The sequence below is a fragment of the Argentina silus genome, assembly GCF_951799395.1.
Source record: "Argentina silus genome assembly, chromosome: 17".
NCBI classification, from domain to species: domain Eukaryota; kingdom Metazoa; phylum Chordata; class Actinopteri; order Argentiniformes; family Argentinidae; genus Argentina; species Argentina silus.
The window spans coordinates 2,911,891-2,983,979 of NC_139671.1; the positions used below are offsets into that span (position 1 = coordinate 2,911,891).

The 72,089-nt window shown below is 44.2% G+C and overlaps 2 protein-coding genes across 4 annotated transcripts in view; both read left to right on the forward strand.

The window, feature by feature from the left end:
• The first annotated feature begins 4,006 nt into the window (after positions 1 to 4,006).
• nudt14 (nudix (nucleoside diphosphate linked moiety X)-type motif 14) lies at positions 4,007 to 32,562 on the forward strand. Its single transcript, XM_083689507.1, has 5 exons — positions 4,007 to 4,114; positions 23,208 to 23,251; positions 28,128 to 28,192; positions 29,172 to 29,496; positions 31,489 to 32,562. The coding sequence occupies exons 1-5, from the start codon at positions 4,034 to 4,036 to the stop codon at positions 31,736 to 31,738; spliced, it is 765 nt and encodes a 254-aa protein (XP_083545633.1). The 5' UTR covers positions 4,007 to 4,033; the 3' UTR covers positions 31,739 to 32,562.
• A 16,229-nt stretch (positions 32,563 to 48,791) lies between these two features.
• Positions 48,792 to 72,089, forward strand: part of jag2b (jagged canonical Notch ligand 2b) — a 51,184-nt gene continuing 27,886 nt past the window's right edge. For all 3 annotated transcript variants that reach the window (XM_083689482.1, XM_083689483.1, XM_083689484.1), the window contains exons 1-2: positions 48,792 to 49,084; positions 68,232 to 68,286. In XM_083689482.1, the coding sequence (XP_083545608.1) occupies positions 48,800 to 49,084; positions 68,232 to 68,286 (340 nt within the window). In that variant the 5' untranslated portion in view covers positions 48,792 to 48,799. The remainder of the gene's footprint in view (positions 49,085 to 68,231; positions 68,287 to 72,089) is intronic.

The following is a 72,089-nucleotide window of genomic DNA, read 5'->3' on the forward strand; positions in this document are numbered from 1 at the left end:
AACATGCTCTCTTGCTGCCCAGTAATAATGTTACTGTTGACCAAGTTATTGGACTGAATATGGTTTGGATCATCCAGTAAGAGAAGAGTAGAGGTTGTGAATGTTTGTGGAGACTGAAGCACCAGACTGTGGGGTGTTGACTGTATTGTGTTAACTTTTTTACGATCCTATCAATCATTGGACGCTTTGGATAAAATGGCTGGCGTGAGGATTAATGTTCTAGGAAGGGCTGACGCGCTGATATTAGCTCGATGCATAGCGTGCCATAGAAGAATAGCTATTTGTAAAAGAGGGCAGGGACCTTTGGGAAGTACTGTGCATTCTCTTGGGCGAATAAACTGAAAGGGAGTGCTGGTACGGCGGTACAGCAGGGTCATGAAGAGGCAGCATTAAGTATGAATGTAAGCAAACACAAGACTGGCAACAAGTATACCTCTAGCTTGTCTTAACTTGCTTGAACTTTTCTTTTGCAGAAAAATGTAACAATTACCTCATTGCACCATCAGAACCAAAAGAAAAGAGAGGTCGGTTGCAGTAGTTTTGTTGGAATACTACAAACTACAAATACTACAAATACTACAAACTACAAATACTACAAACTACAAATACTACAAACACTACAAACTACAAATACTACAAACTACAAATACTACAAATACTACAGTTGTCCTTGATATAACCACTTGATATGAGCAGGAAAACAATGGACGATGGGCAGGGCATTGGGGGAAAAAAGTGGGCAGATCTGTTGGCAATGAGGTCCACCATACTGTGCGCAGGAACAGGAGAGAAGGGGTCCACCATACCGTGCGCAGGAACAGGAGAGAAGGGGATATCCAGGGATCAGGGGCCAATTACACACATTGTGTCTGTGACCTTGACCCAGGAGCCAAACGGTCCCTTAGCAGCGTCCTTGCGGTGCAAATTAGCATTGCTCTACTTCCGCATCCTCCGCAATTATGTCACTCTCATTTAGCCGTCAGGGAAGTGGACTGACAGGGGGATGTCATTAGCAGTGATGCAGATTGACATTAAGACAACACTTACAGTGTTTTTCACACGGCTGAGCAACTACGATTCTGGTGTTATTGAGCTGCTGTTTTGCGATGGATCAAAGCCATGATGAATGGCACAGAAAAACAACGTTGTGCCATTCATTATTCCAAGAAACAATCATATTCTTATTTCTACCTAGAATTTTCTCTGAGATAAACTGGGCCATTTATCAACTTATTTCTGTCTTCTCCCTCAGGGAGAGTATCTATGCCAGTCTGATTAATTTGGGCACCTATCAGAGTGTAGCTAACCCTAAGCTGCAAATGCAGAGGCAGAACAAAAAGAGGTACAATGACATGAGCATAACTTCTGGTTTCCCTCTTTGACATTCGGGAGGATTGAAGGGCAATACATAAGTCACTTACTCTCTACAAAAGTCATTCACTGTTCTGAGAAACAGACAGACAGAGAGAGAGACGGGGAGAGAGAGAGAGAGAGAGAGAGAGAGAGAGAGAGAGAGATAGTAAGTCCATCCAGCTGGTTTGAATGTATCATACATAGGCTGAGGCGTTTAGCCAGATAAGAAGCTAGAGGTCACAGTTGATAATACACACAACTTAATGGCTTCCTTCCTCTGGGATCTATTTAAACCAGATGTTTTGGCTTTGACTTGAACATCACAGCAATACTCGGATTCACAGAAACATGGCTCAACAACAGTATCCCCGACAGCGTGATTGAGCTAGAGGGATGCAGCGTCTTCAGGGCGGACAGGAGGGCAGAGGCCTGTAAAACGAGAGACGGGGGACTGTGCATTTATGTCAACAAAACTTAGTGTATGGACACTGTATATAAAAAGGTAGACTTTATTACAAATTCAAAGGGATACATGAATTGAACCCCCTGCAAGACCACCCCCAGTGCTGCTACTACTCCTTCCCTTGGCTACCAATGTGGGCAATGCAGAGCCCCCTACAGGTGGGTTAACCCTCCCCCCCTCTTCCCGGAAAGTCCACTACAAATCATGCATGGGTGACTCCTAAAGCACAACACACGGTGGGATTCCTATTATGGAACTGCAAATACATAAGGGTGCTACTGGTATGGCACTGCAAACGGAGGAGAAGACTCCACTCAAGAAAACAATAGGACACACTGCACACAGCTGATACACTCCCACTAGGACCCCCCCCTTGGCGCTGCCCTACATTGCCCACCCCACTAAAGGGACCCACAAAGCTGCTGGGATAGGTGAGGTGTTGGGGGAAGGACACAGAACAAACAGAAGAAAGAGAGTGGGGACAGGTTCTCACTTTCCAGCACTGCCCCCCCCCCCCCCCCCCCCCACAGGAATGAAAATAAAAACAGAAGTCTCTGGTTGCCTGGACACAGGACCTGCGCAGCCCCTCCTGGAACGCAGCCCGGTGGCATTGTCGATGGCTCCACCTCCGATGGGTCCCTAGTCTTCAGCCCCCTATGGGTCCCTAGTCTTCAGCCCCCTATGGGTCTCTAGTCTTCAGCCCCCTATGGGTCCCTAGTCTTCAGCCCCCTATGGGTCCCTAGTCTTCAGCCCCCTATGGGTCTCTAGTCTTCAGCCCCCTCGATCAGCTCAGGTCAGCACGGCTCCACTACCTCGCCAGTAGCGCAGCTCACTTCCTCGGTATAGTTGCTCGTCCCGTATTCGAATGCAGCCAGCCAGCCAGCCAGCCAGCCAGCCAGCCAGCCAGCCAGCCAGCACACACATGCACGCACGCACACACGCACACACACTCTCGGTAGGAAAACGCTCCTTGCCGAAGCAGTCAGTCAATACACAAAATAGCGGTCAGACAGAGCGGCATTCTCCATCCAACCCTCCTGTGTCTATTAACCATGCCAGCAATTCTCCCAAACAAATATTACAGTAATGATTTTTTGCCTAAAATATGTTTAGTGTATGTTGTAAAATCCCAGAGATTATCATTTTATTTGAACACCAATGTGGTGCCATTTTTTTGCAGTTATTTTAGTAAAATATTTCAAGTAGTTTTAAAATGACATGCACTCAAATTAGTACAAAATTAAGTACAAAAAAAAGTACGGAAATTAGATTTGGTTGAGAAAATGTGAGCCCAAAACAATTCAATGGTCCAGAAAGTAGACAAAGTGTGCTTATTAATGATATTACGTTTTTGGAATCTTTGTGTGACTTTGAAACTTAATTCTTCAAGGACAAGGTTTCAGTTTGTTTCTTAAGAATCACTGCAGTGATGTTCTCCTTATTCTTGCCTGTTGTTCTAACCTCGACACTATTTTCATCTGGAACCGCAGATATGTGTCGGGTGACGTCAAACTATGTTACTCACGGAGTCACGTGTTCATAGTGGCCACAACTCTCTACTGGGGTACGGAAGTACGGTTTCCAATTGAGTTTTTTTTTTATAATGACACCTCAAACCCAAGACAAAGTTTACTGAAACATAAACATAACAACAACAGCGAATGTCGAAAGTGGCCAAAAGTAAGCTATTTGTAGTGAGGGTCAATGGGGAAACTTGACTTCCGTACCCCAGTAGAGGGGCGTGGCTTCATATTTCCGGGATTTGAACGCCTTCGGCGTGAACACCAATCACGGCTCCAGGGGCTGGACACACCTGCACTGGAACCAAGCGCGAGCGACAAACTTTCTAGGAACAAGGTGCGCGAATGCAGGCCACGGGAGAGTAGTTGGTGGGACACCATACGCCACCTAAAGACACTTTCGTGAACCTGGTCATAGGCGGCAGGCAGCTATGGTTTACCCTTCTCACTTGTACTATATACTCTTAAAACGGAAATAATCAGCCAGATGTTATAACAATTGAATGAAAATGTACATCATTTTGGTTCTGTACCTGTCAAGTTGTTTCAACAACTGCTTCACGTTTTGGCTTGATAAAACGTGTTTATTTTGTCCTTCCGAGACATCCGTAGACATTTGTTTCATTCTCCACTACGACCTGCAGTTGTGCTGTCTCTGTGTAGAGAAACACCGGCGGGTCCACTAGCAGTCTCAAGTATGGAGCAGATAAACAATATCCAGGTGGTTCCTTGCACCAGCTCCAATTATCTGAAACCGTTCAGAGTTCACTATAGCCAGGTGAGTCCAAATAGCTCACTCGCCTTCTCATTCTGCCTGAATTGAGGACACACCGTTAATGTATGTTGCCCGCAGTAGCCCAACCCCCATTAATTTAGCCATAGCCATTATTGTGTGCAGCCTCACCGCTGTAACCTTCATAAAACACGGCACACCATAGTACAGGGACAATCATTATTAACCGTGTACACTTTGCACCTAATATTGGAATCTTAGCAACAAAGTAAAATGCAGAAGATCAATCAAAAAGGCGGATATCAGTCTCATGCAAGCACATGCTTTACATTAGGTTAGCTAGCATGGGGACTTCGCTAGCCAGCAGCAGCTCGCTGGAAATTGACAGCTTCACGCCAACAATATCTGAATGTTCCTGCAGGTTGAGTGCTCGCTAAGTCGTGTGATGCCGAACCTTAGGATGTGTCAAATGACTGACAGAAAAGAACCGTTGCTAGCCGGCTAACGTTAGCATTGCCTGGTAGTTTCTGTGGATGCTGCAGTAGCGCCGATGCTGATCGTGCAACCCCATTGACTTCGATATTTAGGAGCCCACTAGTCCACATTGATGAATGGAAGGCCACAGCATGTGCCATTATGGAATAGTTCCTCTTACTCAAATGTCAATCCCCTTAATATTTAATCTAAGGGGTTATTAGCTCAATTCCCTATGGTCGTTAACTGTATTTTAGGCTCCACTTTCTATGTTGGTGTATTGATTTTCACCTTATGTGCTCTTATTTTAGGGTACATCTGTCAAGTTGTAAAAAAGGATCCACTTGACACAATGGTCGTACTGTTCAAATTGATCTTTGTGGTTGACCTTGTTTTTTCCCCAGTTCCAGTCTGAGGCAGTTGTGCACATCAGTGGAGTGTTATGTGATATGAGCAGACAGAGGCCTAGTAGATGTGTCAGTTAGTGGAAGTAGATGTTACATCGGAGGTCATAGTAGAACCAATCCTGGTGATGGCTGGAACCTGAGTAGCGCTTCACATTTAACAGTCAATTGCGAAACCTGCTTACAAACGTTGTGCACAAACCAATACATTGTGGTTTAAGTGTTGAAGTGTTAAGAGTTGTAAACTACTACATTTGGTCAGTCATGCCCTGCCAACATTTTTCATTCAGTTTGTGGGACAAATGCATATTATTTTGCATATACTGCATCTGCCTTAATTACAGTAGCACACACTCACATGTTCTAGGGTTGGGCTTACAATGCAATATTATTGAATATTGAGTTAATTGAAGCATGTAGTGATATTTGGAGCGTGTCATGATATTCTCGTACAGAAATATAGTCTGTAAAAGAGCTTAACTCCAGATAGGTGCATAACTACAAGTGCAGTGTCTATCAAAGGGAAAAGCCTTTCTTTCACCAGACTTATTACATCGCCAGTTGTAGTCAGTTTTGCTCACACTGGCACTCCAACATGCTTCAGAGATGAACAGTATTATCGTTTATGGTGATATTTTCTAAAGTAATATCATGAATAAGAAAGTGTGCATATAGCCCAACCCTAACGTGTTCTTGTAGTGATTGTATGGTTGCTCTAGGGCTGTAGCTGATGAGTTCAAACCCATAGTCGACTGGTCATCCCAAATTTATGACAGGCTATTAATTATTACAATACACATTTTGGCCATCAGAAAATACACTGGTTGGATTTTCAGCATGGATCAAGAATAAGTTAACGGTCTTCTATACTACAGAGGAGTAAAAAAAAATAAAAATAAAAAAAGGGCATTTAACATATTAATTTATTCATTAAAATAACTGCAGAGGACAGGGCATTTGATTATGGTCTGCTTTATCGGCATAGTGGTAAAAGCCTGTTGGCACTTTTTGAGTCATCCTTGAATGCACAAAGAGCTGCCATACTACCATGGCTGAATGGGAGGGCAACGTGAGGGATTGGGATGACTGGCATGTACAGTGAGTGTCTTAATAGGGAAGTGCAGGTGGATAGGACACCGCCGTTGGTTCCTGTAGACAGCCCTGCTTACCCTGTAGCTTAATGAAGCTCTTTCTCTAGACGTACATGCTGACAAATAGGCTACTTTCATTCATGATGGCTACCACCGATTAGGCCACGTTTTCTAGAGGTGATTGGTGAAACAGTGAGGCAGCCCCGTGATTCGTGTAAAACAAGGAGAATGTGGCGTTGCACTTTTAAGAAATCAGAAATCATTTAGCAACGCATCTGGCCTTAATATGTAGTCTTACGGCAAACTTAAGCCTATAGGGAAATGCCAGAATACGTCTACCTGTGCTGTGTCTACCTGTGCTGTGTCTACCTGTGCTGTGTCTACCTGTGCTGTGTCTACCTGTGCTGTGTCTACCTGTGCTGTGGGCATCATTCTCTCTCTTCAGCTCAGTGTAATGCTCCAGAATACAGCATTTAACTGTTACTAAAACAAATCTCTAGGGATGCATGTCCCCAGACCCTCCGAGCAAGGTTAGCCCAGTCTGTCTGGCCATTTTCACCACTGAGTGAGACTGAACATAATCCACACTGCCAAGAACAAGGCTCTGTTTTACTCACATATGTGCCTAGAATTGTGAGGGTGCAAGCTGAAAAAATTGCCCTGAAGGCATGCTTGATGTAGGCAACTTTGTTTGTCGAAAATTAGCCATTAAAAGAAACCGTTAAACATGTTAAAAATATTACCCTTTTAAGTTGATCCGAATACATTATAAAGGGGGCCTTTTTTTTTTGTTGGCACTCAAGGAAATGTAGCAAATAGCTGCAGTGTGTTGTGAAAACCTCTGCACAATTAGAGTCTTGGCAATTTGTAACGTCAGTGAAATTTGAAGGGATAAGTTGAGCGCAGTCAGTTATGTGCGAGTAACACAAATGAAAATAGTAAAAAACAGTCTCTTGGGTGTGCTCCTAAATGTCCTTGTGTGCTCCAGGATCTTTCAATGTAGGAGCACAGGTGCTCCTTGGGAAAAGCTTAGCCTGGAGGGAGCCCTGCATAAATGAATGCTACATTTTTCTGCAGTAATTTCTTTGACAGTATTTCCCTAGAGGGTGAACATTTCATCGCATTCCTTCAACCTTTCCTATAACATATCTCCTGCTGTGGATTTGGTGCCTTGTTTTGGTTTGAGAGCACCTGTAGGTGTTTCCGTTCCCAATTGTTCTCACCCATCTGGACTTATGGTCCCGACATGTTTCACAGTGAGGTAATGCTTCCTCTCATTGAGGGTGAGTGGGGAAGGGCACTCCTTGAGCCCATTGTTGCACTTTAGTATTCTGAGTCATAAATGTCCATTGTTGGTCTCTATTGGTTGGAATGCCCGGTTCTCCCCCCTCATATGTTTATGACTGTCTTTGTGTGACAATTGAGATTTTGGAGACACTTAAGGTGTTTCAGTATCTCTTGCGGCATTGGTTGACCTTGTTTTGTTCCAGTTCCAGTCTAAGGCAGTTGTGCACGTCATTGGAGTGTTATGTGATGTAAGCAGACGGAGGCCTAGTGGATGTGTCAGTTAGTAGAAAGTAGATTGCAATGGTGGTCATGGAAGGACCAGTTTCTGATGTGTGGGACAGTTGTCTGGTGAGCCTTCTTCCGTCATCCACGGGATGGAATAGACTTGGATCTGAATTGACTGCTTGCCGTGTGCAGGGCTTCACCTACCATTAACATGCATCCTGTGATTGGATCACATGAGCCGATAAAGGTCAAGTCTGTCTATCTTGCATTTCACAACTAGCATTACCATTCGTCTGATATCTGTCTTTTGTGTCTGCAATCGTGATCGGATTTTGTTTTAAATTGTGTTCACGTGGCTCGCGGCCAATAATACAATTACCTTTACTGTAAACTGGTCTTTTATCCTCCACACCCCACCCCCCCCCCACGCGCCCTCACAGCTGTGCAATTGAACGGCAGCTAATAGGGGTCTCTTCCGCTGGTCAATGAGGGGCTGTATTGACTGTGTCATATGCACACTGGCAGTGGAGAGAAATTGGCTAAATTAGCCTAAGCTATTTGGTACTGCAGCCATCTTCAATTGTTTTTAGCTGTTCTTGCCTAAAATCTTATCACCAGGAAATTAATTTCAGGTTCAATTTAAATCTGAAGATTGACTTGGCTAGTCAATAGCTTTCTGCTTTTTGGCCCTGAAAAACTCCCTAGTTGCTATGGCAGTATGTTTTGGGTTATTGTTTTACTGTATGATGAAGCATCATCCAATGAATTTGGAGGCATTTGCTTTGAGCAGACAAGATGTTTTTGTACACTTCAGAATATACATTCTGCTGGTGTTCTCAGCAGTAACATCATCATTATCATTCTTAATGATCATGAGCATTCTTCAGTCATCCTCTGTTGAAATCTGCCTTGGCCTACCAGCCTGTTTGCGATTGCTGAGCTCACCAGCGCGTTTATTTTTTAATGATGTTCCAAACTGTTGATTTTGGCTAGCCTAAGGTTTTGGCTGTTTCTGATAGTTTTTCAGTCTAATAATGGCTTCCCTGACTTTCATTGACACCACTTTGGTCCTTATGTTGGCAGACATCAATAGCAGACTCCTACGCAGGTGTGTGGATGACTGTATTTTGGAAGAATTAGTCGACTCTGCAGTCCTTTGGTAATAACTGTATAAACTAGGCCAGTGCTTATATTGAACTGGTTTTGACCCCCATTGGTAAGATATGTGATTTAAAATATTTATGAAATAGAAGCCTGTGATGAGAGGAAAGACAGGAGAAGGTCTACACTCTGAGACCTTGTGCTTCCCTTATCTCTAGGGTCTTTGGAGAGTGCCACAACTTACCCCAGGAAACTGGAACTTTTACAAGTGAAATGAAGCCATTGGTGAATTATTCATTACATTTACATTTTAGACATTTAGCAAACGCCTTTATCCAAAGCGACTTACAACAAGTACATTTGTCTAAGTAAGTGAATCATCTATACATCAGTCATCATTAAAAAAACAAGTCCATGCTAGGACCAGGGGCCATTGGCAGTCACAATGCTATTTTATTTACAGTAGATAAACTCTACAGGGGGGTAGTGGGGATGAAGAGGTCTGTTCACATTTGTGAACAGTCATGATCCTTAAGGGTAGTTTTGTCTTAAAGTGGGCCTGTACTGGCTGATTTAGTTTCTTCTCATTCCCCAAAAATATCTGATAAATGTTTGTTGAGGATGGTCCGTGTCACTGTGTGACTGTTTCAGCAGACAGTCCATGTCTGACTGTACAGATGGTTCAGGGAAAGTGATGGAGATGGTCACTAAAGTAGAGTTTTGATCAAGCCTGACCTGACCGTACCCCTCAAGTTCTGACCGAGGGTAAACCTCACTTACGTTTTACCAGCCTGAACCCGACCAAAACCTGAATGACCATGCCTTTACAAAAAATTATCGAAATCAAAACCAACCCATTAGCAAGTTATTCTATACTTTTTAGACTCTGTGCTGCCAAAATATAAGTTAGTAATTGAGTTATGTAGGTGATTCATTGCCACTGTCATTATGTGGGGTAATGTAGCCTATAACAACATCAAAGTCTCCCTCCTTGATGTCTCATTTGTGGGCAACCGTCTCCTGTGATTTTTGGATGCACTCACTGGATTGACATTGGAGTGCCAAACTGCGTTAGCGTAGCGTTCAACAAATATTCCCTTTGGGCTGAGGGGGTCAAGGGTGAGGGTTTTGGCTGGGGGGTCGGGTGAGAGTTTGGACAGGGTCAAGGGTCAGGGCCATGGCAGGTTATTTAGTAGAAGAGTTGGTGCAATCTGCTCTGTGGACAGAGAGAGGAAGTCCTTAAGTGGCTGCGCTAATGATGGAGGATGATGGAGTTGACTCAGCCGACAGGGTGACGGGGTGACAGGGTGACTTGTGTGCCCCTGTTGGGTTGAAGGGAGTTGAATAGAGAAGTGTTACAGAACGAGGGCCCCAATTTGCATCCGCTTAAAGTGTGCTGCGCTCACCAACGTTGAGTTGAGATGGGAGCTACGTTGGTTCCTTCAGCAATGTTTCTTATTGCAGAGTGGCATGCATGCATGCATGCGCATTGTACCTTCATGACTCAAGTCTAATTTAGTGGCAGGTGGATCAGTATGACCCTACTGACATGGATGAAGCTTGAATACGAATGTTTAGCTAATTTAAGCAAGCTACTTGTGGATAAACCTGAACGTTCATAGTGGTGACACACCCCTTAGGAGACTGTTTTTTGGTGGTCCTTGGGTCCATACAGAGGGATGTCGTGTGTCATTTGTCCCCTGTGGTGACATGAAGCATTTGGGCTTCCTTGTGAGCTCCTCTTTCTCTACAGAAGTGTTCTCTCAACAGCAGCAGCAGCAATAGCTGCAACACTGAGTCACAGCGTCACTACCGCCCACTCTAGTCCCTGTTGGCACTGCCAGCGAGAAGCCCCCACCCCCATCCCACCCACACACACACTCTTATCCAACGTCCGCCGCCACCTGTAGCCCCCTGATACACATTCTCTCCCTGGAAGCACATCTGTACCAGACACCTCACCAACCCTGCAGCCCTCTGGCTGTGTGTGTCCTGAGACCTGATAGACTATCTGTGACTTTCTTTGCGACCCGCCCATTAGTTTAGATTGGTTTAGCTGTGCTATGTGGTCTTGTGCTTTAGGATTTGCCGAACGTGTTCCGTTGAGGAAGCTCTGCCAAGCTGAGCAGATGCTGGAATCCTCGTTATACAGGCTAATGTTCGCTTCTGCTATTTCTTGGAGCCATTTAGGGAGTCGGAACTCGTGGGCCTGTAAACATGCCATTGTCCACTTAGTGCAGTCTGGTGCTAGTGAACAAAAGCTTTGGAATTTGTCGAGATCATTTCTTTACATGTGGAGAGTTTGGTACCCTAAAACTACAGGTTGCATGGTTTGCTGTGGATTCGTATCACGTAGGCCTGTGTTATGTGAATAAGAACCATTCAATTTAAAGTTGCGAAGCGCAGCAATTTGCTGCTCTGCGCAACCTGACAGCAATGTAGATGGCTTGTAATGCAACCATTGGTTGATTTGTGCAGCATGACCGCTTTGCAGACGGTCTGGAATGCACCAATGGGACCATCCATAATGAGAGAAGTTTCGGTTTTTTCTCTCAGTCACACCACACACACCACACACACCACACACACACACACACACACACACACACACACACACACACACACACACACACACACACTAGATCTCTCTGTCCTTCTCTCTCCACTTTCTCTTACACTCACAAGCACCAACACACATGTACAGACAAACACGATGTGGCTGGCCGTTGTGGCTGATGTGGCTGGCCGTTGTGGCTGATGTGGCTGGCCGTTGTGGCTGATGTGGCTGGCCGTTGCGTCTCAGCGCTGGTATGACTGCACCGTAGAAGGACAAGTGGATTAAGACCCCATTAATTAGGCGGCTGACTGGTTGGATGATGAGATCCAGACCTCAGCTCAGTTCAGCTCAACACTCTGTGAGGCTTGTGAAACGATATGTCTGCTGCTTTAGCTGTGGGGGTCCAGGGGGAGCGGAGGGGGTTTCCATGCCGTGTGTAGGTGTGTTGCAGGGAGCGGGTTGGTGTTGTTATTTTAGTGGAGTCAAGGCTGCAAACGTTAACTGTAAGATCCAATGCACAAAATAATATAAAATGTAATCTTTACTCCCAATCGATGTTCAATGTTTTTTTTTTATCGACCCCCCTGTGTTGGTTAGGGGGCTAGTTGGGTGCCATTTTCTGATGAATCCTGCTCAATTTACTGCCGGAGAGTAAGTGCACAAGATTCACATGAGCAAGTGTTTCATTGAGCAAGCATATAGGCACTAGTGTGTGTATATAAAGCTGTTCTTTTGAAACTCCCATTTTACCTACGTTTTTGTTCTCTGTAACAGGGCCCTGCTGAAGAGGAGACACTGGTCTCAGTCAGGTTTTTCCCAGTATAAATAAAACTTAAATAAGAAATAATAAAAAAAAATAATAATAAAAAAAAAAAAATGAAATGAATGATAACATTGTTTTTGAAATTATTTTCTCCTTTTTGATTATTTTGCTTTGGCTACACAAGAACATTAATTGCTTCACTGAAGGCTGCATAGGCTATGCCACACAATGAATTATAATACAGTATAAGTAGCTGCAGGCCTAATGGGCTCCAGAAACCATAGAAACTGGGATTTTCCAAAACAAAGTTGTGCAGCCAGGTGGGAACTCGGGTTCAGGTTGCCAGTTTAAGAGGAGCAAGGCCTGTGAGGTTTTACAAACATCTGAACTGTCACACAACATATCTGAGTCTTCGAGCACGTCTGTGTAATTATTAAACTCACATGGCTGAAGCCTCACACTCTGCAGAGCTGCAGGGAATCAGGAGGGCCTCAGTTCACCAAGGGTCTCAGGGAGTCAGTTCACCAAGGGTCTCAGGGAGTCAGTTCACCAAGGGTCTCAGGGAGTCAGTTCACCAAGGGTCTCAGGGAGTCAGTAGGGAGTCAGTTCATCAAGGGTCTCAGGGAGTCAGTTCACCAAGGGTCTCAGGGAGTCAGTAGGGAGTCAGTTCATCAAGGGTCTCAGGGAGTCAGTAGGGAGTCAGTTCATCAAGGGTCTCAGGGAGTCAGTAGGCAGTCAGTACGGAGCTTGCCCTCATTTGACGATGCTGCTTGATTATTATTATTATATATTTTTTTTAAAGGTATTACCGGTGTAGCAGGTGTTTTGGCTGGAAGGTTTGTGAATTCTGATACCGGCACAAGCCTACTTTCGAGTCAACACTTGTGCCTGTCAAAACGACAGATGGCATTTGGATTTTTTCTGTCAAAACCTCCAAATCTGAATTTGAAGGGCTAATTCTCGGTGAACGGGAATCCCTGGCGTTTGGGGGTATCAAAGGGGAGCGTGTTTATTTGTGTGTGGCGGTGGCTAGCGGTGGGCGGACAGCAGTGCTCATTGGGTGGGGAAGAAGCACAGATGAGGAACAATGGTGAGCGGGGGAGGACGGGCAGTAGGTAGGTGCAAGGGTAAGGTGGCCATGGGAACACCTCCCCCCCCCAGCCACCAGGCCGTGCAGCACGCTCTAAAGAGCCCAGGAAATGGGATTTGTGGAGAGAGGGGGAGGCAGATGCGGCGGTCGGGAGACAGGAGGTGATCAGAGGCCCAATGAGCCACATCACGGTGAGAGCAGCCGCCCATGTGCGCTTCCTGTGAAGCCATTTTTTCTGCCCTCTACAAAGGAGATCGCTTAAGCCATCTTCTGGTTAAAACAAGGGGGTGTGTGCGTGTGTGCGTGTGCATGCGCATCATGCTACTGGGCTACTCTGGCCGTGAGCTGTGTTAAGTTTACCCAGTAGGGCCTGTGAGAGACGCCGGTGGGGTCAACTATGACAACAACAAGGTGGGTGGGGGGGCTCTGCTATCAGAGACGGGGACCCTCACTTCACAAGAACATATCAGTGAGACAGTATAATATCTGCTCCACCCAGGGTCTCATTGTCTTAAGTCAACTCCCTGTCCCTCACTTCAGAGTGCACATGTGGCACCCAGGTCCGATGCTTTCGTTCCCCAAAGTTTGACGAAATTGGCAGTAGAACAGAAGGGGAAAACTCAGTTTGTTTCCTCACGTTGTGAAGCAGTGTCGCTCTGCTGAAGCTCGATGCCCACACACACACACACACACACACACACACACAGAGAGAAGTCCGCTCTCTCTGCGTCCTGTAGGACCTCCTTCACTCTGGGAGAAGTAGCTGGAGGGCCCATAGCAACACTTTCCCACTATATAACGGAGCCATGGTTCTGTCGATGCTGACAGACCCTGTTTTCTGAGCCCAGTGTTTGGGGGCATTGTACTTACGTCCTGTGTATCACTTCCCTGCGAGGCTGGGGATTGTTCACTGGAACAATGCTGCTCTGGCCATCAAAAAGACCAATCAATCACTCAAGTGGTCATAAATACACAAGTACAGTGCTGGCCTCACTCTGATCCGACGTTTACATGCAAAGAACACCACACACACAGAACACCCAATAGCACCAAGCGAACAAAACAGAGAAAAAGGCTATGTGCAAAAGCGCAGTTGACCCTATAATGTATGACATTGTTCAGGTGGGACAGGACACAGGCTTTTGTGACGAAGTGTCCATCAAGTAGCTGGTTAATAAGAGGCCCTTGTTAGGTGTATCGTTGAAGGTAGCCCTGCAGTGGTGTGGTGGCTGGAGAGAGAGGAGGGGTGCTGCTGTGCCTTGAATCTCATCTCCGTGGGGATAGTGACTGAGCCCTGCTGGTGGTGGGGGTTACAGAGAATGACCAGGGGGGACGTTTTGGGAACTACACCTGTGAGAGGGGGCCAGCGGGGGTGGGCTTGGCTTAGCGTGGGTGGGTGGAGGGGCTTCTCAAAGACAGCAGATGGAAGACAAAGGAGGACGGAAGACCCCCTTATGTTCTCCCGTGCCTTTCATCCTCTCTCTGTCTTCTGGAGCGCAAGACAGGGGGATGGAGGAGGGGGAAGACGGGAACCCTACAAAGGCTTTTTCAATCAAAACGAGCTGGCATCGCTTCCCAGGCTTCCCCTCTCCCCACAGTGCATCTTTATCCCCCTCTCTCCCTCTGTGTCACACTCTGTTTTAACCTCTCTTTCTTTCTCTCTCTCTCTCATTCATACATACATACAGACATACATACATACATACACACACAACACACTCTGTCTTTACCTCTCTTTCTTTCTCTCATATACATACATACATACACACACACACACACACACACTCTGTCTTAACCTCTCTTTCTTTCTCTCTCTCTCTCATACACACACACACACACTTTCTGTCTTAACCCCTCTCTCTCTCTGTCTCTCTGTCTCTCACACACCAAGATGGAGAGTAGATGACAAGAGGCTCTCTCCCAAATGAGTGTTTGCTTGTTTTGCTGCCTCCCCAGTTCACCACCACAGAGCAGGTGATTGTCCCCACTGGCCCTCTGAGAAAGGCCCACTTGTCCTTACTTTGTGGTGGTCACTCTGTGTTTACATTCAACAGTATTCTCTGGATTGTTTGGATTCAGGTACAAGCTTGATTACAGTTATTTACTATGGTGATCTGAATTCTGTCTTTTAGGGTTCGATATCATAATTGTGATAATATTACTTGAGAAAATCACAAGGTATGATGCTATAATTAGTTTGGTGAAGCATGGTGGAGACATGCCAGAGTGACCTGCAGCACGTAGTCAATTGTAAACAAAGAGACGTTTTCATCACTAGATGTGTTTTACCTTGCAAAAACAACAAGACGCTGCACTTGTTCTGCACAGACTATTGTCTGTTTTATCATATTGAATAACAGCCCTGCTGTGTTTTGCGTCTTGCTCTAGCAGCTGACTTCCTATGTTCCTTGTTGGAGTGTTACTACTATCTTAACTGAAGTTCATGAAATGAATTGTGGGAAATGTAGTTTCAATTCCAACACAGTAGTCCTTGTCATCCATCCATCATCATTGCCATAGGTCATACATTGTTTTGTTGTTATTTTCCCAATGTTCAATCGTCACGTTATTGTACAGTGTGTCCTATTTCCTATAGATACTATGTTCAACTGTCCCGCCAGTCATTTCAATGGACTGTTTTGAGGATTGTCTTATCACACTGGTATGAATGGACAGGCCAGACCATGAACATGGCACTGAGGTCATTGCCAGCTCTGCTGTGTTTTTGGGTCCGAGTGCAGTGGCCTGTTCTGAGGTTACCGTCCTATTACTGGGCCCTTGAGGGTCACAAAGGGCGTCAGAGCCGCTTGTCCCCTGGCCGGTGTGACGCGCTCACGCTCACTCTGAATGCGTGTCGGCGGCGTCACGAGCGCTTCGACACGTGACACACCCACTGTTTCTCGCGGGGAGGCCGGTATGGAGGAGAGGGCCTTAAACCCTGAGAAATGGAACAGCCTTGGGCTTGAAAGGCCGACATGGTACAAGGCAGCGTGACGGCAATTGAATTTGCGGGCAGCTGCTGGGGTCGCAGCGTTCTAAACCAGGGGGTTGATGGTAATTAGACTTTAAGCACCTAAAAGAACCCCCCCTTTCAATACCCATTCACAAGAGGGTCTTATCTTTATTGCACCTAGAGCCAGGGGGACCACATTCATTTCAAACGTCCTCCAGCTTCTCCCTGTAATCTGTATCGTAATCCGTGTCACTGGTGGTTCTCAGGGTCCCTGAGGGCTGTTCACGCTGCCCCAGCAAGTGGCCCCCGTAATGAGGGACTCCCACCATCTGTGAACAGTGACAAGGTACCAGAGTGGGAGGAGTTCCATAGGGAGGGGGAGGGGGAGGGGCCACACAGGTCACAGGGTAGTCCTCAGAGGGGGGTGGGGGGGGCACATGACATCAGCTCCTCCATGTCGTAAAAAGAGATGCCCAGCTTGCAGACTCGCAGGTGTGTTGAGAATCAACCTCAAAAGCTATTTTGCTGTCTACTATAATCGTGATAATCCGTTTCCATGTGTATCGTGACTGCATGTTTAGAATCTGTTTAGGGGGCCAACTTGGGGATGTGTTTAAATATAGTCACACTCTTTTTCTGCTTGAATGTCTCAAACCTAGCCAAACATATTTTTTTTATTAAAAGATAGTCAAGGTGTCACGTTTCTATTGTCACCCGGATGTGGTGTGTGAGGGAACCAGTAGGCCCGGCCTGTTTCACTTGGATCTGACACAGGTCTTGCTTGTCTTTTGATCTGCCTCCAGGCTCTCAAAGAGCTCATTGTGTCCCTGTGGCTCATGATTTGATCCCCCTCCTCCCAGCTTCCACCATCCAAACTCCTATGGGAAGCCCATGAAGCTGAGGACCCTTCCCACAGTGACACACTCTGCTCTGCTCACCAGCTGCTGCCCCCAAAACAAAACAGAGGCACTGAAGGACAGGAGGGAAAGGAAAGGCACGTGGCCACTCTAAACCCACTTTGAAGTGTGTACTCACAGTCAGCCAGGAGACTCTCTTTATTTGTCTTGACTGTGCTCTGACGGGCTCTCCTCAGGGTCGCTGAGGAACTCCCCTTCCATGCTAAGTGGCTCTAGTCCCCTACCCAGAGTGTTCTTCAAAGGGCGTTTAAGAACTGTCCAGTGTTATACTTCTATAGTAGGGAGGTGAAGTCAAGCATCTACAAGCATTTTCAGACCTTTTACAAAAAGGTTTGCCTTATTAACTTACGAACTAACATGGAAGTGGTGTTCACTTTCCTTTACAACAAACTGTTTTACTGTGATACAACCATCACAAAGCTGATAACGGGAAGTGACAGTGGTATGAATTTCAAATCTAATTGTTTAGATTAATTGTTTTTGTCATCTTAAAACTGCTTTCTGGATAAGTTTGTCATACTGACCTACTAACCCAAACCCTCACTCACTTACTTTCTTTCTTTGCACTGAGAAGGTATGGCGGCACAGAGACGGCACTGTACCATCATAAATCTGTGGAAAGATGACAAGCTGTCCTAAAAAAGGCATATTTGAACCACCTCAGGCCCTAGTACCAGAGCAGCCTCTGTATCAGCATGTTGTCAGTGGAAATGGAAGACGCCACAGCGCAGGCTTAAATGTCATGGTAACTATTGTCCGCGGTGTTCACGTTGGATCAGCTGCGCGGCGCACATGGATCCGCTTCGTCCCAGAAACGGGGGAATATCAGGGGAAATAAATATTTTACTGTAGACATCTCTCCTATGCCTGTAGTACTCTTCTACAAGTTGTCAAAGTTTAAAACGTTTTGTTTGTTTTATCTTTGAAGAACAAGTGTGATCTCAACCACTGGCAACATCAGCTTCCTATAGCTTCCTGTGTGTGCAGGAGACACGTTGTTCACCATGCTTAGTTTCCTTTGTGGAAATATCTTATGCCGTCTTAAATTGCTGAACTAGAATGTGTGTAAATTATGTTTTTATAATTATAGAGACGCTGTGATGGCTTTTTATGGTGGATCCCCTGTGTAAAGATGGCTTAACAGAACTAAAAACTGTAATTTTCGTCCAATCCTGAGAATGCGTTTTGGCTAATTCCCTAATTTCAGATCAGAGTTGAATCTTTCAAAGATAGTCTCCATGAGGAGGCCAGTGCCGTGGTTACCCAGCCTGTTCAATGTCTGTCTTATTGGGAAACTAGGTTGCATCGTCAGGTTGATGAAGGTCTCAAGCAACATTATGATGCACCGTGGTCCTACTTAGGAAAGTACCCACTTAATTCTTGTTCATTCCACTTTGGCAACTTCCCACTTCTTGAATTGACTCCCACCTATTTCAGTGAGAACCCTAGCCCTTAGGATATCATACAGTATGATCCCAAGAATAAAATGTTTGAGTGAGCACGCGCCTTTAACAGCAATGTTTGCGAAACCCCCCCAAACATTGCGTTTCATAAGCAAAGTGCATCAAATGTTCAATGATGACAAGGTGTTTTATGATTGGCACTCTCCTCCCATTCTGTTTGCTACTATCGCTTAAGGAAAGTGAGATGGGTGCGGTTGACTTGGCCCAGGGAGGAGTGAAAGCTGCCGCTGTTCGTTGACACGGCAGGATTTTGTCGGTAATTATATAGGACCGGTAGACCTCACGTCTGACGAGTGGGTTGCACACCTTTTAAAACATGCCTCCGCCCACGCTGATGCCAGCGTTTCCTTGTAAGCGTGTCAGGGAGTGTGTACCAAGGCTCCGCTTATCCCCCGCTTTCACTTTCATCACCTGTCATAGTTTTTCATGCGCTTGGCGCGTCTGCTCTGCTTGAACTTGCAGCCCTGGAAGCGTCCCATTTGAAAACCTTAATTTATAACCTCCAATTCCCCTTCTCAAGAGTTCAACACTTGTTGAATAAGCTTTGGATAAGTGATATTGGAGATCTTTTGTGGCCTTTATGGTTTGTGTGTGCTCTAGAGGTTTTGATGAGCAGATTTTCTCATCTTCTTTTAGTGTATGTGTGTGTGTGTGTATATATATATATACACACACACACACACAAATATAGGCAGTGGGGGGGTCAATGGGTCGCAGACTTCAGGAAGTTATTGCATGAAAGGATTGTTGATCAAATACTTGTTTTTCCAATACTTTCCAATACTTTGGAGGCCTGAAATAGGGGGAGTACATTTAAAAAATGTTGTACTTTCTAAATGGTGAAACAAATCTGAAAGAAAAAAACCCCCATTGAATTAAAGCTGAGAATCTCTACTTTGATGTCATGTTTGATGTCAAAACCAAACTGTTGGAGTATAGAGTTAAAAGAAGACAACACTGTATGTGTGATGGAGATCCAGACTCTGAATGTAAGTTTTCATTGTGATTTCCACTTTTTTTCAGAGAACTTACGCTGGTGTAATTACAACAATCAACTGCCAGAAGGTGCAGTGTTTATCAGGATCTCTTGTTCAAGACAGTAGTCCTTTTGTGAATTGGTCACACCACTTAGAGTGCCAAGTGTTGTATTTACGTGGTATTTACTTAAACCTAATACTTTGGTTGGCTACAAAATTAAGCATAATAATTTATGCATTTCTGGTGAATAAAGTCACCCCTGGTACTCTGGAATGTTGACAATTTGGGCGACTTTATTCACCCTCGGCACTGAATGAGTTAAGGGTGACGCTTGGCTATGCTTTTTGCGAGCATGAACAGCAAATCCCGCCACACTTTGGAGCCAAAAGACACAAGCCATTATCAGGGCTTGATGGGTCCCTAAAGCAAACATGACCCAGCTGGCCTCTCTGGCCATGCCTTGGTTCCTGGAGCTTGTATGCATTCTCACTTTCACACTCTCAAGTCAGGCTAGAACCTGTGGTTAATGATGCACTCCGGCCGTTATGCGAACCTCACTTCTTATTAACGGATCAAGCCTCTGATGTCGACGACCGAGACTTGTCAGGTCACGCTGGAGTTGTCTGACCATAACGTTTGGGTACATTTCTAAAATTGCGAAGCTTCATTGTTTGCTTCAGTGAGTCATTGGCTTGTCCCTCTAATTCTCTCCTGTAATCATTACCTAATGACCAAGCCGGCTTGATAAACCTTCCGGAAATGGTCAGTTGCACCAGACTTGAATTGGGAGAGTTTGACTAAAGAATACAACTAAACAACATGTAGTATAATCGACGACTTGCTTAAGAAGAGAAGCATTTCCAATAGTTTAGCATCTGTCACCAGGACTAAGAATCTGAAGCTCCTCGATGCTGGTTTTGCCACGAAGGATTGTAGCCATGACAGAAATCTCGCTCATCTGAATTGACGGTGGTAATAACAGTGACTAATAACAACAATAACTAAGAACAATAGCTTGTGCCAACGTACTTCCACATGAGGCGTCTTTGGCAGTGACCTAGCATTGTTCTAGTAAACCTCTGACATCTGGGTTTGTTTGCACCGAAGCAGGGAGCTGGGCAGGTGTTCTGTGGGTGAGGTTTGAGTCATGAGTTAAGGTCAGAGATCACTTGATGCAGTGAATGGAGCCTTTACAGTCGATTTTGTTCAGACAGCAAGCAATTGGGTCAGTGTTAAAGGTAGGCCTACATTTTGTGTTCAGCCCGGGTCGTCGTCGTCACAACCATACTGTGGGTAATTGAAAGCTAGTGTGGGCGTATTGGGCGTCTCACTGCTATTGCCATGGAGTATATGAGCACCATACAGTATGCCAGTGGAAAATACCACTTGCATTGTGCCTCACTTGTAGGGGCGACAGTGTTGTAGGGTTGTACAGTAAATATTACACTTAAGTACTTATCTATTGTCCTCCAAAAAGGTCAGGGAACATCGGTGGAACATCCAGCATATCCCCACAGGACGTGGTTCTACCGTTAGTCACTAGGAATCCTCTCTCCAACCCACTCCTTCCTGTGGAGGCCTGTCCAGTCACACCTGAGACTGCTGCTGCAGTAGTAACTCCTGCCCAAATATGGTCAAATTCGCTGCCGTCCTCTGTTTTGTTGCGCTGTTCAACTAGTATCACAACACTATTCCAGCTTTACTATGTTTTCAGGTATGTAATGACACATGCCCCTGGGTGGAAAGATTTCTCTTGATTAACACACAGAACGTGATGATGGGATCATTCTACACATATGAGTTCACACAACTCTTCCTGGTCTTTACCGTCTGTTGCTCACCGCAACATAGTCTCCAAATGACTACATCCTGGGTGATCGTTTCTGCAGACCATGTATGTATTATCTAGCTGTACCGGTGTCGACCACGTGTGGTAGTGTAAGATGTGTCAAAAACTGAAGATACGTTAAGTGAGTTACGTGAAAGTGACAAGATACTTTGATTACTTCAAAAGAGAGTTACGTCAATTACAACTTCCGTGGCAGTTAAGCACTCAAAGTGAATGCCCAATACTGCCTAAGGGAAGGGTAAGTTGTCAGGGGAAGGCATTAGCAAACATTCGATGATCACAATAATTAGCCCCCCCCCCCCAGACAGAAATGTAGTACAGTTCACTGCAAGCTGATAGGTGTGTGGGGGGTGGGGGGCAGATACAGTGTGTCCCATCTTTGTGTACAGTACTCTTTTTTCTTTCCACAATATAACAGTGCTTCCTGTCAACAGGCCTTCTCTAGTGCTGCCTGCCACGTGCTCCACTGAATGTCTGTCTCCAAAGTAACTAAACATGCCCATGTCAGAGGTTTACCTCAGCCCGGGAGTGTGTGCGCAGTAGAGATTTACATAACCGCAACATGGAGAGAGGGAGGAGGAATGAAGAGGTTAGGCCATGCAAACTTGATTGATTGATTGATTTGTTCAAGGGGTGTTATTTTCAGAAAAGCCCGAGGCGAGATTTTGATCTCTGTAATCTCTAAGGTCAAAACACCAATATTTCATTATGCTATTCATGCTAAGTCTAAAAATGTTCACATTTTTCAAGATTTGTAAAAGAAACCAGGGGTAGGCCAATACATAGATGATTTGAAATGACTGGGAAAATTACACTTAATGAAAATGCTGCTGTTTAAACATCGGCCATGTTTGACCATGTTTGACTTGGGTGTGTAGTTCCAATTGTATCAGCATGGGGCTGCACGACGCAGGTTTGTTTACTTTCATGAAGAGAGCAGAATTTACCACTTTGATAAAGTTCGTCTTGGGGAGTAATAAACCATTACTGGAAATCACAAAGTTTGGCAACCGGAAACAGCAGGGGGAATTCTAACAGTATGTTTTAAGAATGCTTTTCACACTGGATTTTTCAATGTCTCTGTAAATGAAATATAACTAGAGTAACACACATATAATTCAGTGGATGATCAAACTGTCTCAAGTTAGCTTGAACAGCAAATCACTATCAATATGCAATGCACTGAGCATGTGATATTGGCATAGTACAAGTAACTGTGTACAACTGCGCTATTTATCAATGGAGACCATTTCAGGTCATTATTGAGATGGATTTTTGCCTGATCAGCATTAAGACCATGTTTTTGCGACTGTTTTCTTATGAACGGAATTCTGTAAATATGTACAATATATCAGCAGATATATTGGTGATTGTTGAGAATTTGCTGTTATTTGTATTTATTTCATTTACAATATGATGAAGGTAAGAATCTGCACTTGCCTGATCCATTCCTGGTGAATGATTTCTAGGGAGTGCTTTGGGGTTGACTCAATGAATCGTCAGTTGCTATGCAATTTAATCTACCGTCAAAACGTTGAGCACTAGGAAGACTGTTCCCTGTGCACATTGTCAGGAGCACCATGGCCTTTCACTGTGTGTAAATACTTGCACACAGCCATATCATTTTCTTTGACAAAATTATCCAATAATATTAATGCTTGAGAAATTATTTTTGTTCAACAACCCACACGCTTTTCCCTCCCATGCTGCCATGCAAGATTAATTGGTTATAAGTCATAGGTTATTTGGTATAAAACGACAAAGCCAAGTTGAAACGGGTACATTATGTTTGACAGCCTTTACCTTGCTATCAAAAGATGACAGACAGTTTGGGGGAGCTAGATCATCCACAATCAATCTTAAGCACTTAACCATGTCAGAGGGGTTCGAACAAATGATGAAAGAGCATCAAACACTCTTCTCCCTCAGGCGCAGTATGAGTCATACTCTGCAGGTCATTTATGTTGTTTTCTGTTTCATCCACAGAATGGGACAAAGAAATCGTGGGACTTCATGCGAACCCATGACAGGTAAAAACTATCACTTATAGCATGTTTGCCAGTTGTTTTAAAAAAATAAATAAAATAAAAGTTGGTCACAGACAAATTGAAACTCAAAGCCGTGTTTGTTCAAGTTGGTCTTAAGCAGCACACCTACTGTTAACATGTCATCACTTGCATATCTGAAAGTCGCATAATCCAATCTTTTTATACACACACACACACACACACACACACACACACACACGCACTGGTGATAAGAATGACCAGGGCTCCTTTCTAGTTCCGCCATCTCATTGCCCCCACTGCCAGCTGAGAGGATACCCCAACGTTAAGAGGTCAAGAAGCGCCCCCCCTCCCAGAGGCTTCACAGACTCGTACTTTGACATCCTACACAAATAAGACTGTTGATGCTGTCCTCCGTGAGCTTGGAGAAGAGCAGGCCTTGAATCCCTCAACTTCAGATGTTTGCAGTCCACCACTGTATGCAGTTCTTGAGGAAGTGGAAAGCGTAGGTATGAGGTGTAGTCACTGCCATGATTATCATGTGCTGCCTGTCACTTGCATATCTGAAAGGAGCTCATTGCTCTCATTTAAGTCTTTATTGGGCTAAATTGGCTGATGATTGACAGTGCATGATCCCGCCTCCCATGGGGTAAACAAGTCGAAAAAACATTATTTTTGTTTTGAGTTTTTAAGGGGCAATTTAGGATTTTGACAACACTTTTTTTTGTTTTTGTTTTGGTAAACAGCTGAGTAATATTATAAATATGAATATTATTATTAATATAATAATAATAATAATAACTGTTTTTTTAGGCACAGGATTTCCTGCTGAGACCAAGGTCTCTCTTTCAGAGAACCTCTGCTTTACAAGCATGAAACATCATGACAGAAATGTACATAAAACAATTCATTAATTATGTTTTTGTAAAGGAGCTTCATGTATAAAAAGTAGCCAATGTTGGGCCCTTCTACAAGACAGGATTGGCCATCCTACAGATTGATATAAGGTGTATAGTCAAATTATTTTAATGTGGTGCCCGCATGCATATAAATTATGCCTCCATAGTCAAGAACTGGTAAGAGCGTTGCCTGAACAATGTTTTTCCTATCCTCCATAGTGAAGCAGGACCTATTCCTAGAACCCTTTTGGGTATGTACATGGGTTTCAAAAGAGAATGTGTCATCAATAGAGATTCCTAGATATTTATAGGCTGTGTTCCTTTCTATTTGAGCACCCATCCTAAAATGAAACCTTGAGGTACTCCTTTAGTGATGTCTAAGAACTGGGATTGCAAACCATCAGCCACAATACATTGAGTTCTATCAGTTAAGTAGTTCTGGAACCAATTACAAGCAGTTTGATCTTAGCCAATGGAAGTCTTTCTAATAATAGCGAGTGATCCATAGTGTCAAATGCTTTAGAAAGATCAATGAAGAGGGCTGCACAGTGCTTCCTTATATCAAGAGTGTTAACAACGTCATTTATCAACCAGATTGGCAATTATTCAGGACACAGTTGTAATTTACAGAGATACAACGTTGGACAGTTACCACAGTTGCTAGGATTTTAGAGGAGAGAGGATGGGGAGATGGGGAGTTTAGAGAAGTAATGGGAGAGAGTGTTTGTTGTGTTTTAATGACTACATTTGAATTAAATAGTGTCATCTTTGTCTTTATCTTTGACAGCAATGCATCCATTTTCACTAGACTTTCTGTGATTGTGCTGTGTATTTGTGCATACATATGGCCTGTGTATTTCAGTGTTTTTTTTAATGAACGTGGGATGTGTTTGTATGCTTGTTAGTTGGTCTGTGTGTCCTCTTTGTATATGGGTTGTGTTGTGTGAACATGTTCATGGAGTTTCTACATGACTATGTGAATAAGTCTTGCCTTATCTTGTATGTTTAAGGAGTTTATACATGACTTATGTGAACAAGTGTGATCTTATCTGGCATGTCTATTGGACTGTTGGTGTGACAGCACGTGCTTATTGCAGTAAGTGTTTGTAAAGGAGTTTGTTTGTGTAGGCAAGTGTTTCAGTGTGTTTAACTGGGAGGGAGGTAACTGGGAGGGTGGTAACTGGGAGGGTGGTGTGTCGATGCTGGGAGGTTAGAAGCCATTAGAAGCAGCATCTGTTGAGGTCGTTAGTGCCTCTACTGTAGTCCTGCTGCAGTCTTCTGTGCCGCAGCACACTTACTCATCACGGGTCCCCGGGACGCAGAGTGGAGAGAGAAAGATTGTTTCAGAGGATTGTTTTCAATGGGGAGGGGGGGGTTTGGACGGGAGGGGGGCACGGGGGGAAAGGTACAGTACTTTGATTAGGTGTGGGATGGGCGTAAAGAGAGCCCTTTTAGACCACCATTCCATCTCAGTTCAAGCCAACTTGGGTCTGGTTTAGATTCTTAAATTCAATGATTTAATATCAGTCAATTCTCAAAACTGGTAATTTTTAACAGACGATTTCATCAAGAGCCATTTATGGTGAATACAAATGTACTGTGCATGTTACTCACTTGGTCGTAAGCACTATTCTCCAAAAAACCAAGACCGTCTCCTCTTCCCCGATGTACATACTTCACTCCAGTCCTCCAAAACCTCCACTGGCTCCCAGTCCGATTTAGGATTCAGTTTCAGATTCTTCTCACCACCTACAAAGCCCTCAACAACATGGCACCCTCCGACCTCTCTGACCTCCTCCAGCACACCCCTACCCGCAGTCTCCGGTCAGCTGATGCCAACCTCCTTTTCCCCATCACCAGGACTACACCAGACCTGGGGGGACCGGGCTTTCTCCACTGCAGCCCCCACTCTTTGGAACACTCTCCCAAATCACATCAAATAATCCAACACGCTCTCCTTCAAACGATCCCTCAAAACCCAGCTTTTAATCTTTAATCTATTTTTATTGTTGCTTTTACTGACTGTGCTTTTGTTTTACTTTTTTATTTATATCTATTCTTATTCTCTCCATGAAATATAGTGTCTGCATACTGAGAAAAGCGTTATACAAAATAAATGCATTATTATTATTATTATTCTATGTAGGCTGTATTGTTCCCCGCTGGCTAGCCAGAAGCCCTGCAGAGAAGACCGCAAGCCTAACAGGCCATGAAATGTCCAGAGCGGCTGTTTAACGGTTCTGCGGTTTAACCATTAACGGTACAAGCCCAGGCTTGCCGCAAGCTGGTTGGTCCTGCTTCTAACCAGGGTATACTGTATGTATGCTTCTAACCAGGGTATACTGTATGTATGCTTCTAACCAGGGTATACTGTATGTATGCTTCTAACCAGGGTATACTGGGCATACTGTATGTATGCTTCTAACCAGGGTATACTGGGTATACTGTATGTATGCTTCTAACCAGGGTATACTGGGTATACTGTATGTATGCTTCTAACCAGGGTATATTGTATATATGCTTCTAACCAGGGTATACTGATATCCTGGGTACTGTATGTATGCTCACCGTCTTTTCACCGAATTGACGGAGCATGATGCCCGTTTCAGATATGTTTTAAAAGGCGTCGAAACGTCACCCTTGATTTAAGTCACCATGACAACATGACTGGACAAAGCAAGCTCTCCTCCATATAACTTTCACCTCTCCAGTCACGTCGAATTAGGTCTCCCTCCCATCCTTCTTTGCAGGTGGGGAAGGGGGGGGAACAGTCAGCTCCTGTGAAGAGACTTTCTCCTCCCAAGGAGGAAGCGATGGATGGATGGATGGATGGATGGATGAAGGGAAGGAGAGAGGGCTTACCAAAGATGACTAGGCCAAGACAGAGATGAACCAGACTTCTTAATCAGTGGCTGAGGCACAAATGAATCATGTTGTCTGGATATGAAACACTCACCCCTCCAGGCTCCGGTGTGAATGTGCTCTCTCTGTGTGTCTAGTTGTGGTAACTATTGTGTTATTCTGCGGTGTTCTAGTGTGTACCAAAATGCATTCATTTGTGTGTGCTTACAAATGTGGTGTCCACTTATGTATTGAACCATTTTGTTTTTTTGTGTTCTGTCAGTGACCAGGCTAAATCTCCCACTTTTGTTTCTTTCACCATGGGAAAGACAGGGCAGGGCTTCCTGCCTCCACGGACACATCCGCTTCCCCAACACATACCCCAGCCCTCAAGTCTCCAGCGGCTGCAAAACAATCACACTCACTGCCAAACTATACTGATAATACTAATATGTGTCTGTATTTCTGCCGGCCATCAACCAGTTGATATGAGAACCCACTTGGGTGAAGCTAATTTGATCGGGTGAAGTTAAACTTCTAACCACAATGCTGGAAATCCCGTTTTTCACTGTGCAGGGCCTTTAAGAGTCAGGTATTTGTTGGCTCCAACGTAAGGAATAAGCTCCTTACTCTCAGAACCCAAGAGGTGAGAAGAGATCATTGCATTAATCCTGCTCTAGCAGTAGCATGGAGGAGAGGGATGCTGTGGCCCACGTATCGCCCAAGTACACACACACGCTGACACTCTCAATCCCTCACACACACACACGCTGACACTCTCAATCCCTCACACACACACTCCTTTCTCTTTTAAACCCCATCCTAAAAGGTATTGGTCACAGCTCCCATGTTACAACTGACATCTGCAAGTAATGTGAAAACAACAGAATGCTTAACTGTAACATGTTGAGAACCTGTTGTGTTACAGGTTCATTGGTGAAGACCAATGCGCCATTGTGACATGCTCTGCTCCTATTAAATAATGTATGAACTAATGTCTCTCTCTCTTTCTTTCTTTCTCGTGTCTCAGTGCTGATCTTCAATGCCACCTCACATTGCTTCGTCCTGCTCAAGCAGTATAAGATAATGCATTAACTAATGTCTCTCTCTCTCTCTCTCTCTCTCTCTCTCTCTCTCTCTCTCTCTCTCTCTCTCTCTAGTGTCTCGGTGCTGATCTTCAATACCACCTCACATTGCTTCATCCTGGTCAAGCAGTTCCGCCCAGGTAATGCTTTCAATGTGGATTCTCCATTGACCAGTTATTTTTAGTGTAGGAAAACTTTAGTGCAAGTCACCTTTACCTACGGTAAGTATTCCAGGTGAGTTGATGGACGGGATGACGACATACAAAGTGCAATCACTTGGAAACTTGTGCATGGTTTGATGCATGCACTACAAGGAGACGTGAATGACCCAGATGACAACGCGTCATGTGGCTACCTGGGAGTTTGTAGCTTGTGTTTTTAGCTGTTGGCTTAAGACCCCATTTACATTTGATATTGTCAAGCATCCTGTAATCCAAACACATAGGATCTGATTCCAGAGATCCTCTTTTACACGTAGCATCACCACAGATCCTATCTGTCTTGCGTTGTGATCAGATTTCATTTAAATGAATCCAACACCTGTATCCCGCTGGATTGCACTCGGGCGTGTCGAGTGTAACACTGCACCCCTGCCACGTGACAGAGGGTTTGCCTGGCACTGCTGAGGCATTTCTGATCAGGAGAAATGGCGGGTGCCCTGAGGGGCCTTGAAGACATTAATCATCCCTTGGCATAAGGCTGGCTCCCTAGCTCCCTATCTCCTTCACCAAGCCCTACCCCTATGTTGTTCAACAATCTTACAGGATTGGATAAGTCAAAACTATGTGGGAAGACCTCTGTCTGTCTTTCGGCATAAAGTCCACATAGTGAATTGTGTCACAAGTGCCATGGCTTGCTAGGCCTACATATAGACAATGTGCCTGTCTCGAGCAGTCGTAAAATGTGTGTATTCGAACAATATCCGAATTGCAAAAACTTGAAGTGAATGCTGAAATGTTTGTGTAAGTGCATACATGAATAATTTACACACTTAGGGTTAGGGTTAGAAATGAACATTTGTTGACTAATGTGAGATCGCTGTGTGATTAATTTATGGGTGTGTGTGTTTGATGAGTCTCTCCCCCTCCCTCCCCCCCTCCCTCCCTCCCTCATATGCAGCAGTGTACATGTGTGAGTGGGAGAGGACCAAGCCCCAGCCCTCGGAGCCTGCTGAGCAGGCAGAGGAGGGGGCTGCTGCAGCGGCTGCTGCTGCTGCCCCTGAGCCCCAGGCGGGCGAGCCCCCCCAGGGGGAGGGGGAGGCTGCTGCGGCGGTGGAGGGCGAGCCCCCCCAGCCCCCGGCCTCTGCCGGGGTGACCTACGAGCTGTGTGCAGGCCTGGTGGACAAGCCTGACCTCTCCCTGGAGGAGATCGCCCGGCAGGAGGTGCTGGAGGAGTGTGGCTACGACGTGCCGGTGGCCAAGCTGAGGAGGATCACCTCATACAGGTACACACACACACACACACACACACACACACACACCTTCACAAGAAGATCAACTCATACAGGTGCACTTACACACACACTCACACATACACTCTTGCATACACACACCTTCACAAGAAGATCACCTCACACAGGTGCGCTTACACACACACTCACACTCAGTGTGGATACACAAGTATCCACTCTAAAGAAAGTCAGCTCACACAGGTACAGTACAAACATACAGTACACATCAATGCACACACAAGTCATCTGGTTCAGGAGGGTCATATGGAACCAGTAGTTTAAAGACAGATATGCACATGGAACCGGGACAGTTTAAAGACAGACATGCACATTCTCACACCTTGACGCACATATGGTCTCAAATAGATACATTTTCTTTCTCTTAAGAAACAATGTTTTAACATTGTCAATATTCCCCCAAAAAATATTTACTTAAGTTCTGTCCTCATTTCTTCATTTACAACAGCCTAACAATAGCAGTCCTTGTGTCTGCGCAGTTCTTTCAGTCCTTGTGACTGCGCAGTTCTTTCAGTCCTTGTGACTGCGCAAATGCCTCCAAATCTGGAAGTGTTTGCGCAGGTCTCATTGCAGATGCAGACACACACACACACACACACACATACAGTGCCTTCGGAAAGCAAGGCTCCATTCAAATGACCAAAAGTGTTCATGTGCTTTGAGACCGAAGACACTGACGAGCTTTTTTCCACAATATTTACATGAGCCATTTGCCTGTATTTTCCTGTCCTTGAACCTTCAGCGGAAGGACTTGCTTTTTATAGCATGTTGTATCCGTTGCTGTCACTTAGCAACATCTCCACGACAATGGTGTTCACTTATGCTTTCCCCCCCTCTTTCAGTCAGGTGATTTGATTTTTTTATTTTATTTGACACATATTGACTGGTTTAATCTAATGTCAGATAGTCTGCAGTAGAAGGGCATGATCAACGGTATCAAATGCCTTGGTAGGTCAATGAAGAGGGATGCACAATGCTGTTTCTTGGAGTGTTTTCCTAGAGTGTTTACAATATAACTTATCACTAGGGGTGCTGGGTTAGGGTTAGGGTTAGTAATGGTACTATGAGGCCTGAGTGGTGTGGATTCAAAATCGAATTCATTGACCAGAAGGACCGCAACTGAGAATTTATGAGGGACTCCAGAATTTTTGCTCAACAGGAAAGCCCTTGAAAACACTTTGCTCAGGTAGGCAATCAATCCGACCGACCTATTTAATAGGCCTACATTATCCTGGTAGCCTGGGAGATGAAGTGGTGGTTAAAAGCATCACTTATCCCCATTTTATCTGTAATGGTGTTAGAATCAGACAGGACTTGTTGAGTTAGAGGGGGGGGGGGGGGGGGACTTGAGTGTTTGTTAACTAGTTAGTTAACTGCTTTCCAAAATGTGCTCAGAGGAATACTATGGATTGGTTCTATTCTTAATTTTTGGTATGTATATGCAGCAGTCCAAGCCCTTGCTTGCGAGATTTTAGATCAAGCGCTGTCTCCAAAATAGACACCTAGACCGTAACCCGTTTTATAAGATGGGCTCGACTGGAGTGGCACGAATACAACATTGTTTGTGTTCACACCACTCCTCAGCCTATCTAGCCTACTAGTGCGGGGTGGACAGGATTACCATCAGGTGATCAGGACTTGGACTGGGAACTTCAGTCCATCAATGCTTCCTTCACGTTGGCTGTCAACACCGCCGCACCACGTTTGTTTAGATTTATTCTGTCCTTTGTAGGAGAACTCAGTGGATCGTTTATGTTTGTGCCTGTGTGTGAATGTGTATGCAGAGGCTTGAGTTTCGAAAGAGATCAACTTCAATTTTTATTCCAATGACTTATATCTTCGTCATTGTCAAAGTTTAGCTTACTGACTGAACGCTCACGCTGTGTAAAACACCACCCAGTTCCACAGCAACGAAAACCCACAGCCCTTCACTGACCTTTGACCCCATTTGTGCCCTCTCCATGGCAGGTCGGGTGTAGGTGTGACGGGCGCCAAGCAGACCATGTTCTATGCCGAGGTGTCGGAGGACAACCGCGTGGGCGAGGGCGGAGGCGAGCCCCAGGAGGGCGAGCTCATCGAGGTGGTCAAGGTGCCCCTCCACGAGGCCATGGTCTTCGCCTATGACGAGAACATCCCCAAGACCATGGGCGTCATCTTCAGCTTCATCTGGTTCCACAACAACATGTCTCCCAAGTACAAGATCTCGACCAACGTGTAACGAACCCACCACTCCCCTCCCCCGCCCCTCAGACCAGACCTGGGTCCATATAGTATGTCATTTCTTTAAAAAATTCTTTAGATGCACTCGATTAAGCTTGTCCGGCACACGACGAACAGGGTTTGCACTTTTAGACTATTCCATTGGTTCCATTGCACCTGGCAAGCTTCACCATGCACACCTAAAGTATTTTTGAAAGAAAACAAAACAATTTTATGACCCAAGTCTACCTTAAACCCTTCATCACCTCTGCCCATATCCATATATGATGAGCCCCTGGGCAGCCATAATAACAGTGTTTTTTTGTTTGTCTAATACACCTTTCTTCTTTATGTGGTCTTAACTACTTTTCCTATAAAACTTGCCATAATACGCTGGTGGCCAGCGGCACTTTTCTTCTTATTTTATTTTTTCCTCACAAAGTTTCATTTTTGCAGATGTTGCTTAGTCAAGCCAGGGCTTACTAGTGATTTTCAATTAGATCAGTTCTGGTTCAACTGATTCAGGCCTGTGTTGCTTACTTTTCCCTACAATGTACAACAACCTTTAAGCAATACATGAAAGCATTGTCTGATTTTGAAATGAACACTTTTCAGTGGTGATTAAGGAACGGTTTCCAGTGAAGTCACTACTATACGAGGACACACAAAATTGTACATTCAATAGAGGCTTAAACTCAAGAGCGGGAATATCACCTACCTCTACCCCAGAGAACTTTACTACAATAACGACCATATCAGTAATTGTGATTGAGAGAACTGGGATGACGAGGAGGACGAACCGCTATGGGTTGCCATAGAGTCAATATGAGTTTGTTTTGGGGAAACTGAAAACCTAGCTTGAAACCAGGGGAGGCTGGTGGATGTAGAAATCGGGGGCCTGGCTCATTGTGATGCATAGAATGGAATGAGAACATGATTCCATTCTTCATTCAATTCCATGCATTACAATGAGCGTGTCCCCGATTTCTACCTCCACCAGCTTCACCTGCTTGAAACATATTGGGGGAATCTCAGCATGCTGACCCAGCTTCTTGAGCCGACACCCTGAGCCCTTAGAGGTGTATCTGGGGTCCCTTTTGTTTACAACTTGAAGGGAGAAGAGTTTTTGTTGATAGCAGCACTGTCTGCGTTGCTGGAAGGAAGAACGTTGTTCTTTCAACTCATCAGGCTGAGGGACGTGGTCAGACAGAGTAGACATTCCCTGTACCGGTTAGACAGACCTCTCACATCACCATTTTCCAGACAATTCAAAAACACGCAGCCGTTCAAGTCCGATGGTCCGGGACATAAAAGAGCTATGAGCTTAGAGAACAATCAACAAGAATAGCACTTGCTAACATCTCAGGTCTAAACTGTTTTTTCCCTAGACAAGGTGACTTTCAGGGATCAATCCACCATCTCGGCTGTTAACAACAATATGATGATGTTTCCATGTAGGCTCCAACACCATATTACCGGCACATTTGGAGGTCTTTTCCGCCCAGACAGTTCATAGCTCCATTCACCAGTGTATAAAGGTTGATGGTATCATGATGCAGTGATAACCAAATAGTTAAACTTGTTGAATTTTGGGAAATTACCTATTTTCATTGTCTCTTGGCTTGCTTAACAGCTAGCTTGTCAGGTAGCTGCCCTTAAGATAATTGGAAAAACAAGTAATTAATGGTTGACTAGCTTTTAACATAATAAGCTGTCATTGACTTGACTATACTGCTAGCTATCACATTGTGTTTAGCTTGATATATTCATGATCTTTTTGTATATACAGTGCCCTGCATAAGTAATGGGACAGTGCAGCAATTGTTCATCTTTTGGCACTATACTCCAAAAGTTTGGAATTTAAAATCAAACAATTACTATGAGGTTAAAGTAGAGATTCTCAGCTTTTATGTGATGGTATTTGTCTACATATTGGTTTCACTATTTAAAAATGCCAGCTTTTGTCCTCATGTTGACAGACACCTATAGCAGACTCCAAAGGCAAGCACAAAGCCTCGAATCAATATTAGACATTGGCAGGTCTCTTATGCCTATATAAATGATGAGACTGATGAGACTGATGAACACATGACTGATGAGAAACACCTATCATCATTGTAATTGTTTGATTTCAAATCCAAACATTTGGTAGAAGGAAAATGAAGAAAAAAAAAAAAAAGAAAGAAAAAAAGCTTCACTATTACTTACGCAGGGCACTGTTTATCCTGAACGTCAACACCTAAATAAGAGTTTTCTCCATATGTGGCTTTCTTCCACTTGACTGTAGTTCATACTGTAGATGAGTGCACTTAAACATGCTTGAATAGACGGTGACAGTTGAAGGCACATTGAAATATTCTCACACATCCAGATTAAGCTTACTACTTTTACATTTGTGATCGGCTACTAACCAAGTCGCCAACCTAATCGCTTGTGTATCTTGACACATTTTTGTAAGTGTCCCCAAGCACAATTTATCTTTCCTTGGTATATAAACAACCAGCGACTTTCACAGTCCCACGCTTCCTTGATGAGCTAGGTTGACTGTTAAAGCTTTTGTGGTTGGTCACATTAAGTGAACTCTTTTTTTTGTACAATCATCCAAGGATGATTCCAATTGAACTAAACAGTGCTGCTTCTTTTAGCCTGCTAAACCAGCAGCTAAAGCAGCACAGCAACGCAGGACGCTCATGTTTGTGAAGCAGAAATATACGCTTTGAGTGTATATAATGTACACTTCTGAGCCGTACAGGGCCAGATAGAATGGCTTTCACTTCCAAGTTCTGGCCACTCTGGTGCAGAAGTAAAAGAGTGACTCGGACCGGACGCGACGCTGCTAATGCTCAAAGGGTCTTTTTCTGACCTCTGACTTGAGAATTACTTCTGAAAGTAAAGCATGTCTAAGCATTAACGTTTTTGAAAATGTGTCTGGGAGTTTGATCTCAAGTTAAGAAAGAAAGAAAGAAATGACCTCTCTAACAGGGCACAATATTAGAATGTGGATTAACAAGCTCACGCCGCTGAAGTTGTGTACACTGATGCTGTGGTTCACCTTTAAACTCCTGGTCAGCTGACCTTCATACTGTAGGACTGCTGCCCTGCATAGCCAAGACAGCCCCTTTCCCATAAGCATACAGTTCTCCAGAAAGATTCTCCCTCTTTTTGGAATCATTCCTCCTCAGTGAAATATCAGGATTGCATGGATTTGCTGGAATGGCTTGACATTTTTTTAACTGAAGTCCTTGAAAAGCGAAGACGACTCAACTCATGCTAGTTAGTTCATACTTTTATACTTTCTAGGCAGTAGCTACACAGAAGCATTATTCTTGGTTCATTTTTTTTCGTTGAGAAGAAGTTTTGCTCTCTCCCCATGCTTCACTCTTTGACCGTGATAAATCTTACGGGAATCGGATGAGACTTCAAAGGCTAAAAGAGTGATATCAGGGAAATATTGTAACTTCATTGTTTTAACCATTACAGTTTCTCCCTGAATCTATAACCTCAAACTCAAATCTTAACACGATTTCCCCTCTGCCTTTGTCCATAAGACAATCTTTTATTTAATGTCTACATTAAATCCACATGCAAGTGTGATGTTTTTGCAGATTCGCTGCGTCCCGCTGCTGAGACAATGTCTGAAATGAGAACTCCACCGAATGTTGTTGTTCTCACCTTTCCTACCTTTTGAACGGCAAGGATTCTTATCTTGATCTCAGTTTTTTTTTCCAAATTAACATGTCAGCATATTGGTACACAATGATGTCACAAAGTGTCGAACCCTTCAATTGACCCAGTGAAAAAGCCAACGCAACTGTTAAAGCCACGATCTGTATCTTTTAAGTGAAGATATGTCAACTGTGGGGGTTGGTCTTGCGAAATGCATCTGCCACTGCGTTGTTTTAATTAGCTTGAAATCTCCCAAAATTCACCTCCTCACCTCTGGTTCAATTCAAATAACTCGAAAGCCGTTACATTTGCCAAGACCCATCCTCACAGTTTACAAATAAGTGCAGGGAGGGTACTTATTTACCGGCGGTGAGGTGACAGAATGGGCTGTTAACTTGAACCTATAAGCCATCGCTCATTTTGGTGAGTTAGTTAAAAATTTCTTAGATGAGCCAATGCTTATGTTTGGTCTGTCATTTTTACCTACAGTATGCTGGATACTACCATAACACCATGCGACAGTTCTACCTCCATCGCTGCAGGGCAAGTGTAGGCACAGCCAGTAAGATCACGTGGCATCACTGTAGCACATACAGCATTCAGCACATGTGATTCAACACCCGCATGTTGTGCGTGCTGACTTGTCCATGATGCACTAACATATCAATGTTCAATTGAATATCGGAAATATCAATTTCGGTGGAGTTCTCCTAGCGATAGGATGAGTCAGACTTAATCTATACTCTATTCATACCACTTTTTCTCTGTAAATGTATTCCGTATAGATATCGTTGCCACCACAACTACGTGTGGGATTTGTTTTTCCAATGGTACCTTTCTGAGAGCATGGATTGTTTTCTGATAGCTGAGATCATGACAAAAATAATTTCTATGTTCATTTTATTTGACTATGTAAATGCTTCTTGCACAGTTTTGAAAGATAAGTATTTTCAGTATCCATAAGAAGCAACTTGGTCATGTCATGAAAAATATCACAGTTGCTAAGTTGTTTTCAAGAAATGGGTTTGATAAAGCTTTACAATAAGGTACCCTTTTTGGAGGTTTCTAAAGTGTTCAATCTCCATTGGTGTTAAAAAATATGTAGCCTCTGACGTTATGTTCCAATGTTTACTTTTCTTGCAGCACGTGTTTTAGAAACATAACATTGATCATAAACGTTGATCCTAATGTCAGCAAGGTAAAAGCAATTGTTACCAGCAAAAGTATGACTGTCTTTTGCTCTCTCTTTTTTAAGAGTCAGTCCAACAGTTTTTGATGATAAAGTGGATGCAACTGCTAATGGGTCGTGGCTGCACCTTTCTACTTGTAAACTGTTAAAACCCAGATATTTAAATTGTGTAATCATAACTTTAGTACAGGGGATAGCAGACAGGGCTTGCTCTAATCCTGTGTGGACAGATGATTAGAGCAAGCCACTGTGGCTTTCCTCAATACCAGAGTGAAAATCACACACTTTTAATATATGGGTTATAACTGTGTATAATAGCAATGTGCAGCAACGTAACTGATTCCAAGTCTAACATTAAATTGATATGTTAACTATTAATTAATCATAAAGGCTTAACAAATCCCAAAAAGGATACCTTAATGTAAAAAAAAAAAAAAAATCTGTTGAAGTCATACTGCAAAGCAAATGTGTTCAATTGTGAATTATTTGTATCTTACACTGAATTTGTGTTTTTTTTTATTGATTCTCTGAGAAATTATTTTGACATAAGCATTTACTGTAAGTGTCAGTGTTTCTTACCAGACATTTTTTGGCTTTATTTGAGTGAATATTCATTGTGGTCAGTGTTGTTTTAAAGCAGCATCAGCAACTCCCATGTCCACCATAACATTGATCCTGCACATTGTTTTAGAAGTTTGATTGGGCTGGTTAAATGAAATAGTTTATTTCGGCTACATCCTGCATTAGTCATCACAGATACACTCATACAATTTTCATTGAAATCTGAGTGCAATAATAATACAATTTCAGAATTATTGGCATTCTGGGAGTGCCACAGCAATACTTACGCATAAAGGTCTTAGTTTGTTTTTTTTCCAGTCAGTTTCAGAATTTGGGGGGAATTTTACTTTCACTTTTCCAGTAAGCTGTGTAGATCAGTGAGGAAAGCTTACTCATTTATTGTATTTCAGATACTGAATACTTGTGCACTGAATGTCATGATTAGTGCAGGATGTTTCATTTAACTGCTTGATCTAGTACCTGGAACAGTGTCTTTGAATACATGTTGACATTGATGCAAGCCTACGGTAATCAAAATCTGCTCTTTTATGTAGTCTTAAATCCCTCAGGTTTCAGCTGCTTCAGTGTGTGACATGGAGGTGATAATGCAGTGCTATTTCATAATTGCTGTCTCCATTTAAAACCCTGCAATTGGTACAAAGGGTGTTCGGTATCCAATAGCTGCGGTGTGCAGGATGTTTCATTCAACCCACCCAACGCTTCAACTTCAAAACCAATGTGCTCGCTCAAATGTTTTAGTGTGTGTGGGAATCGCAGCTTTAAGTAATATTTCAGTTTTATATTTTAACTTGATTTCGTAATTGTTCTTTTAAATATTTCACCATTTTTAAACCTTATGGCACTTGGTGCAAATATATATATATATATTTAAATATGATATTTTGCATGTGCACTAACTGTGTTTCATTGAATTGCATTATGTGTAAATAAAAGAGGTTTGATGCCTGAAATCATCAATTTTGACCAACGGTCCTGATTTCTTACCCAATAAGAGTGGATTGTCAATTTGCTGGTGATCTAGAAAGTTTAAATGGATGCAAAACATTGCGCAGAATTGTCTGCGCTCATGCTGAAAACTTTAATGGCTATAATGAAGAAGTATCTTTCGCATCTCAATGTTATGTGTTTGATGTGTTATTTGACCCCTTCCACATCCAAGGAATAGAGCTCTCAAAGCAGGTTGAGAAGGACTGCTCTGATCAGGTTTATTTTTCTCTTTCAATCTTGTTTTCTAATCACCCCACATGAACCTCTTGTGGTCCTTCCACTTTAAAGGTCTAAACAATATACTGAATTGCATGTTTTGTCTTAATTAAAACATAGGGCTAATTTGACCCTTCTTTTCCACGGTCCGGGTGGAGGAGGAGGGGCTTTCACCACTTGGTCACTCAAATGTCCAAGCAACAGCAAGGTTTGAGACAAATGTGGTTGTCAGGGTGATGTTTATGTTATATCTTCTTTTAAGGTGGATTAGTAATCATTAGACAAAGTCATAAAGTGTGTGAGTGTGTGTGTGTGTGTGTGTTTGGCGGGATAGGGGGAGGGTTTTTTGGGACTGGAGGCGGAACTCATCGGCTAAGCAAGTGCAACCACTCTGACCTCACCATGACAACCACACAAGTCTAACAACAGTGGTCACGTTTCTAGAGGATGGGATATTGGCTTGGGGGTTGGTTATACATTAAGGCCATTGGGCATATTATTATTCTAGCACTGTATTGGGGAAACTTAATGCTTTTGATAATGTTACATCTTTGTCCATTTACATAGACAGACAGACAGACACACACACACACACACACACACACACACACACACACAATGTCTACCCACACGTGCACATACAGTGCCTTCAGAGAGTATTCAGACCCCTTCACTTTTTCCACATTTTGTGTTATAGACTCAATTTAAAATGGATTACATTTTTTGAAATTTCATAATTTTCTCTTGATCCTGACAAACTCCCCAGTCCCTGCCAGTGACAAACACCCATAACTTGATGCAGCTACCACTCTTCTTCACACGAGAGATGATGCGGATTTGCACTGAACTTAATGCTTCTAAAATCAAATAAACACATTTCCAGCCACTTTCTTTGCTGTATCATTTGAATTCATTGTTGCAAACACAATTATGGACATGAGAGATTATTTTCCATTAAGGGATTATTTTGGGCCACTTGGTTATAGACCAATTTTGTAGAGTGACTGAGATGATGTCCCATCGACTGTGCCATTAAACTTTGAAGATTTTTGTAAGTCTTCCCAGGCCTTTTAAATTGAGTCTATAACACAACAAAATGTGGTCTGAGTACTTTTCAAAGGACCTGTACACAGATGGGTCTAAGAGGCAGACCTCATCCTTGCATGTCCAGACCTTGCCCTTGTTTTCAGTAGACATACTACAGCTTATTTCACTTTCAGTCTGCTGAGCTGAGGCAAATCAGCTGCCAATGTGGCAGAGATCCTTATTCTTTTTGAGGGCACACCTTCACCAGTACTTTTCCTTCACTCAGTCTCCCACCAGAGCAGTCAGAGCTTTTCTGTTTCCCAGAAATGTTTATCTGTCGCCAGCTTTTATCTGCTCTGCGCCAGATGTTTGTGCAAAGAATCTCAATACCAGATCTGAGAAAGGGCAACATTTCAGGTCTTTGTCAGAGCATTGGTCATCGTCATTCCTTTAGTTTGCTCTTTTAACTGCTTGATCTAGTACCTGGAACAGTGAATAAATGTTGGCATTGATGCAAGCCTAAGGTAATACAAATGTGCTCTTTTATGTAATCTTAAAGCCCTCAGGGTTCAGCTGCTTCAGTGTGTGACATGGAGGTGATAATGCAGTGCTATTTCATAATTGCTGTCTCCATTTAAAACCCTGCAATTGGTACAAAGGGTGTTCGGTATCCAATAGCTAGGGTGTCTGCGTCTGGCACAGATTAAAGCTGTGAACAAGGAGGGGCACTGGGTTCTGATATCTGGGACATACAGCACTCCGGGAGTCCAGGTATTGAGGGTCATAAAAATGGGAATGTGGAGAGGGTATCTGGTGAGTTTGGAAGCTGGGTTGCACCAAGCATCTGAAAGAAGTTGATGCGGGAGATTCTGTGGGTAGGAGGGTACTTTAAAAGAACACTCAAAAATACAAGACACTTTTGACGCCACCATCCTAATCGGTGCAGCTGGGCCTGGTCCTCACCCCTCTGAACTTTTCACCTCGACCCTGCCAGTCCAAGACCCCCTCACCAGACGCTGTGTCTCCTCCTCCCCCCCCCCCCCACACGCCTGTCCCTGGACCCTCGGCTGCCCCCCACCCCTCCACCCAGCCTGCTGCCCCTCACCCCCGCCCCCTCCTCCCACCCCTCCACCCAGCCTGCTGCCCCTCGCCCCCGCCCCCTCCTCCCACCCAACACAACCACCTCCACTCTTGTCATCAGCAGCTCTATGCTCAGAGATGTCTACCTTTCCCCTCCATCTGGCCCCTCAAAGGTACACTGTTTCCCCGGTGCTCGGGTCCGTGACTTTCACCACAGTTCTCCAGCATCCTGGCTGGCTATACCAAAGTGGACAACATCGTCATGCACGTGGGAATCGATGACATCAGATCTGGGCAGTCAGAGCTCCTAAAGGCAGACTTTAAAGCTCTTTTAACTTTCTCTGCTGGACACGCCTAACCTCCTTAAGCTGGATGGCCTCCACCCAAATAGGAGGGGGGCCAGGTTGTTGTCTGAGATGTATGGTCTCCTCCCTTAGACAATGACACGTTTGTATGGTAGAAGATCTACTGTCCCCCATTCATGATTGTAACAACACAGTGCATAGCAATGGATCCAGTAGTATTTTCTCTATTGATACTATCATTTCCTATCGTGAAAGCAAGAAGGTAGCCTCTCTGTCCAGACCTGCTGCAGCCAATATGAATAATTTAGTTGTTTTACCTTTCATGCCTTTACAGCCTAACACTACTTCAACTAAAGCTGTCAATTCTGGTCTTCTGAGAGAGAAGTATTTCTGTAATCTGATCTCTGAGAACTCTCCCTATTGGAGGCAAACCTGGATTCATTTTTTTCCTTGTATCAGATGAAACCCCTATCAAGATTGTATCACACATGAAATCCTCCTCTTGTCCCCTAGATATTGTCCCTACTAGACTACTAAAGGAAGTAATGGAAACAGTCTTCCCCAGCATTTTGGATATTATTAATAGCTCCCTGGCCACTGGCTCAGTAACACCTTACTCTAAGCATGCTCTTGTCCAACCGCTTCTTAAAAAGCCAAGTCTGGACCCATCAGTTTTGAACAATTATAGACCCATTTTTAAACTTTATAGAAGGTCGTCTATAACCAACTGACTAGATATCTGAATAGAAATGATTTATTTGAAAAGTTCCAACCTGGTTTTTCACCCCTGTCATAGCACTGAAATTGCTCTACTTAAAGTCACAAATGACCTACTTTTAGCAGCTGATTCAGGTCAATCTTCCGTTGGATATTGTGTAGGGATTACAGACACTGCCTCAAAATGGTTTTCCTCATACCTCTCAGGCAGAGAGTTCTCTGTTGGTCAAGGAAAGTGTGTCTGTTACTTAGCCCAAGTGAACTTTGATGTGCCGCAAGGCTCCATGTTAGGCCCAATTTTATTCTCATTATACATGCTTCCACTAGGCCAAATTATCCATAAACACAATATTTAAACAAAATACAGATTATTGCAACTCCCTGTATTCTTCCCTCTGTAAAAAGTCCCACTCACTGTTACAGATAGTCCAAAATACAGCAGCTAGGCTTTTAACCAGAACAAGGAAAAGAGACCACATCACCCCAATTTTAGCCTCCCTACACTGGTTACCTGTTAGTTTTAGAATTTATTTTACTGATAACTTTTGAGGCTCGACTATATTTCTGACTTTTTGCTCTCCTACGAGCCTCAGTGCAGACTGAGGTCCTCAGGCAGGGCCCTTCTGGCCCTTCCAGAGTCTAGACTGAAGACAAAAGGTGACCTTTGCCATTAGGGCCCCTAGACTATTTTCTTTTAAGTCTCTTCTTAAAACTATTTTTTATAGACTAGCCTTTAACTGATGCTCCCTTATTGTTTTCAATGTGTTGTGTTTTACTGTGTGTTCCAACTGATATTTTGTTTTTATTTGCATATTTGTTTATTTGCACATTTGTAAATCACTTTGTACCACTGTTTTGAAAGGTGCTATATAAGTAACGTTTGTTATTATTATTGTTGTTGTTTTGCACTCATCTCCTAAGCCTTCCTTTTAAGTTCGGAAATGATTCGATTGGTGTTCCCATTCCCATGTTAGCTGTCGGATGTACCTCCCTATCCTCTCTGATTTAAAGGACTAACTACACTCAAGGATAAGGGGTAAGGAATGTATTTGGAACTCACAGCAAAGGCATACACACCTCAGAGGGCGCTTATTTCACATATTCTTCACTATTGGAATAATAACAACAACACACAGTTCAGTACCTGGAGGCTGTCTCCACAGATATATGGAAATGTGATTCATGAATGTCTCCACTCTCCCTACGCCGCTTCCTTAAAACTCCATCCTTCCTTGAAATTCCACCACCACAAATTGGCACTCCAGCTCTACCTTAAGAGTGTGTTGCCTGGGAACGAGATGGCAACGAGATGGGAACGAGATGGCAACGAGATGGCACCCCCTCACGGTTTTGTTTCAGGAGACACTTCCCTCCCAAGCTGTCTGTGAAAGCACCATAAAAAATGAATTGCAGTGATCAATTCTGTCATCACATTGTATTCAGATGTCCCTGTCATCGTCTTGTCTTGATAAAGGTAGGTCACTGACCAAGACCAGGCAGTCACACGCAGAGCCAGTCTGTGTGTGCAAAAGTAATGTTTTCAGGTAAAAAAATAATAATAATAATAATTTCAAACCCTAACACTTTCAGCAAATCTCAAAGCTTGATTTTGTTTCTACTTCCCCTTTGAAAACTGTACATTGTCATGCATCACCATTTGAGTGTGTCCACAGGGAGAGTGTCGAAAAAGCAGCCCGTTTTTTACCCCTGCAAATGAGGCTAATGAAATAGTAATGATGCCCTCCATCCCAAGCTCCATGTGCCAGCATGGAGAGATGCCTATATTGTGGCTGAGGGCTTTCATGTTGTAATTGGACACGTGGGGCTGGAACAGCTTCCCTTCCTAGGTTTGCAGTAGAGAGGCCGTCTGTGGTGGCAGGCAGCGGCCACGGCAGGTGGGAGGGGGGGGGGTGTGTTCCTCTTTCTGGGTGAACTCCCAGGTGTGACCGGCCGACCCTTTGAAGCGGAGAGCTTGCATTGTACCCACCTCTGAAGTTATGAGGCCCAGGGACAAAAGGCAGGGGCGACATCCAATACGATTCCAGCACATTGTCCACCTGTATGCAAATAAGGGCCCGGACAGTGGTTGGGGGGGGGGGGCTGGATATGCCTGGTAAACGTCTTGTGAAGGCCCAGCAAGCAGTCGAAGAGGAGGTTGAATTCAGATTGTTAATTCTATTAAACACAGTGGTCAATGCAAGAAATCTGGTGTTTAATTTAAGCAATTGAGAAGTTGCTTTGGATAAAAGCGTCTTCTAAATAACTTAAATGTAAATGATGAGTAGCGAATTTATATTATATTCTTTTAAAATATATCTACAGCATGCTTAATGTGTCACTTGAATTCCAGTGTTCTCTTCCCACTTTAAGGCTGAGTGTTTTCTATCTATCAGGTGAGAACATGCTACACATTCTTTTTTAACTTTTTTTTTTTTTTTTTTTTTTACCCGTCACTGCCAGGTTTGCATACCCTTCTAGCTGAGTCATGAGTTAGTGGAGGTTTGGCCAGTCTAGTGCTGCTTGAACATGAAGAGTCAGATTCCTCTGCCAACGTGGTTTCCCCATTCTTCCCTGTAAACATTTAAACGTGTGGCCGTGCACAGGATGTTTGTTGACACCACTGGCAGTGTACCGTATATATCACTCATCAGTCATCATCAACTGCCAGCTTCTGTTGCCAATGGGTGAAACCTCAGATCTGACGTTCCATCAATGTTGTTTCTTGGTTGTTTGATGATCATCGTGTCAAACATAATCATCAGAGAATATTGATTCATGATGATGGACAATGTCTGACACAGCATAGATTTCTTTTTCTTATCATGAGTAATGGCTAGATGATTCACTTGCTTGGACCAAATGTATTTGTTGTTTGGATAAAGGCGCCTGCTAAATGTCAAAAATGTAAATGACATAGAATGTTTCCACAACCATATTGCTAGAGTGTGGACATACTACGCTGTATGCGTCTTATAGTGTCTCACTATCTCTGCAACCGACAGTCCCAACTGGGGCACTTGTCTGCCATGCCTCGCAGTGGTGTGATTCGCTAAAATTAAGTAACGACAAATATGAAAGCCAGGATTGAGTCGTTGTTATTCCAGGTTTATATGCGCTATGAGCAATAGCCCGGGGATGTGTATGTGTAGGCCTTTGTTCAGACCCAGCCCTAACACACTTGATTTAACTTGAAAAATGATGGTCCTGGGGGCGCTTGGTGGCGTAGGGAGAAACGTAATCGCAAGGTTCCTGGTTCGATTCCGACCCTCGACCTCTCTTGCATGTCATCCATCCTTCCTGTCAATCTCTACTGTCTCTATCCCAATAAAGCAGAAATGCCCTAAAAACATTCAAAAAAAATAGAAAAGATTGCTTTCACCTATCATTTCACATACAGAGTAATCAATGTTAGGGAGGCAAGTTGTCTGCTTTTAACTTTTCAAATTTCCTTCTGTGATAATAAAGATTGAACTGAACTGAACTGAATGAAAAATAAATAAATAAATAAGGCTTCAGTCTCTAAATTCTGAGAAACACCAATTTACTGTAGGTGTAGACATTTCAGTAGGCATCTATGTTTTGCTCGATGCTGGACAATAAGACAAACATCCATATCTACTTTTAAGACGCAGGTGCAGTTCTCCTTTAGAGAAAAGCACCTGGAGACCTTTCAGAAAAGAGAGATCGGCTTTCATTTAAGAAAGCGCCCCAGGAATAGTATTTAATATCCTCTGAAGTGAATATTATTTAACCATCTATGCCATTGGAGTCCTATAGCGATGGTAATGTGCCCTCCTCATCCTCACTCCACAATAAGCACAAACCAGAAGTGCTGTGGAAGCCTTTATGAGCTGATGGGGATGTAAGATTTAATTGCACGTGTTTGCAACTCATAAATTACAATATTCTGTCATCGATGATTTCCCATAGCCTTTCACCATCAGGTTGTGTGTGATCGCTGCAATGCTTTGAAGATAACGGCTACTAATAATTTCACAGCTGTCCGATGATGCTTTAAGATAAAAGCGAATCGACACAGCAGCCATACGTTCGAGCTAGGAGCTCTCTGAAGAGAGAAACCCATGAAAAATGGATGAAGGGAGAAATCCACTTCACCTTCCCCCCCCTGGGGGCTCACAAACCCCTCACAGTGCCCCGTAGTCCTTCCCCCCATAATCCCCCCTTTTCACCAACCCCCCCCCCCACCCTCCACACCCTTCCACCACCCTTGCCTCTCTAGTAGGTGCCATCCCAACTGGTGACAGCGTGTGAAATGTTCCAGTTGAAGTGAACACTGTTGCCTGGGCTATCTGGGCACTCACTGACGTCCTATCTGATGGTGACATGGCAGGCTGCTGGTGTGTGTGAGAAAGGCCCAGGCAGGCGGAGCAGAGCCTGGTGTGTTACACAACCACTGCTGGTCGGTTTGTCTCTCAGTCTCTAGAAGTACACGTGCACACATGCTCTAGCATGCACACACACACGCACGCGCGCACACACACACACACACACACACACACACACACACACAGAAACATTAGTTTGATACCATTCCTCATTCCATGCATTACAATGATTTCTGCCTAAAGCAGCCTCTCCTGACACACATACACACACACACACACACTTTTGCTCTCTCTCTTTCTCTCTCTCTCTCCTTGGGTTCCTGTGCGTGCATGTGCGGTTGCGGGTGCATCTGTGTATGTGTACGCACGTTCATCAGTGAGTTTGAAAGAGGAAGAGAGGCAGACAGACAGACAGACTGTGGGGTGTTTGACACAGAAGCGGTTATGCAAGCACCAGCTTGAACTCATCAGAAGTTCGTCAGAAGTTTTTAAGTGGAAGGTGCCGGTTAAAATATCAGGGAAATGCAGTGGAAGTCAGAATGATGTTTGTCAAAGGAAGACCCACAACCTGTCGTCACAAACAGAGACAAAATATAGAATGCGATTCACGTTAGACATTGTAGAAGAAGTAGTTTCCCCTCAGTTCTAGTGTGTTCCATGCAGGAGCCTTAGAACTATCCACTGGCTAGAGCCCTCGCTCACTGGCAATGCGTTGATATTGGGAAGAGGGCGCTCTCAGCTCCATCCATTCAGGACAGCCGTATGGCCACCATGAATGAGGTGTCCTACTACCGTCACTCCCTTCCTATGGATTGTGATAAACTTGTTCTTTCTTCATGAAATAGAAAGGAAAAAGTGAATGTAATGTTTTACGCACATAAAATAACAGAGTACACTTTCTATTCAAGGTATTCTTTTTTTAAATAATATTGGGAGTATTGTGCCTGGTATATTTGTAATTTTCCACATAATATTTCGCAAGGACCTAAGGACAGAAATGTAGCTTATCACCATATATTAGCTGTCTGTGAGCCAACTAAGGGAACTGGGGCTGAAGACTTATATAATATACACAGACAGCTGATATATATTATGACTTGAACCCCATCTGTTTGACAATTAAATCAAACTGACAATCACTCCCGTTTATCAAATATGAATGCATGCAAATCAGATTAAAGCCATTTTAAATCACATATCAGCAGGCACTTTGCTTCATATATATATATATATATATACACACACACACACACACACACACACACACACACACACACACACACACACACCGGCCACTTTATTAGGTACACCTTGCTAGTACTGGGTTGGACCCCCTTTTGTAGCCAATCTGCTTCAAGGTTCGACGTGTTGTGTGTTCAGAGATGGTCTTCTGCATACCTTGGTTGTAACAAGTGGTTATTTGAGTTACTGTTGCCTTTCTATCATCTCGAACCAGTCTGGCCATTCTCCTCTGACCTCTGGCATCAGCAAGGCATTTTCGCCCAGAGAACTGCCGCTCACTGGATATTTTCTCTTTTTCAGACCATTCTCTGTAAACCCTAGAGATGGTTGTGCGTGTAAATCCCAGTAGATCAGCAGTTTCTGAAATACTCAGACCAGCCCGTCTGGCACCAACAACCATGCCACGTTCAAAGTCACTTAAATCACCTTTCTTCCCCATTCTGATGCTCGGTTTGAACTTCAGCAGGTCGTTTTGACCTTGTCTACATGCCTAAATGCATTGAGTTGCTGCCGTGTGTGTGTGTGTGTGTGTGTGTGTGTGTGTGTGTGTGCGTGTGTGCGTGTGTGTGTGTGTGTGTATGTATGTATGTATGTATGTATCATATATATATATCATACATTTTAAAGAAGTACATATGCAATTGAAGTTTTGGGAGATTCTCCGCCCCCAGTTCCTTTGGTTGGCTCACAGACTGTTGTCGCCAAATGCAAGCAGGCGAATTTGTGATTGGTCTGTGGAGCTGCCAATCAAAGAGCCGTCCTCAGGCGTGCTGATCTGCGTGCAGTGGCTGGAGACGTCTCAGTCTGAGGAGGGATCTGAGAGGGACACTCTTCTAACTGGGAACATATCAGTCTGTGGAGTATCTTACACAGGGACACTCTCTTAGCTGGACCATTACCGCGCCGCGCAAACACGCAAGTCATCTTTCGGTGAATGTTGGAAATATACGTTGGAGAAGAAGACGCCTGCGAATTGTTGATGTGTGGATCGGAGGACCGTACCGCCGGTCAATGGCTGTTTCCCGTTTTTGATCGCTTTTTCCTCATGACATACTAATTAATCGAAGGCATGTGGAATTGTACAAGGATTACGAATTGCCTCTCAATAATATGCTTGCTGTTGACGATATGCACGGAGGTAAGAGGGCGGTTTATTTCAAGTATTACGCCGAATAAATTGAATAAATATCGAAGCAATGATTTTCAAAAGTTGGTGGGCGTGGATAGATTTATTTCCCCTCTAATATTACCTATTCAGATCATATTCATCGATAATTAAATTACGCAGCAGTCAGTGGAAGCATGTGATCATGCAATCTCACCATGATAAGGTTAAAGTGTGCACAATTGTTACTCTCCATTTTGCTGTCATGCACTTGTCTATTGGTACATTTAGCTAAATTAAAATACAGGGATTGTAAGTTTTATTGGCATTCAATATTTCCAATGTTACGTGATTCCCCAATTACAGATGCACATCATGAATGGCCTTGGTCAGATTTAGGCTATTGACACGAAACCCTCTGTGCTAAAGGTTGGCTACATGGTGAAACAAAAGCATGGTCATATTATCAACCCCAAACATAAAACCCATGAACGATTTGGGACACGACAACCACGTTTACGCACGTCTACTGGATACGTAGTGTGTTGGTCGGGTGATTAGTCCGTTTTAATGTTATTTTTAGGTGGCGCAGTCGTCGGGCTATTTGGAGCTGCAGCTGATGAGGGTAGAGAATGTGAACGGAGAGGTGTGGGACGGCGAGTGCTGCGACGGCACCAGGGACCTGCAGGACCGCCGCTGCACCAGAGACGAGTGCGATACTTACTTGAAGATGTGCCTGAAGGAGTACCAGACGGAGGTCGCCACCAAAGGGGCCTGCACCTACGGACAGGGATCCACCGACGTTCTCGGTGGAAATATATTTTCTTTTCAAAATACGAAGAATAAGCCCAACAAAATCAACGACGCTGGCAGAATGTTTATCCCCTTCCAGTTTGCATGGCCGGTAAGTGGTCTCCCCTTTTCCAAATGTTTTTAATGTTTGAGAGAACTGAGACTGTCAGTTGTGTTTGTTGTAAGTGTCTGGACAGTGTTCCACTTGACAGTGGTCTGGTTTGGAGTTACAGTTCTACTTCTCTGTATACTTGTCTTGACAAACAAGACCACATTGGTTCAGTAAGAGAATGCGACACACTCAATAGTAGGCAATCGATTTATCATTTGGACATTAATCTCATAATATTAACGAATTGAATCAGAGGTTTTAACTTGTTTTGTATGAACCAGACGACAGAAAATAATCTTGCCTGAGCTGTCGTTTTACACGGGTATGTGGTGCTTTGGCTACTTTGAATCGACCTGTTCGGTTCGTTATCCGTAGCGTCCGAAGCACTCGTTAAGACGAGCTTTTTAAAAATCAAAATGTTTGCTGCCCTCCAGGCCAGCCAGGCAGTGCATGTAGGGTGACGGTCGTGACCCCCTCTCCACATAGAGCATGTAAGGTGACAGTCTTGACCCCCTGTCCTCACACAGAGCCTGTAAGGTGACAGTCTTGACCCCCCTCTCCATGCATGGAGCCCGCCAGCCTTTCCTGCTGTCTGGGGGCCAGGTGGTCCATCGGTGCCTCCCTGCGGGTGAGGGATGTGAGCCGATGCTAGAAGGATTAGCCAAGTCAAGTGCAGGCTATTATGAGAAGGCTATTCAGCCCTCACCATGTAACAAAACTGTGTATAGGGTTGCAAAATCTGCACTTATACACATATGGCTCACTGTAAACGAAAACTCTCCTCCTCTCTCCTTGTGAGTACATACATTTCAGGGAAAATACCCAGCATTTTTTTTTGGGAGGTTGAGAAAGCATCATTATTCCTACCTGACAACCTCACTCATGAAAGCAGTCTTTGTTTAGAAGTGAACCCTGTTTTATTTTCGTAGGTCACATGTTTTATTACCTAAGGCGTCCCGGGGGGAACAGAAACATGTTAAGTCTTATTCAACATGTATGCCGTACGCCTTTCATGACAGGTGAGGAGACGTGTTCTTGGCCAGCACACTGTCATCCCCTCAGTGGCCAGCTGATACAGTAACCTACTTCAGTGCCAGATTTCACGCTACGCTAGGCTACACTAGGCTACGCTGGCTGGCTGGCTGGCTGTGTGTGTCGTAGATTACTGCTGAAGCAACAAAGATGCAGTGTAGTATTGACTGACTGTCAGCTCTGGCCAGATGCCCAGTGAGTCCCATCCCTAAGCTGTCATGGACTGCACTGTCCGACTGTCAAACTGTCATCTCTGCCTGCCTTCATCCAGCCTGTACTGCCTAGCAGTGTTTCCCCTACCATTTACTTCAGATGGTTGGGCTCTGTTGCTCCCTGCCTCATATTATTTGGACTCGGTTGGTGTCAGTTGATGTGTTGTGATATCGTACTGTATGGTCATTGCACACAGTCTTAGGATAAGAGACTGGTGTTGTACAAACCCCATATTAGACAGTGTTACACACTAATTCCCTTGCTCTTAATGGCCTGGCATAAGAAATATGGTGGAGACTCCCTCTAAGCCATGCTTACAACCAATCCAATGCTTTGAAGGAGTAACAAGTGCACACTTTTAGGACAAGAAAGGTAGAGAATCGGAACGCAATAGGGTTGGGGCGATATCAACATTTTCTTATTCAAGATATTACTTGATGCGATAATATCATCTGTTTTTTGTGACCCAAATGTGCATTTAGCTGGAGGCACAGTGTGTGTATCAAGCGTATCAGAGCAGAGATTAATCCAAACCATGGCCTGAATATGGGAGTTATTTGCTCTATCAATAAATATATCCAAAAAACCAAGTCTATATCACGGGTCTTCTATTTCATACCATCAGTATAATTTTACATGGCACCTATTATGTCTTTGAATCAATGAATACAAACTGGTAGCCCATTGCATTTGGTGACAACACTATTACTAGCAAGTAACCTATAAAGCTGTTAGTCCTTCCTCTGCAGTGTGTTTTTAGATCAGGTCAGGCAGTAGGCTACCTATCCTTTTAGTGAATTAACGCCGGGTCATAATATTCCTGCAGTAAAGGTTTGTGCACCTGCTTCAAAGCTGTGCATGTGAGGCCGAGCTACTGCAGAAGTAGGCGCCGTTAACACCCTGAGAGAGGAGGCGACACGAGTTTTGTGTCACAACCAATACACAGAGCAACCTGGCTTATCTGCAAAAACAATTGTAAGTATGTTTTGAATTTACATGAGGATGAAGAAAAGAGGGGTGCATCCTTACATTACAGTCTGTTGATCTGGCATGTATCTCCTTTTATAGGCCCTATGTAGTAACGTCGACTTGAAGGTTTTATTTTAAAAATCTCATGGACGCTACCTCCTTTCTCCATTGGGTTTTGCCCTTGAACATCACACTCCCCCCCCACACCCTCAGACTGACTAATCTAGCAGTCTGCCCATCTCATTCCATTCAGACAAACCTCACTCTGAACTCTGTTGTGAGGGTGGATGTACCTCCTGTAACATCACAAGAGTGCCCAGGCAAACTGCGTCATATTAAACAGTGCTGGATAGTCACTTGGGATTTGCGTGGGGCCAATTAGATCTGCACCAAAAAAATGGTCTTAATGAGAATGTCATTGGGAGCAATTTCAATATCTTGCATGAACGATATTAGCATCCTATCGTCCTGTCGTCCAACCCTACAATACAGCATAGATGGCCACATAGGTATGATAGGGCAGGTTGACTGCTGCTTCTTGCAGGGTGGTAAGAGCTGAACAGTAAACCACCCCCCCACCCCCCACCCCTAGGGATCCTGATTGAGTTTCCGTCTCCATGGCCCGTGCTGCGTCTGCAGTTCCTGTAAGAGTAGTCTCCCTTCTACCGTTCTAGCTAATTTCATTAGCTTCCAAAGAGAACGTGTGTGTCTCTCTCTCTGTGCCCCAGCCACGTAGCCCAGACAGCCGTTTGATGCGGGCCTGCTTGTAACCACATCTGAGCTGTATTGGTAAAAGATATCTCACATCTCCTTTACCAGGCGTTGGGACGTTAGTGTGTGTGTGTGTGTGCGCGCGCGCTTGCCTGTGTTTGTGCGTGGTAGGATACGGTTCAATCTTCCACCTGTCAAAGGGTGTAATTAGATGGGCTTGCTTCAGCAAGTCCAACTATTTGAGCTCTACTTGAATTTGCCTGAACCTATTCATTCCTATGGCCATTTGTTCTGAATGGGAATATTTAAAATATGTACACTAACTACACTTAAATTACTTCACAATATTTTAAATCTATCTACCGTCCAAACCATCTTTAAACTTTTTCTACTGCCAAAATAAAACTTCTTCTGGAAGCTTCTTCTGGAACTTCTTTTTCTAGTTATTATATATTCCAATTCTTCCCGGTCCTCCTACTCCTACAACTTTTAACCTAACCCTGACTTTTAAAAACATGGCTCAAACCACATCAATATGTTAAAACCATCTAGTAATCTGTGCAGGCCTGTGCATCATTTGTATATCTGGAATGCACTTAATGTATTTGAATGTTATCTGCTTAGTTATGTTAGACACAACACATGAATTGACACCATGTTCGATGTCTGGAGTTTGTAAGATGTTTCACTCAAGTGATAGATTGTGACAGCCCCAATACTGTGACCAACTGAAGCAATTTGTTCAGAGTACTGAACTTTGAGTATCGGCCAATACCGAGTACACATTCGATAAAAGGCTCTTTTTTAAACAGTTGTATACAAGCTCTGTGTGGATGTGCTATGCTTGGCATCATTCTTGTCCATCTTAAAACAGTTAACACCATGCTCAAGCTGGGAAATGTCAACTTATTGATTAAAGACACTGTTTCATAACTTTGCATAAGAAATACATACATGACTGAATTATGCAATACAGCTTTCTTTTAATTAATTCCAGACTGCAGACCAAGGCGGAGAGCAGTGAAAATGAGGATTTCTTCCACTACAGTTTCTGAAATAAATGTGACTTGTTCCATTATTTTCAGTCGCTTGTGCTCTTAAACATATTTTGAGTTCTGATGGCTGTTGAAACGAGGATAATCTCCGCTTTCTAACCATGCCAAAGTTGTGTCTAAACAATAATGAGTGTGAAAGAACCAGTTACGCTCAGGGTATTACTGAACACCGATTAGTGGACCACTATTTGAGGTAACGGCTATCTCATTCCACTGCAGATACCTGCACTGCGGCTCGAATGAAGACTTTCTGTCTGACATTAAGCAAATCACATAGCTAACTAGCTAACTGGCTGGCTGTGTTCACAATTCAGCTGAAGAGTTTGTCAGCTTGACTTTAGCAAGACAGTCAGTGAGTTTAGTTGGTGCAGTCGGAACTCTCAAACTGAAAGCTCTATCCACCTTATCATTCAAGGCATGAAAAGAATATACACATTATGATTTAGCCTTTAAAATGAAGTGAAATGGATAGAACATGGTGAACATCATGTTTTAGTGAAATCTGTTCATTTTTAAACCTTGCAACTAGAATCACGTCTTTTCCTTGCATGAAGCGCGAACATGTATGATGTAGCAACTACCTTTGAATCTGTCTCAAATCAGGTATCATTTCAGTTACCTTCAGAAGAAAACCGATACCTTGGTAATGACTTTGGAGACAGAGAGGTAGCAGGCAGTTACTGTACATTTTGGATTAAGACAGCTATGGTTGTTATTGTTGCTTGAAAGTCACAGGCGCTATGGTGATTCTTTCAGTTCAGTTTCTCTCTCATTTCAGTTATCTGTTCCTGTCCTCCCTCAATTTTTTCGCTTTTAGTTGAGTTTTCTTTGTCTCTCTCCCTACCCTATTCCCTCTCTGCCTCTTATGCTCCTCGATAGAGGTTAAGGTTAGGGCCTTGGTTGGGACCAGCAGACAGCACAAATCCAAGGCTAACCGGGACAGCGACTGCTAACCACACCTGACTGGGAGCTTGCCGGGGCCATTGCTAGGAGACGGGTAGAAAGGTCTTTAGTAAACAATTATCGTCAGTCGTCATGGCTCCCTTCCCCCTTGTCCCCTGGAGGCTTTTATGGGAGAGTCAATCGTGTGAGGCTCACCTGGGGACTGTGGGTCCCTATCACCAACCCCGATTACACTATTGATTGGGTAATTAGCCAACTAGCCACCGGGACTTGAGTCCCCCTGGCAACAAGGTATAATTGGCCATTTCCAGAGAGCAAGTGGCTGCCGATTGGTATTGGTCATTAAGTGTCTGTTTTAGAACCGAACGGTAACAAAAACAATGTATGTATATTATATCATACAGTAACTTATGTTCTGTTTATTTCAGAATGTGTTGAACTATTTTGAACACATTTCTTAATTTTTCATGAGGGCAGTTCCATGTATAAGGATCGATGAGGATCAAAATGTGAAATTCATCAGAGCGTGTCAAATGAAAGAGTCCATCATGGCTTTGACTTCTGGATATGAAAAAGCATGAAAACATCTACTAGAAAAAGTATTTAAAGGTGGTTAGAAAAACATCAAACCTCAGTAATGTTCTTATATAGATTCTGATACTTTTATATTTCGTTTTTAGGAAATGGTTTGGCCTCTGTAAGATTAAGAATAATTTCCCAGTCTCTGGGTCATTCTGTTACCAAAAACCTACCAAATACTTTGTGTTTTTATATCGATTTTAGTTTATGAATTAATAAGTGATTCTCCACAGTGACAGTCGAAAAACTGTGGGAAATCATACAGTAGTAGTCACAAACCACTGCATCATTATCCGCACCAACATCCTCATCTCATGCTCCAATAAATGGAGACTTCATTGTTGTTGAGTACAGTAGAGAAAGCAAAGCCAGCAAATCACACAAATATGGAGCGCAAGTAACTTCCATTGAGAATGATGACATGCATGTTGCACACTTCTACAAAAATGACATCAAGGGATTTATCTTCAATATGAAAGCCCACTGAAACATGTAGTGTGGTGTCCCTAGACAGATTCTTCGGATCCTTCCCACACCGGTTGCAGACAATAAAGAAACTATTCATTTAGCATGAGGCAGATTGGGGTTTTGGCCGCCAACCTGGGGAAACAGTGGTTAAGGTGCAAGTGCCATGTTAGAGTATAAAAATTGTATTTGTATTAAAAATTTCCTATTTTACAGAAAATGCCAGTCTAGCCGTCACAAAGATGGGGAAAACTTTGCTGCCTACATTTCTTGAGTCTACCATGAACCATACAGATGGATGGATAAAAAAACTTTGGATTTGATTTGCCATGTTATGCCTCAATATTTTAATTTTTCTAGATCATGTCTGATTTAGTTCAAAATGTCAGATGCAATTCAGCAGAAAGGCCAGACTGTGTCAATGTTTTTGTCCATGGGCATTATTTCCATGCCAGCCTTAAAAATCATTGAGGGTTCCCCCACGTTGGCTGCTCAATTCATGTCGCCAAACAGTACGATTAGCTAGTCGTGACGTTGCGGAGAGAGTGCCATCATCAATTTCTCATTCTATTCTAAGCAGGAAGTCTGCCATTAGTAGGAATCTCCTGCTTGATCTATGCCCTTCCCGCCCCCCTCTCTGACATGAACAAAATAGTTTTTTGTCTGCTAGCTCACACATTTTCTCCCTTCTCACCCCAAGGGCTGTTTGGGGCTTTTTGTTGCGTCTTCCAATGGAATTAAGGGGAGGGACACTTGCATGCTGCATTTTCTTCCCCACCACCATCGTGTTGGTCACAGGGGAGCTGAAGACACTCTCCTAATTAGCAGATGTGGCACACAAAAGAGGACTGATATAAAATGGCTTCCAAAGCTTTTAACATGTATCACTGATCACACTCGTTCCCTGACTTATGCCACCTAAAGCTTTGAAAGCTTTTTTTGTGATCAATGTATTAGCCAGAAAGTAGCGGTAGGTACTCGCAGACTTCCTGCCAGTCGGACATGAATTGATTGAGGGGTTTTCGGTCGATTTTAAGGGACTATTTATTTCCTGCTGTTGCAGTCAGAACAGGACTTTGAAGTCCCTTGTTGAGCAGCTTGTATAGACCCTAGCTAGTTAGCTAGCTAGCACCTGTTCTGTCCTCAGACAGCTAGCTCCACATTTACTGAGGAGGCAAGGATCTCAAAGCGATGGTGGGGGCTTGGGGTTGCGGGGTACTGTTGGCTTGTGATGGCTAAGTGAAAGTGAGGAACATATGCCCACTCCCACATGATGACCGTGCACTCCTATTAGGTTAAAGGTTAAAGGCAGTCTGGGATTGGTACATGCATTTATTTTTATTTTTTTTAAATTAATGCTATATAGCAATTGATTATTGAAGAATATGACTATCAATGCCTCATTAGCTGAATTCATATGTCTGACCCCATCAGAACCCAAAATATAAGCTTGTTTTACACTATTGTTTGTAAACAAACACTGTTTAGCCTCAAAACCTGGTTAAAACTTACATTTTGATCTCATGGATTGTCAGTCCTGGCATCCATAGCTCCTTCTATGAATTTGATGGTGTTTACATTTCTCCAGCCCCATCCATCAGTTGTTTACCAAAAAAGTGGCGAGGTGAACCCTTTGCTGTTGGTTGAATCCCAGATTGCCCCTTTAAATGCTCAGAGCCCCTGGTGATGCTAGCAATGGTGAGTCGTGTGAACGAGTCTGCTTACATGTCTGTGTGCGTGTGTGTCTGTGCGTGTGTGTCTGTGTGTGCGTGTGTGTCAGGCCCTCTCAATGAAATGAGTGGTGATGGGACCGGGGCGATATGCCCCTGCTGCGTTGTCCTAATAAGCCTAAGCGCGGCCTGTGTTACATCAGAACCGTGTGACTGTGGTGTGTGTGTGCCTGTGGTGTGTGTGTGCGTGTGCGTTTCGTATCTACTTGAATGAATAATCTTCCTCTGGTTCCACTCCTCTCATTCTTTATCCCATGTTTTCTTTCTCCATCTCTTACCTCAGTTCGTTGCTATCTCTCTCTTAGTCGTGTTTTCCATGCCTCCGTCTCTTAACTACTTTTGTTGTGGATTAGGCTCCAGCGTACACCAGGGTATGGTGACTTGTTTTCCAGTGGACTATTTAAGTTGGGGGGGGGGGGGGGGGGTGACCATTATTTTATGAGAGTTAAGCTCAGTCTTGTATTCTTGTTTTACGATACAGCCAATTCATTCTGCATTAAAACCAGAGCCTGACAGATGTATTGTAGAACCAATATTGTTGGCCGATTATTGTCTTTTTACAGAAATATCTGTGTCCGTGCATATTCGTGATAATGCCCTGGTACAGCACCGAAGATGTGCGTCAGCCTCACATTCCGAAATGATTCAGTGTAGTTGGGTTTTTACAGAGCAATAGATTTTTATTAATGATTTTCTTATTAATGAATAAACATGCTCATTAGCATTTGTTGTTACTAGAGGGCCTATAATGTGGTTGAATTTAGGACAGTGACGTTAGCTCTTTGGACTGCAGTCAATTAGCAAGAATAAGAGTTATTTGGCATAAGGAGTCACACAGTAAGATTATTTACCCATCATTTACTTCACCACCTGACATGGCTATAGCCAGGACATAATCTTCAGAGTCAGATGTTCTTCTCACAAGCAGCGTGGGTGTGTAGTTCCAATCAACACACTTTGTTGACTCTCGTGAGAAGAATATTCCACTTTGCTGAGGTTTGTTTTGGGGAGGGGGGGGGGGGGCTGGAATAAACCTTTTTTTTTTAAATAAGTGGTTGGCAACAATAATGTGCAGGAGGTATTTTAACAGTATGTTTTAACACTGCATTTCACAGTGCATTTTTTTTAAATTTTATTTTATTTTATTTTTTTAATGTTTTTGTGAATTAAATATAACTGATATTGAATAGAACTAATTTTCATTTCACCACAGAAAAACTATATATCGGATATAGGTGAAATTTGCCCCCCCATAAATCATCATCGGTATCAGACCCAAAAATCCAGTATCGGTCAGGCTGTAATTAAAACCTATAGCATTTGTGTATTTTACAATAATGCAAGGCCTGTCAAGTGTCGCGTGGTCTGTCTCATACTTACACATATAGGCCTACTTTCTTTCTTTTCTCTCTCTCAGACGAGCTTTCACGCAATCTTTCCTTTCTGCTTGTTTGGGAAAAGCTTTTCCCCCTGTTATTTCCACTCAAGCTCATTTGATTCTGTGTGTGTGTGCCCTTCACTGCAGGTTTGTTTGTTCACACACACACACACACACACACACACACACACACACACACACTCACTAGTGTGGCCTCCCCTCACATCTCTTCCATCAAATGGGACTCCTGGCCGCGGTAAATAAAGCATGTCATTACACGGCCAGTTGAATTCTCACTCTTGCACCTGTTTCAGATGATAATGTTGCTCAGCTGGAGGCTGCCCCAGTGCTAGGCAGGCTGCCTGTTGCTCTACGTCAAGAATTAGCGCTAGCAATACGATGTGCTATTTTAGTTCACTGCATTGGGTTTTTAAGCTTATATAAACAGATCATTTAAACGGTTTGATGATGACGAGATAGGACAAACATATAATTGGTCTAGCTTGGTTAAGGTGGTAGGCCTACAGCCTCATTAAAGGACCTGGGCGTAATTTTGTTACCTCTGCATAGTCTATTTCAGGGTACCCAGAAGTAATGGACAGATTTATCAAATGTCCGAAATAAGCACTTGTGTTTAGTATTTGGTCGACAATCCTTTGCATGCAATAACTGCCTGTAGTCTGCGACCCCACCAAAGGGTCTGGGTATCTTTTCTGGTGATGCTCTGCCAGGCCTGTACTGCAGCCATTATCAGTTGTTTGTTTTTAAAGGTTATGTTTTGGAGTAGGGCAATCCCACTCTTGTATGTTGAATTTTTATTGGATAGAGATAGTGAAGAAAGACAGTAAGTAAGGATGTCAGCAGAGCATAGGCCGGATTCGGACCCATGCCAACATGGGCATATGTGTGCACTGTAGGCCATGGTGCTAGACCACTGGACCACCCCAGGCCACAGTTGCTGATTTTTGTTTCGAGGTATTTTTGCCTAAAATCTTATCAGGAAATGAAATGCATGTTTAATTGGATTTAAATCTGAAGATTGACTTGGCCAGTCAAAACCTTTCCACTTTTTGGCTCTGAAAAACGAGTTCCTATGGCAATAGGTTTTAGGTCATTTTTTTTACTGTATAATGAAGCACCATCCAATGGATTTGGAGGCATTTGCTTGTACTCAAGCAGACAAGATGTTTCTGTACACTTCAGGATACATTCTGCTGCTGCTGTCAGCAGTTACGATCATCAATTAAGACAAGTTAATAAAAAATAAAATAAAAAATAAATTAATTAATAAAATACATGCCCAAACCTAACACCTTCTGCACCATGTTTCACAGATGAGATGGTATTCAGTACATCTTGGGCAGATGGGCATTTTTTTCATCTTGGGCATTTTTTTCCAAACTTTTCTCTTGCAATCACTCTGGTACATGATCATATTAGTCTTATCTGTCCACAATACCATTTTCCAGACTTCTGCAGGTTTTTTTAGGTACTCTTTAGCAAACTGTAACCTGACCATCCTTTTTGAGGATAACTAGTGGTTTGCACCTTGCAGTAAAGCGTCTGTAGTTTGGCTGGTGACGTATTCTGCACATGGTAGTCTCTGACACCTCCCAGAGTGTGTTTCTTATCTGTGGGACAGTTGTTTTGAGGTTTAAAATACTAATCTGAAAACGGAGTATGATTGCCGCTGAATTGTGACATCCTGATTCACCCTGACAAATGGTGATGATTTGGCTTTGGCTGGTACATCAAACCACATCGCCAAGAAACAAATCTCGTTCTCAGCTGAATTTGTTGCAAAGGAGAAGACAAGAAAGCAAGCCAAAATCGACCAGTGCAGCCCCCCCCCACTCCCCCCTCCCTCCCATGACAGAATGTATGTATTTTCTGCAGCAGCAAATGGTGCCATAGCACTTTATCCAACCGTAGGCTATAATGGTCAATTTGCTTCAGTATCTGTTGCAGGACTCCGGTACCATGGAGATCGTATTCACTCAGTAATGAATGAAATGTAAACAGATTGTTATTGTATCTTGGTTCAAAAGCTATCACTATGTTCTATCACTATCTACCCCTCCCCGGCCCGTGAGAGGCTGCTGCATGGTGCGCTAGTCATGCTCCCTTGGCCTGTGGTGCAGTGTGAGAGATGTGTGCAGTGTGGAACACAGTGGGTTGAGCAAATGTTGGCTTGCTTCTCTTTCTCTGACGGTCTCCCACTCTCTCTGCTTCTTCCTTAGCAACGACATACACAGACTGTTGTTTAAGTTGTGTTGGGTTTCAGGGCAGTAAAATAAATGACGAGGTGTTGACTGAGAGAAATGTGCCTTTGACGATGAGCTTGTATACTCAGTTAATCTCACTTCAAGTAGGCCTATACGTTTTTTTTTTTTGTGTATGAGGTTGTGTACCTTATCTTGGACCTCGCTAGCTAATTAGCACCCAGAGGGCAGGCGTTCGTTGTATTGTTAGTGCATGGCTAATGACCTTGTTGGCATAGTAGCAGCATGCTCAATGGGCCGTGTGGACACACACAGCGAAGCGTGCATGCTGGCCAAGTGCTCTGCGTTTAGCACCACATTTCTTGGCACGCTTTTACAGTATATAGCCAAATTGTTTCACTTTACAGAGGTATGGCTAGACATTAGCACTACCTTATAGTTCCACTTTTTTTCCAGCCACAGAATAGCACTGGAAAAAGCGCTATAGAAATGCAATCCATCATCATCTCAGGACTGGCTCCAAGTCATATCACGAGTATGTTCAAGGTGTCATCTTTTTATAATGTATCTGAGATGTCCGCCGGATGAAATGGAAACCAGTTTTGGAAGTCTTCAGGGTGTGTGTTCGTGGGGGATTGAGCTGGGAGCCTCCCAAGCCCAACGTGTTGTTTCCCAGCCCCCAGGGGGTAAAGAGCACGTCAGCCTCTAAGGGCTTCAGTTTGTCCCTTGCGTCTCCAGGGCCCACAGTACCATACACAAAGCCATTGTCTGCTTTGTGTCTTATGTAGAAGCTTAGCGGGAAAATGGCAATTGTGGTGGTGGTGGAAATGTGAGCCACATCAAGGCCGAGTTGTTAACAGAGGGGTCATGGCATTGTGCGGAGGTTGGGTGTCTCTGAGGGTGTCCAATAACACCAGAACCAGTGTTGGCATCCTACACAGGTCATGCAGGTCTGTGGCTGTAGTATGTCAGTTGGGAGGAGGCTACACCAGGGAATTTGGCAAGATTGGTAGTGCTCAATTTGGGGGTGGCTCTAAAGCTGTGAAACTAATGTACCACAACCACAGCTTTTTGGACTCTGGTGCACCCCACAACAGGCAAGGAACATCATCAAAGACCCTTCCCAACCAGCTTACCAGCTCTTCCAACACCTGCCCGCTGGCTGGCAGACCTTTCAAATCACTGGCTGTTGGGACTGAACCCCACAGCTGAAAGCCACAGCTTCCTTTCCAAAGCCATACAGACACTTCACTTAACTCTCATAACTTAACTCTCATTACTGTACTAGCCCCCTCCCCCCCAACCCTCCCCCGTATTGTCTGTACACTGTATTGTCTGTATTGTCTCATTGATGTTGGTGAACATGGAGCCTGGAACCCCCACCATGCTGGAAACAAATTCCACCAATCTAGGTTGTGTGGCAATAAAAGAGGATCTTGTGTCTTGGTGTGGGTTTCATAGCACCACGAAAAGAGATGGCATGGGTGTGTGTGTGTGTGTGTGTGTGTTTGTGGGTGTGTGTTTTTTACATTTTGAGGAACAAAAGCTCCTGTTACCTTTAGCGTTGTTCGGTCTGATAGGAAAAGGGGGGGACCTGTGAAAGGGGAGCTGACGAAGCCTGACACGCACCCCAAAAACCCTCTGTATGTCAGTACTGGAAGAATGGGGGGCAGTTTTCCGCTCAAGAACAGGGCCTCTACAATGTCTGACATCCATTCACTTTGAAGCAACGCCCCCCCCCCCCCCCCCCACACACACACACACACACACACTTCTCTCTCTGTCATTGCTCCAGCTTAAGATCCAAAGATCTTGTGATCTTCCCTCTGAGGGGGTTTGGCCAGTGGTATTCTTTGACATGTCCTAGTTGACCTAATGCCTGTCTCTTGAAAATCGATTCAGCAGCTGGGCTTTTACTGAGTCTAAGGTTCAAGTTAAAGGGTGTCTTGGGAAGTCAGACTGTGTGAGCCAGTATTTTGTGTGAGTCTTAGTCCCTGTTGGGCTTTGGACACTTCTTAGTTAATGTTGGGTATAGCTGTCCGCCCCGCTGCCCTCATCTAACAGGACAGGTGTAAAAGGACCCATGACGATCAGAGCATATCTCATTGGGTGTCCAATGAAAGCTACTCACTCAACATCGCCAGTGGGGTTGGAGATGGTCATCCAACAGTGGGAGAGTGTTTGAGGGTGAAGTTATCTCCATCCCCTGGGAAAGGGTCTTCTCTTCTAGGCAGAGCGGTGGGATGCATCCCCTTGATTTCTCCCAGAAGGATCCCCTGACTTGAATTGTCCTGAACTGCTCCTCTTGGAAATGATGGAGCATAAAGGGTCCCCCCCCCCCCCCCCACACACACACACACACACACGTGGTCCTCTGTGGTTCAGTTGGTAGAGCATGGCGCTAAGAACGCTTAGGTTGTGGGGTTGACTCCTGCTGGGACCATATATACTGAAATGTATGCACTCACTGCAATGTAAGTCGCTTTGGATAAAAGCATCAGCTAAATGGCATATATATGTACGGTGTACACTAACAGTCACACCAACCTTTAGGATCTTTAGGTCACCTAAGCTGCCGGTGGGTCACAACAACCCCCCCCCCCCCCCCCCCCCTTGTTCCCAGCCTGAGATCAGCTGCTCTACCCATCATTCCCAGGCATTTCCTATTGTCTTTTCTGACCAAATTCCAGCAATGGGAATGTCATACGGTCTCTTGTACAACAAGCAGCTTGCTAAATTAATGTTTAACTGTACAAGCAATGCACAATTTGACACTACATGCTCCTCATGCAAAACAAACAGCGTACAACTGAATGGTCAAGGTCTCCCGTGTTATTAGCCAACCCTGTGTCTGTGCACCAGTATTTTTCTTCTGGCTGGATGCTGTCGTTCAGGTAGGGACCCTGTGACAGTCGCAGCTATGCCCTGCCCGGGTCTGTGTTTGTTGTTGTGTTTGTCTGCTCAATGTTGTGCAGCAGGCTCCATATAGTCCATGGTCCGAAGGCTCCACCGACTTCATGGTTGGTAGAAATTCTCCTGATTGGACCATGTTGATCCTACCCATTCCACCAATCAGCCCAAGCCACATGGACTATAAAAGGCCTGCTGAGTCTGTGTTCTGGAGCTGTGATAGCTCACCACCTTGCTTGTGTTTGCTCGACTCAGAGATCTTGTTTAGTGTATTTAGTGCTCATCCATAGAGAGACATTCGTTGCTATGTGTGTGAGATTTGGAGGAGGTTTAGGTTGTGAGAAACAGGTAAAAGTATTTCACTTTATATATTTGGCTATTCACAAAGTCCCATAGTTTATTGTTAATGTTAGAGACACTAGGGCAAGGGGCGACTGTGGGTTTATGTACTTTTGTTTTGAGACTTGTTTGGTTAGCGAGGTTTTTGGTTTATTGGTATTTACTTTTATTTAGCTCTGATAGGAGCAGGGACTCACTCTTTTTGGAGTCCAGTTTTCTGTTGTGGTTCTTGTTTATTTGTTTCTTTGATTTCCTCAGTGCCCATAGGGAATTTGCCTCCTTTTCGTTGTAGTTTGTAAACATAAAGACATTGAAATTTCCTGGTTAATAAATAACTTTAATTTTTACCCACACCGTTGGGTTTATGTTGCTTCTCTTTTCCCTAGGGTTAGGGTTGGGGTTGGGGTTGGGGTTGGGGTTAGGGTCGTAACAGGCCCCTGGAGTTTTGCCTTCTATATGCCTTCGACTCCTTTGCTGGCACCTGTTTTGATTAGGGGTCTCGAGACCTACACTGAAAGCCTACATCCACCCTCCACCCTCCACCCTCCACCCCACCCCAACTTTTCAACTCCCAGCCCTTTATTTAGGCATTACACTCCAATCATCTTCTCCCACCAGCCCAACCCCCCCCCCCCCCCTGGTGTGGGAACCTGCACCCCCTTCTCCTTCCTCTCCCAGCCCCCCCCCCCCCCCCCCCCATTGGAGTGAATGCCTAAATTAATGCGTTCTGCACTACTCACACACACACACACACACACACACACACCTTCCTCAGTGTCCCCCAATACCATTTGAGAGGGGGAACTTGCTTTTGTAAATTCTGTAATCCTGTAGGGGCAGGAGATTGCATGTGGCGGACCAAAACGCTCCTGCACAGCAACGTAGTAGCTCAGAGTCTGTATTAAGACCTAGACATCAGCAGCAGCAGCAGCAGCAGCAGCAGCAGCAGCAGCAGCCATGGCCTAGGGAGCAGTAATGCAGGTAGACGTGACGCTGTAAAAACATGCCCTTCTCATCTACTCTGTACAGCTATGCTACTATCACCGAACAACACCTTTATAAGTTTGTGTATACGTTTGTGTATTTGTTTGCACATGGCACCCGCGTGTGGTAGTAAATTGAACGGGTGGATGGGTGGGTGGGTGGGTGGGGGGGGGGGGGGGGGGGGGGGAAATGCTCCTTGGAATGCGCTGTGTGCTGTGGGGGGGGGGGGGGGTAGGCTCCAGAGTTGGAGACTAAGGTCTTTGTTCAGTGGTCACCCCCCTCCCTCCCTCCCCCACTCCCCTTTATCCCCCATCCGTCCATCTCCAACCATTTGGGCAGCTGTCACTTAATCCAGCTAATCACTGGAGTGGGCTGTGTGGGAAACAACACTGGCCCTCTCCCAGGGCTACTGACATGGACGCTCCGAAAGGACACACACACACACACACACACACACACTGATGTACACACATTTAAATTCAAACACGCTTACTCCCAAATACACAAACCTGCATGCATACACACACACACACACACACACACAGCTGAACTGTATACATGCAAAAGCAAACACAATTTGTGCCAGTCACCCCCCCCTTCCCCCTCCCCCCACTTTGCTTGCATCATATCATGCTTAGAGATGGAGATCAGAGATTCTTGTTCCTGCATTTACACACACACACACACACACACACACACACACACACACGCTGCAGACATCCAAACATCCCCATCCACAGATGCTCAGCATTTGAGACCCCCTCTAATGCATACACTCACACAGGCCCCTCTCTCACGCATGGACACACACACACACACACACACACTCAGACAGGGGCAGCCGGCCTATGGGGGGGGGGGGCGGGATGGGCGGAAAGGTCAGAAGGCGCACTGCATGTCGTGGGATGATCCACGTTCATGTCAAATAATCCATCTTTGGTGAGGCCGCATCTGTTGTGCGTCTGCAATCGGACCAGTGGGAGGGTGACAGCACCGCCGCCGTAGTACAGCACCCCAGCCCACCCCCCCCACCCCCACCCCCACCCTCGTCCCGACGAGACAACCCACTTAATCCCACAGACCAGCAGTGGCCAGCCAGCCTGCCTGTAGGTCCCCCAGATCAACAACACACACACACACACACACGTGACCACTGCCTCCCTCCCTCCTCATCCTCCTCTGTCTTTCACTGTCCCTTTTCCTCCATGCCTGCCCTCACCTCTACCCTGGCACTGTGCTCTAGCACTTTGCCCAAACATCGGTGACATACTGTCATTGTCCAGGTCGGAAGGTCTTGACCGCCTATGACAAGTGAATTTGACAGTCGTGATGTAAAAATGTTATTTAGGTCAGCTGGTGCCCTGCAGACAGCTGTATGGATTACCCTCCAGCGATGGTTAATAGTCTGTTGTGTTATGACGGTGGTTGTAGTGGTGTGTGTGTGTGTGTGTTTGGTTTTGACTACGTAAGCTGGCGTAAGCAGTTCAGGCGGCATATAACCTTTGTTACATCACACTGAGTTTATTGATGAATGATGTATTACTCCCTTTTGCTTTACTTCATTGCCTAATGCCTACGGTTGGATTAATAATGATGTGTACAAAATGCACACATTCTTGCACTCTCTTGCACACACACTCCCAAGTGCATTCACTGACGTATGAGCACAACATCAAGGTACTTTCCCTCCCTCCCTCCCTCCCTCCCTCCCTCCCTCATTCCTTCCCTTCTTCCCTAATATCTGATGGTGGTTGAATAGTGGGCCAGTGGTTATTAGGTACAGCCAGACATTGCAGCGGTGGTCTACCTCAGTGTGAAGTGCTGCCGAAAGCCACCACAAGGTGGTGAAGGATCTTTGAAAAGAGAATAAGTTTGCCTTATCAGCCTGATTGGCAAAATCAAGTTTATTATAGCAGCTCATGAATTGCAGTGATGAGTGGAAGTGGTTTAAATAGTAGGTTATTTTAACAAGGACCAAGCAAGGGGACCAACTCTACTCTCATACTGGCATCACGCATTCTCTCACGGCGCAGAGAAGCGGGGGAAATGTTTTAGCGCAATCTGACATGAATGAGCCCGAGTCAGCTTTAATAATGTAACGTTAATTACAGAATGAAGATTTTCATGTGAGACAGGAGTAAGGATTTGGGGTTTCAGTGGGATTGAGACTGGATAGAAAAGTAGCCTACAGTTGTTATCAGGGATTGTTTTCAAAAGAAGCCCCATCAGGCATTTACCCTCCTGTCCCATCCTGTATCTCGCCATCTAGGGGTTGTTGCCTCTTCATGGCCATGTTGTGGTGTCAATCAATAATCAGTTTATTTTTGTAAACCGAAGGAGCTGTTGGCGTTCTGTCCCACAGAGTCTGGCATCTATCCTGACCCAGCTCTCCCACATTATGTGTGCTGTAAAGCTGATGATTTACATGTGTGATTATTTGGTTTGTGTGGATGGACTGAATATCGATTTTAGTTTGAATGAATACGATATTGATTTAATAAGTGATACAAAAAACGGGTCATTCTGTTATCAAATTAGCCTAATCGCTGCTCACAGGCAGCTCAGTTCTTTTTGAGCCTAAAACCGCGACAATTGGCCCAAAGGTGTCATCTGAAAAAGGTTGTACTCTCCTCTTGCTTAGAGCGTTATATATGGAGATGCAGAGACGTGTAAATGTTTTAAGAATTTACTGAAGACACCACCTGTGTTCCAGAATGCGTTCTTGCACTCTGTCTAGAGCATATCCGTACTTGGAACACAGCCTTTTAGCCCGTGAGATGCACAGTATTGTTGATATAGGCCTATGGGTGTGGATGTCGGACTGATCATGGAAAGATCTGTATAGACGTTGTCACAAAGACTTTTACATTCTGTTGCTTTACATTTTGTTCTTCACCAATTTCTCTCGGGTCTGTGATAAGCAACGAATTACAATATATGGCTGGAGTGGGGGAAGGTGAGCGAATTGTGATTAAATAAAATGGAAGTCAGAAAAAAATAGCTTATCATGTGGCTCGGTCTCTCTCTCTCTCTCTCTCTCTCTCTCTTTCTCTCTCTGTCTCTCTCTCTCTCTCTCTCTTTCTCTCTCTGTGTCTCTCTCTCTTATTCTCAGCATCATTGGTGTAGGAGACCAGGGAGTCGTGCAAGCGCGAGTAGAGGCTGGTTAATCAATCCTGTAGCATCCTCCTCCTCTCCTCTCCTCTTCCTCCCTATCTATTTGTATTTGGGCCTGACCCTGTTTCCGCTACCCGCAGTTAGACCTCTCTGCATGTTGTAAAGTTGGATTGGTGTGAATAGCTTAAAAGTTGGAGGAGCTGGTGGTTATATTATACATATATATATATATATATATATATATATATATATATATATATATATATATATATATATATATATATATATATTATAAAACATATTATTAAATATAGATATACGAATAGCAAGAGTTGGACTTGCTTGAAGCAAGCCCACCCAATAAGTATGTCAAAGAACAATAGTTGGACTTGCTGAAGCATGCCCACTAATAAACAGAAATTTGCATTGAAACGTGTGTAATAGTATATGTGTGACTTGTACAATGACGTGTTTTGAGTGTAGTCTTGAATATGACGGACTGATTTGACTCTGTCTCTCTGTCCCCCCTCTCTCTCCCCTCAGCGGGCATACACCCTCATCGTAGAAGCCTGGGACTGGGACAACAACACACGCAACAGTGAGTACAAGCACACAACTTGCCTCTGCTGTGACCACCATCACTGCGGAGGGACATTGGGGTGGGGAAGTGGGTCAATCCAGGAAGCAATTTTGCACAAGGAGGTACATTAACATACATATTCATATTAATTTTCTGAATGGACTGGATTGACATTGTATTGATCTCTCCTGCCCAGTGAGTAAGATAAGGGGTGTGTGTGCGTTTGTGCGCGTGCAGAGTTAGAAATGGTACCATTCCATTCCATGCATTACAATGAGCCCGTCCTCCAATCTCTACCTCCACCAGCCTCCCCTGGTATGCATAATTGTCTGTATGTTGCAACTTCATCATCGCTGGAAATGCCCTGGCTTGCTGTGAATGAAACACCTGGCTTTCATGCTTTAGGGTTCACACTTTTTCATCCTAATAAATCTTAATTTGTGTGACTTAAGGGTCCACATGCCACTTTCAACTCCCTAACCACAAATCAGGAAGATGTAGTATATTGGGACATTTTGGCTTTTTAATTCTTGTCCTGGAACATTCCAGAGACAGTGTGGATGGTGTATCCTTGAGGCAGAAGTCAGTCAACCAGACAACACACGTAGGCTGCGCACCTCACAGGGTGTGAACCTGATGAGGATCTGTAGCCGTGGAAAAATACTGGTCCATAAAATCGCTGCAGAGCAAACCTAGGTAGAAAAGTAATTTCAAATACTTGTGGTTGTTGTGGTTGATCTAACTTCAAAAGGTGTGTCAGTTTTGAACACGATGAACTCCTCCTATACAGCAGAAACATTCTGATTGAATCTGCCATGCAGTTTGCCTTTGATGTCTGCATTGATTGATTGACTGATTGAATTTCAACCTTACGGCATGGAATGCCCAGGCCCATCTTTTAAGGTTCCAAAGCCTAGAACTTGGAAAAGGAGGAGGGATGGGATGAAAAGGAGGGGAGATGGGATGAAAAGGAGGAGGGATGGGATGAAAAGGAGAGGGATGGGATGCGTGGGAGCCTCGATCTGAGGTCCTGCCTGCTCCGTGCGCCATCACTCCGTGCCCAGCTGTATCCTGTTTTCCTGCGGCCCGTCCGTTGGGTGGGCTACTGTTGGGAGGAAGAGGGCCGATGGAGGAATGTAACGTATGTGAGAGGAGAAGGACGCTTGGGGTGTGTGTGTTTGTTTGTGTCACTTCGATCTGCCGATGCAATCTGAGGGATGACTGTCTTTTGCCCTGCCTGTGTGTTACTACTGGATGTGTGGGTATTACTCCCATTAGATCTCCCAAATGCCAAAACACATTTCTATGGCGTGAAGTCGTTGCGTCCTGTTTTTAGATCAAAGGTACGTACCACAAATCTAAAGCAGATGTAGAAGCATTATGTATTACAGTGCACATTGCCATGGGTGCCACTACACTTTGTCCAAACTGTCATAGCGAGATAAGAGATTAAGATATAAGAGATATCAAAGAAGACTGCACTGTGGAAGTGAAGTCTAGTGTAACTTGTATCACCAATGAATGTTGTGTGTTATTCGGTCAGTGGTAGGTACTTTGCATGGTAAAGCAAAACAATTTTTTTAAGATGTGGGATGCAATGACAGCACATTTTGAACACTACCTATGTGTTATGACATGCAACGTCCTAAAGGCGAACTCCAGCGGTACTTTCACATTTGGCAGAAATGCGTTCCAGAACAGAAAGGTAGGATTCCTTTGGAACAAATCCCACATCACTCCTACTCCAACCACTAGTAGAGGCAAGTCATCTTATTCATCAAACCCAGACTTTCCGCCATAGGAGACAGTCTGAGATTTGGAACTTTACGCCAACATTTATACCTATTTCCACTCAAATTCTTTCTTTAAAAAAAGAATCATGTGTCCTGCACAGCCGAAAGACTCTGCATCGTCACCAAAGCCCAGCTCCAGCTCACTACCATCTGAGATTGGCTGCCCCTCTACCACAAACAACCCCAATGCAGCAAAACACAGCAGTTGTGCCCCCCTGTGAGTGCAGAGTAGGCATAACAACAGCGCCTAGCCAGGGAGGTTTTAAACTAAATTAATTAATGATAATGCACCATGTCACAAAGTAAAAGTCTCAAACTGGTTTCATGATCATGAGTTCGGTGGCCTTCCTAGTCACCGGATCTGAATCCAATAGAACATCTTTGGGATGTGGTAGAACAGAAGATTCACAGATTGAAAGTGCACCTGAAAAATCGGCAGGAATTGCATGATACCATCATGTCAACATGGACCAGAATCTAAAAGGAATGTTTCCAACATGTTATGGAATCAATGCCACGAAGAACTGAGGCTGTTTTGAGAGCAAAGGGAGGCCCTACCCTACCTTACCCTAAAGTGCTCGGTGAGTGTATGTCTCGTCTTGCAATTCTGTGATGTCTTTCCCTCAGGGGATCTTATCTGTTGGTTTGGTTTGAGTTTCTTGACATCGAAAGATAATGCGATTTGCGTATATTCCTGTCTGTATTGAAGTGGTGTAGGTACAAACTCAAAGTGCATGAAGTATGCCCTGCTGCATTTGCGGCGAACGTGTAGAAACTTCTTCCGAGCTGAGTTAAATAGAACCCTGTCCGAGGCTTAACTCGAGCTGCGTGTGCCTGTGCCTGTGACTGTGTGGACTGTGTGAGACCAACTGCTTTCAGATAGTGTACGTCTTGCCTCGGTGCCGGAGGGAGACGAAGACCGATGTTTTGCATTTGTCTGCGCAGCGTGTCTGTATGCGTGTGGGAATGTCCACCCTCCAGCGTCACGTCCTCCCAGCCCGGGGCCTCAGGAAAGGGCCCTGGCTGTTTCCGTTGTGTTTATCAAGCAGGAAGTGTCGTGAACGGCTCCGTGTTTAGACACTGAACAGTGTGGCCAAGCTCTCTGGCCCAGACCCATTGTTCTCTATCTTGCAGGGGTTTATATCTGTTATTGTTGCTTAATTCGTCTGACATTGTCAGAGCTTGCAGAGGAAGGTGTGTGCGTGTGCGTGTGCGTGTGTTGGAGAGAGAGGGAGCGAGAGAGAAAGAGGAGAGAGAAATGAAGACCTTGTGTTTTACTACGGGTGTGTCTGTGTGTTACACACACACACACACACACACATAAAAGCAAACCATTTGTGTGTGTGTTTGGTATTGCAAGGAAGGGGGTTGTAGCCTGGACCAGTGGGGCAGAGGAAATCGCACACCCCCTATTTCCACTGCGATTGTTTGTCTCCGATCCCACTGTGATAAAGATTGCTTTCTTTGTTGGTGCTGCTGGAGCAGCGGGCCGCAGAGGAGGAAAATGGAATGGTTAATGTGAGCGTTGGTGTGCTACGGGGCGCTGCGTCCTCAGACGCCAATGCCCTTGTGGATGCAGAGACCGTAGCTGCATTGGCATAAAGCACCAGGGATAAAAAAAAAAAGACATTTTAATTTTGCTGTGAATTGTGTACTTCAAATTCATGTAGTTTTTTTTTTTTCCCCCAGCACACCCATACATACATACACACACACACACACACACACCATCCGACGAAAGATAGCTTGACCACTCCACTGAGGAGGAGACCCAGTCATAGCATGTTGTAAGCACCCCCTTGTCAGATTGCAGGACAGTGAGAGATGTTTGCTGTGTGTGTGTGTGTGTGTGTGGTAGTATAGAGTTAAAGTATAGACCCTGGTCAACTAATATCAACACTTTCAAAAAGATCTGCCTCATGAGGATCGAGAATAATGAAAGTCAATAAACCTATAGGTAGACCTAGCAAAGACTTATAGTGTTTTTATCGATATTTTTATATATATTTAGATTTTAAATATAGATTT

Coding starts and splice junctions, on each gene's coding strand:
- nudt14 (XM_083689507.1), top strand. CDS start 4,034: ATGGAGCAGATAAACAATATCCAGGTGGTTCCTTGCACCAGCTCCAAT. Junction 4,115..23,207: donor TCAGAGTTCACTATAGCCAG/GTGAGTCCAAAT, acceptor TTTCATCCACAG/AATGGGACAAAGAAATCGTG. Junction 28,193..29,171: donor GGTCAAGCAGTTCCGCCCAG/GTAATGCTTTCA, acceptor CCTCATATGCAG/CAGTGTACATGTGTGAGTGG.